Below are 72,089 nucleotides of genomic sequence, written 5' to 3'. Positions count from 1 at the left end.
ATATTTCGATGTATACTTGCTAGATTATACATTGTTATGCCTTATAGGTATTATACCTATAAGCCATATCCATACGATTCACTTATATAAATATATGTATATTTTTCAATACATTATTTTTTTTCACTTTTGTATGGATTTTTATGCATATCCATACATTTATATGGATATGCTTGGCGGTCTTAATAGTATTGACAAACTTATATGCATAACATAGGTTTTGACCAATACGAGGAGGGGCCCGCCAACGACCACCTCCCTATAGTAGTTTTTGGACCCATTATCTTCCAAAAGCATGTTTACAGTACTAGCGTCACCCTCACTAGGTTTATATATCGTGTTTAAGTGATATACGGGTAAATTTTACCATTTATTCTTAAGTATATGGCATTTATATGCCATATCTATATAATTCAATCATGTTTTAATGTACATTTATTATATTATACATTATTATGCCTTATAGGTATTATACCTATAAGCCATATCCATACGATTCATTTACTAGTGCCGCCCCTCACTAGGTTTATATATCTTATTGCATTGATATACAATTTATTCTTATTTATATGGCATTTATATGCCATATCTATACAATTCCTTCATATTTCGATGTATACTTGCTAGATTATACATTGTTATGCCTTATAGGTATTATACCTATAAGCCATATCCATACGATTCACTTATATAAATATATGTATATTTTTCAATACATTATTTTTTTTCACTTTTGTATGGATTTTTATGCATATCCATACATTTATATGGATATGCTTGGCGGTCTTAATAGTATTGACAAACTTATATGCATAACATAGGTTTTGACCAATACGAGGAGGGGCCCGCCAACGACCACCTCCCTATAGTAGTTTTTGGACCCATTATCTTCCAAAAGCATGTTTACAGTACTAGCGTCACCCTCACTAGGTTTATATATCGTGTTTAAGTGATATACGGGTAAATTTTACCATTTATTCTTAAGTATATGGCATTTATATGCCATATCTATATAATTCAATCATGTTTTAATGTATATTTATTATATTATACATTATTATGCCTTATAGGTATTATACCTATAAGCCATATCCATACGATTCATTTACTAGTGCCGCCCCTCACTAGGTTTATATATCTTATTGCATTGATATACAATTTATTCTTATGTATATGGCATTTATATGCCATATCTATACAATTCCTGCATATTTCGATGTATATTTGCTAGATTATACATTGTTATGCCTTATAGGTATTATACCTATAAGCCATATCCATACGATTCACTTATATAAATATATGTATATTTTTCAATACATTATTTTTTTTTCACTTTTGTATGGATTTGTATGCATATCCATACATTTATATGGATATGCTTGGCGTTCTTTATAGTATTGACAACCTCATATGTATAACATAGGTTTTGACCAATACGAGGAGGGGCCCGCCAACGACCACCTCCCTATAGTAGTTTTTTACCCCGAGCTCTGCCAAAATCATGTTTACAGTACTAGTGCCACCCTTCACTAGGTTTTTATATCTTATTTCAGTGATATAAGTGTTAATCATTCTATTTATTCTTATGCATATGGCATTTAAAAGCCATATCTATACAATTCATTCATATTTCAATGTATATTTATAATATTAAACCATATTATGACATATAGGTATTATACCTGTAAGCCATATCTATACGATTCATTCACTAGTGCCGCCCCTCACTAGGTTTATATATCTCATTTCAGTGATATATGGGTAAACTCTATTATTTTTCATATGACACTTATATGCTGCCATATATATAAAAATGCATTTATATTTCAACGTATATATATTTACTATATTATACATTAATATGCCTTAAAGGTATTATATCTACTATAAGCCATATCCATACGATTCATTTATATAAATACATATATGTATAATTTTCTATACATAAATTTTTTTTTATTAATATATGGGTTTCCTAAGCATATCCATATAATCCATTTAGTCTTATATGGATTAGATTGGTCTTCTTTATTGTATTGCCAAACTCATATTGATAACATAAGTTTTGAACAATAAGAGCAGCCGCCAACCAACCAACCGCCGCTACCATTACTTACTTTTATATATGTCCTCTTTATTTTAATGGTCTCTTTATTTGAATTTCAATACCATAGGAATATTTATACATCGAATATGTTTGCCACTAATTTTTCGCGTCACTTATAATATGACGATACAGACTTGCTACCATAACATAAGTTTTGAACAATAAGAGGAGCAGCCGCCAACCAACCAACCAACCAACCAACCAACCACTGCTACCATTGGAGGAACATATACTTACTTATTATATGGCCTCTCTCTGTACTTTAATGGTCTCTTTACTTGAATTTGAATACCATAGGAATATTTATATACATCGAATATGTTTGCCATTAATTTTTCGCGTCACTTATAATATGACGATACAGACTTGCTACCATAACATAAGTTTTGAACAATAAGAGGAGCAGACACCAACCAACCAACCGCTGCTACCATTGGAGGAACATATACTTACTTTTATATATGTCCTCTTTATTTAAATGGTCTCTTCATTTGAATATTAATACCATAGGAATATTTATACATCGAATATTGTTTGCCACTAATTTTTCGCGTCACTAATAATATGACGATACAGACTTGCTACCATAACATAAGTTTTGAACAATAAGAGGAGCAGACACCAACCAACCAACCGCTGCTACCATTGGAGGAACATACACTTACTTTTATATATGTCCTCTTTACTTGCATTATCAAAATACCATAGGAATATTTATACATGGAATATGTTTGCCACTTTATCATCGCGTCACTAATAAAGATGACGATACATTTTGTTTGTTCAATATTTATTTATAATAATATATTGTTTCTTTTATAGGTCTCTTATATTAGTAGACCTTTTGCGCGTGTTCTGCGCTGTTGCAAGCAAGCATAAATTATTATGCCGCTTGCAACATTTTTATTATCGAATCATCAAGCAAAGGATAAGCTTCAGTGGATCGCAGTATGGCAGCTGCTCAACCACTTACAACACCTTGCCTGTTACAAAAGTCGTTTACAATTGATTCTAGGCTTTGTCATTGTATTAAATAATGCTTTTATATGTAACTAGCGCGGCATCAGGTGATCAAAGATCCTCCCAATTTACTATGTTACAAATTACATTGGCATCACATCCATTGTCGTTTATAAAGTAAATTATAAACTTTAAATGGTTTAGAAGCCATACAATGCAAATTGCCCCTTATTTATCATTGCAGTCCAGCACGGATACGACCTTAGAGGCGTTCAGGCATAATCCAACGGACGTAGCGTCATACCACTGTTCGCTCGAACAAGTATTGTGCCATTGGTCCGTACCTGCGGTTCCTCTCGTACTACGCAGGAATGCTGTCGCAACAACGTTTTGTCATTAGTAGGGTAAAACTAACCTGTCTCACGACGGTCTAAACCCAGCTCACGTTCCCTTGCATGGGTGAACAATCCAACGCTTGGTGAATTTTGCTTCACAATGATAGGAAGAGCCGACATCGAAGGATCAAAAAGCGACGTCGCTATGAACGCTTGGCCGCCACAAGCCAGTTATCCCTATGGTAACTTTTCTGACACCTCTTGTTAAAAACTCTTTAAACCAAAAGGATCGATAGGCCGAGCTTTTGCTGTCCCTGTGTGTACTGAACACCGAGATCAAGTCAGCATTTGCCCTTTTGCTCTATGTGTGGTTTCTGTCCGCACTGAGCTGGCCTTGGGACACCTCCGTTATTATTTGAGAGATGTACCGCCCCAGTCAAACTCCCTACCTGGCAATGTCCTTGAATTGGATCATACCTGAGTAATTGGAGTTATACCAAATTTTCAAATCAAAAATACATAAATGCACCGTTTTATTAAAGAATTTGTTTGCGATTATATAACAAACTCGTGATACTTTGATCAAGAAGCTTGCATCAAAACCCAATACCATAAGATATAATAAATATATCCGTATAATGGCTAGGAAATGATACACGTTCCATTTAATCAAGTAAGTAAGGAAACAATAAGAGTAGTGGTATTTCATTGGCGATACCAAACCGAAGTCTAATATCTCCCACTTATTCTACACCTCTTATGTCTCCTTACACTGCCAGATTAGAGTCAAGCTCAAAAGGGTCTTCTTTCCCCGCTAATTATTCCAAGCCCGTTCCCTTGGCTGTGGTTTCGCTAGATAGTAGATAGGGACAGTAGGAATCTCGTTAATCCATTCATGCGCGTCACTAATTAGATTTTTTTTTTTTTTTTTTTTTTTTTGATTTGATTATATATATTTACGTCTGCCCTAGTTGGCAATAAATTAAATTTTGTGGCAATAAATTCAGTGTTAGTTTACATAAAGCTTATGTAGTGAGGAGTATTAGTGGAAATATGTGGGGGTGTATTACATGTGTTGGCGTGTATGTAATTGCATCATTTAGGGGACCCTGAACGGCAGGTCCGTGGGGTGTCGTCTTTTTAATCGGCGAGGTTCAACGTCGAGCACTCTGGAAGCGAGTGGGTTTGGGTGGTCTTCTATTTTGTCTAGGTGCCGTCTGCTGCGTTTAGCCGCCTCTTCTACCACTGTGGGGAGCTTAAGATCCCTCCTAATTGTGGTGTTTCTCACGTAAAAAGGGGCATTTAAAATTTGGCGTAGTATTCTGTTTTCGACTCTTTCTAATTTCTTAAGGTTTGAGATAGCTGCAGTGCCCCAAAGCTCTATGCCATAAGTCCATGTTGGTTTTAAGATGCTGTTATATAGCAGTAATTTGTTTTTAGTTGATAATTTACTCCTTCTTTGCAGTAGCCACCACATTTGTCTGTTTTTTAGCATCAAGAGTTTTGCTTTGCCCACGATATGTTCCTTCCACGTTAGTTTAGAATCCAGGGTCAGACCCAGATATTTTGCAGTGAGCTGTTGCGGGATGGCTGCTCCGTTCAGCATAACCGGTGCGGATATACCTGGTCGTAAGGAGAAAGATATATTCGTTGACTTCTCTGCATTTATGATGACGTTCCATCTTTTAAGCCACGGTTCTATGTTTAACAGAGCTTGCTGCAGGCCTTGCACAGCCAGTGGCAGGGAGTCTGCGGAGACTAAAAACGCCGTGTCGTCAGCATATGTACAGGTCATGTTGAGACTACCCGTGGGAATGGGCATATCCGCGGTGTATATTGAGTACAATATTGGGCTGAGTACACTGCCTTGGGGGACTCCAGCGGCCACTTCGTGGATGGGCGACTCCTGCTGGTTACATCTTACATAAAACCTTCTGTTTTCAAGATAGTCCTTCAAAAGTAGGTAATGAGGAGTAGGCAGGGTGTGCTTTAATTTATACAATAGGCCCTGGTGCCAGACTCTGTCGAAAGCTTGCCTGACGTCTAAGAATGCTGCAGAGCAGAACCTTTTAGACTCGAAGGAGTCTAAAATGCAGCTCACTACCCTGTGGCACTGTTGAATGGTCCCGTGAGCTCGTCTGAAGCCAAATTGGTGATCTGGGATGATATGTTTTTCCTCTAGCACAGGCATCAATCTCCTCAGGAATAATTTTTCCAAGATTTTGGAGAGGATTGGCAGCAGACTGATGGGCCTGTACGATCCCAGTTCGGCCTCAGGCTTACCTGGTTTGGGGATGACAATAATCTCTGCACATTTCCATTGTGTTGGGAAATGGCCGAGTCTTAGACTTTGGTTCATGATGAACTTCAAGTTTTCAATGCAGTTCGGCGGCATAAGCTTCAGAGCAGTGGCGTCTAGACGATCATATCCAGGAGACTTTGTTGGTTTGAGTGATGTTAACTCCTCCTTTATTTCCTCACAGTCGATTTCTGGAATGGGCAAGTCCATGGGACAGGCCACATCCAGGAAATGAAGAGTCTCTTGATGGTCCACTGGGTCGCACAGGTCGAATGGCTGGAAACTACTCCTTAAGTGGTCGGCAAAGGCGTTTGCTTTTTCCTGGTTTGAGCGACACCAGGCTCCAGTCGATGATTTTATAGGAGCTATCCTCCGTGTGGGTCGCTTCAAATACTTAGTTGCGTTCCAAAGCTTGTGGTCTGCACTACAGGGTTCAAGGTCCGCGAGGTAGGCTTCTAGGGACTTGCTTTTTAGGTCTAGGAGCATCCTGCTAAGGTCTTTACAAGCCCTGTTGTAGATGGTTTTGTCCGACCGTCTTCTACTTAACTGCCAGACCCTCCTCAAACGCCGTTTTTCGCTTACCTTTGTTGCCAGCTCGGTTGACCAAAGATAGTTGTCTCTTTGGCCTCTGGTGTGCACCGTTCGTGTAGTTTCAACTTCTGGGGTGGCGATGCTTGCTGCCAGGTGGACCTGTCTGGTGAGGTACTCCACCGCTTCGTCGATGTCTATCGGACTTTCTAGTACTGGCTGGGGGTCTACATGATTTTCTAGCCAAGATTTAAAAATCGGGATGTTTGTATTCCGTCTGATGAGCTTGACTGCCGTTGGATTTCTCAGATAGGAGTTGCTATATAAAATCTTGACCATGCTGTGATCCGATGCAAGATCATGGCATGCAGCCGTAGATACTTTTGTGGGGTCAATTCCTCTGCTAAATGCAAAGTCCAAGAGGTCCGGAATCTTGGCTGGGTCGGTGGGCCAGTAGGTAGGCTCTCCAGTTGAGTAGACGGTGCAACCCAGTGCCCTGATGCATCTGAGAAGTGTGCTTCCTTTCGGGTTGACGGTCCGTGATCCCCACCAAGTATGTTTTGCGTTGAAGTCGCCTCCGATTAAGAATCTAGGACCCAGATTCAATAGTACGTCAGACAGATCAGTTTGGCTCAATGTGTATCTTGGAGGGAGGTATGCGGAGGCGATGGTAATTTTGCCTAGCGACGTTATGAGGTGGATTTTCGCACACTGCATCCATTCCAGTTGTACAGGCTCGAGCTCTTCGTATTGAATGCCGCGTCTGATGATAATAGAGGCTCCTCCACGTATCCGGTCGCCAGGGTGCAATGCGTTGATTATTTCGTAGCCGGGAATGGTAAAGTGGGATCTGGTGGTGAAGTGTGTCTCGGACACGAGTAAGATGTCTACTTGGTTAGTCTTTATATAATGTTCGACCTCAGGCTTGCTACTAGCCAAGCCGTTCGCATTCCATATTATAAGTTGGGTGTTTATGGACATTTAAGATTGTTCTGATTGGAGAGCATTGTCATCACTAAGTTTTGGAACTGATTGAACATGGAGTTCATCATTGATTCCATTCTGCGCATCATTCTCTCCTCCAAGGCATCAAGGGGGGACTGGCCATTATTGTCGAGGTTTTCAGCCGCTCCAGCCCTAGCAACGTTGGCGTAACTGAATTTCTGATTCCCTGTCTGATTCGCGGCACTGCTCGCTGGGAAATTTGCGCGTGGAGCAGGATTGGATGAAGAAGCAGTTACTGCCTTAGGCTTAGGGCTGAAACGCTTCTTGGCTTCTATGTAGATCCTACAACCGCGGTAGGAGGCGGTGTGATTGTCACCACAATTTCCGCACACAGGTGGGTCTTCCTTTGCCTTCATGCAATTCAGGGAGTCGTGTGATAATCCGCATTTAACACAGACATATTCAAGTTTGCAGTACCTCTTAGTATGCCCGAAAGCTTGGCAGCGGAAGCATTGTACCACCTCATCAAACTTTTTTGGTTCCTCGATGGAGACGACGGCATGGCACAGTCTGTTGATCTCGAAGACTTTCTTGTTTGTTGGAGCTGGTTCAAGGTTAATGAAAAACATCGACAATGGCATTTTAGTTACCCTTGATACTGCATTTTTAGCATCACGCACATTGTGGCCGAGATTCACAAAGGCTTCCTTGACCTCCTCAATTGGTGTAGTGTGGTGTAGTCCCTTAACAACAATGCGGAAAGCTCGCTCTTCCTTAAGTTGGAAGGTACGGAACTCGTATTGACAGTTGTCCAGGTGGGCAACAATTTTTCGGTAAGTGGTGCTGTCCTTCGGCATCAGCCTGATGTTGCCTCTTCCCGTTGCCTTGTAAGAGAAAGTATCGGAATTTACCAATGTGCGCATTTCGTTTAAAAATTTGCCAATGTTTACTACATCCGGGATAAAAATTGGAGGGGGCTTGGGTGCTGTTTTAAGTTCGGCATTATCGACGGTCTTTTCATTGCTGCTCTCTACAGGCAGAGAAGCGAAACGATTTGAGGTGCTAGGACCTATATCCTTCTTTTTGTCTTGATTCACGGCAGCCTTATTCTTTATGGTCTTTTTAGGGAAAATGTAAGGGCGAATTATCTCACCTTCCTCAGGTGACGTGTTGCTTGAGGAGCACGATGAGCTCGGGGTAGGGCTGGGAGATTTTTCCCGTTTCTCCATGATGATTTTCTTTACGCCTCTAATTGACTCTGGCGACCCGGGAGGTAGACTCCTTTTGAGATCTTTTTTTTGCCAAGGGCCTTTTTTGGGTGCGGCTACAGTCGCGTTGTCCACATCCATGCTGCCGGTGTTGCTATTGTCACCCATGGCGACAGCACCACCAACAAGCACAGCCGGCTAACTGTGTGAGTGAACTATTTATTTCCTTTACCTCTGCTGACAAAAAAAAATCGACGACGAGGTGTCGCCGAAATGTAGGCAAAAGTATTAGGAGTCGCCGCCCTCTGGCGGAGTGATACAGCGATGAGGTGTCGCCGAATGTATGCTATGAATCCTGAAGTAGTCGCCCTCTGGCGGAATGAATCAGCTGATTTCCAAAAAACCAACCAATTTGCGGAGACACGAACCGATAAAATTAGTGCAGACGCGAACCGCGCTGCTGTCAAAACGTTATCTAGATAAGGCAGGCGCCACTCGAGAGAGAGCGGCTCTCTTACAACAGTGAAATATGAGTTTTATTGCCGAAATTGGCCTGACACACGGAGCGCCCGAGAGAGCGCCTCTCTCTCAGCACGTCGAATGTTCTCGAATTGTCTGGGGTGGAAAATCGCGATTTTGGCCTTCCTACCACTTTTTTGTGCAGAAAACACACGGAATGATTATGCGAACACAATGCGCGAATATTTATGCTATTTTTAGCAAGGAAAAATGCGTTTTACAGCCGAAATTGGCCCGACACACGGAGCGCCCGAGAGAGCGCCTCTCTCTCAGCACGTCGAATGTTCTCGAACTGTCTGGGGTGGAAAATCGCGGTTTTGGCCTTCCTACCACCTTTTTCGTGCAGAAAACACGCGTAATGATTATGCGAACACAATGCGCGAATATTTATGCTATTTTTAGCAAGGAAAAACGCGTTTTACTGCCGAAATTGACCTGTCACACGGAGCGCTCGAAAAACACGTCTGCTCTCCAGAGCATTTGACTGACAACTGACTAATTAGATGACGAGGCATTTGACCCGGGGAACCGGGATTTAGGTATGCAGAAGGGGAATATTATTCTGTAATTCATAAGTCATATCCTCGGATGTGCAGAAGGGGAATATTATTCTGTAATTCATAAGTCATATCTAGATTCAAATCGACTCAAAACCTCCTCGTGGTGTTCCCCGGTAATGTTATACAGCGTGCTTTACTGTTTAACAGCCAATTTGAGCGGCCCCCGGGGGCCGTTGACCCGCGCTTACTTGAATTTCTTCACTTTGACATTCAGAGCACTGGGCAGAAATCACATTGTGTCAACACCCGCTAGGGCCATCACAATGCTTTGTTTTAATTAGACAGTCGGATTCCCCAAGTCCGTGCCAGTTCTGAATTGATTGTTAATTGATAATCGTTATAATTAATAAGAACTAATTGGTTTAACCCAATTAGTATTCTTAAAAATTTTAGCAAGAAAGTTCCACAATTGGCTACGTAACTAAACTATCCGGGGAACAAGTGACCAACATAAATGCCAGACACTCTATTTACCCAGAACGAGCACATAAACCATGTTATTGTTTCCCAATCAAGCCCGACTATCTCAATCTTCAGAGCCAATCCTTATCCCGAAGTTACGGATCTAATTTGCCGACTTCCCTTACCTACATTATTCTATCGACTAGAGACTCTTCACCTTGGAGACCAGCTGCGGATATTGGTACGGCCTGTTGAGAAGTTTGCGTGTCCCCACCATAAATTTTCAAGGTCCGAGGAGAAAATATCGACACAACAGTATATGTCATGCTCTTCTAGCCCATCTACCATATCTCTCTGCGAAAGACTTCCATGGTAGTACGGCTATAAAACAGAAAAGAAAACTCTTCCGATATCTCTCGACGGCTTCTTTATGGTCGTTCCTGTTGCCAGGATGAGCACGAGGCCCATATTTAATAACAAACGGATACTCAACAGGTTACGGAATTGGAACCGTATTCCCTTTCGTTCAAAATTATTCAAGTATATTAATTAGCTTGATTTATATAATATAATATATTTGTATGGCATTTGTGTTTTACTTGAAAATTTTCGGCTTTCGCCTTGAACTTAGGACCGACTAACTCGTGATCAACCACTGTTCACACGAAACCCTTCTCCACTTCAGTCCTCCAAGGTCTCATTCGATTATTTGCTACTACCACCAAGATCTGTACCAATGGCAGCTCCATGCAGGCTTGCGCCAAACACTTCTACGCATACCATTGTACCTTCCTACTCACTAAAGTTTCAAAATTTATATCACAAGTAATATAAATCATCTACTTTAGCGGTAATGTATAGGTATACAACTTAAGCGCCATCCATTTTAAGGGCTAGTTGCTTCGGCAGGTGAGTTGTTACACACTCCTTAGCGGATTTCGACTTCCATGATCACCGTCCTGCTGTTTTAAGCAACCAACGCCTTTCATGGTATCTGCATGAGTTGTTAATTTGGGCACCGTAACATTACGTTTGGTTCATCCCACAGCGCCAGTTCTGCTTACCAAAAGTGGCCCACTGGGCACATTATATCATAACCTTGAACTTCATATCAAGAAAGTTAAGGTTCTTACCCATTTAAAGTTTGAGAATAGGTTAAGATCGTTTCGACCCTAAGGCCTCTAATCATTCGCTTTACCAGATAAGATTATTTTATATAACATTAAAATGCACCAGCTATCCTGAGGGAAACTTCGGAAGGAACCAGCTACTAGATGGTTCGATTGGTCTTTCGCCCCTATACTCAATTCTGACAATCGATTTGCACGTCAGAACTGTTTCGGTCTTCCATCAGGGTTTCCCCTGACTTCAACCTGATCAAGTATAGTTCACCATCTTTCGGGTCACAGCATATATGCTCAAGGTACGTTCCAGTTAGAGGCATAAATAATATAAATATCATTATACATAACTATATAGAACGCCCCGGGATTGTGTTAATTAGCTATAAATAGTTAAAAAACTAATCCCATTATTAGTCAAGTTAATTACGCTATTATGTTTATATCCCAATAACTTGCACATATGTTAGACTCCTTGGTCCGTGTTTCAAGACGGGTCCCGAAGGTATCCTGAATCTTTCGCATTGTTAATCATACAAGTGCATATAATAAACACAAAAATCAATGATAATTATGCCATTATATAATTCCGAAAAATTAACGCACTGTATTCATATAAATCTATCAGCACTTTATCAAATTAATAACATTTATTCTGTGTTAAAATGCAAGCAAATTAATTTGAATAAACTATAAGTTATATTTTATGATAAATTTTGTATGCTAATAGATTACAATGTCCTTATATGGAAAAAATGCACACTATTATCATAATATTGTTTAAATATTACAATTTTAATGATGAATTTTCCATAACGGATATTCAGGTTCATCGGGCTTAACCTCTAAGCAGTTTCACGTACTGTTTAACTCTCTATTCAGAGTTCTTTTCAACTTTCCCTCACGGTACTTGTTTACTATCGGTCTCATGGTTATATTTAGTTTTAGATGGAGTTTACCACCCACTTAGTGCTGCACTATCAAGCAACACGACTCTTTGGAAACATCATCTAGTAATCATTAACGTTATACGGGCCTGGCACCCTCTTTGGGTAAATGGCCTCATTTAAGAAGGACTTAAAACGTTAATTTCTCATACTAGAATATTGACGCTCCATACACTGCATCTCACATTTGCCATATAGACAAAGTGACTTAGTGCTGAACTGATTTCTTTTCGCTCGCCGCTACTAAGAAAATCCTGGTTAGTTTCTTTTCCTCCCCTAATTAATATGCTTAAATTCAGGGGGTAGTCCCATATGAGTTGAGGTTGTGTATAACTTTTATTTGCAATTAATTCTTTATATATAATGATAAAACATTTTATTAAATTCGTTATATTTATATATATATATATATTTGTATGGCATTTGTTTGGTCTAACGAATCAACGAAGAATAATAATATAGTCAACGGCTTTCTATTTTCTAATCGTTAATAAGAGACAATTCTAGATAAATTTTTTATGCTAGACATTTCTCAGTATTATTTGATTGAAAAAGAAAATATTTCTCTTCGTTTTTCACATTCAAATTAATTTACTAATGTGAGATAATGTTTTTCATATATTTGTTAATATTATGAATAAAATAATTAAATTATTATTATCCAATAATATACCATATGCTTATAAAATTTCATTATAAAATTTGTATAAACAACTTAATTAGCATAGTCTTACAACCCTCAACCATATGTAGTCCAAGCAGCACTATAAAATTAATTAAAGTACATAACAGCATGGACTGCGATATGCGTTCAAAATGTCGATGTTCATGTGTCCTGCAGTTCACACGATGACGCACAGTTTGCTGCGTTCTTCATCGACCCATGAGCCGAGTGATCCACCGCTTAGAGTTTTATATATTGGTTTGTTAATTTTGTCATATATGTTTTTATTGAAAGAAATTAAAAATACACCATTTTACTGGCATATATCAATTCCTTCAATAAATTTATTTTTATACCTAAAACGAATGCTGCGAAATGTCTTAGTTTCATATAACCAATAATATATCAAGTATTTTTTTAATGGCATTTACGGTATTAAATACTTTTTAGCGATATATATTGAAATTTATATAAAACATTAACCTGTATTAATCAGGTACAACATTGTACATTTTAGGTTGTTGCATTATCCAATGTATGCGCATAACTGAGATGAACAATACATATCGCAACGCGTGTATATTATGGTCCATATACACACAGTGTTTTATTAATTGCATTTAATATACAATATAATAATAATATCAAATAATTTCGATTTGCTTGTTCGAATTTGTTATTTGTTTGCTTTTGCTTTCTTGCTTATTTATTTCTCTTATTTATTGCAATAATATATTTATATATTATATATTTCTTATTACAATTATTATATTTCGACTTGCTTTTTCGAAATTGTATTTGATCTATATATATAGATCATATTTTTGGCAATTTAATATTTTATTTGTATTACTATAATAATGTTATTATAATAAAAACAAATTTTTTTATTAACGGTAAGGATATTAAACAATAATGATCCTTCCGCAGGTTCACCTACGGAAACCTTGTTACGACTTTTACTTCCTCTAAATAATCAAGTTCGGTCAACTTTTGCGAAACAACCGTAACACACAAGGCGTCACAGTGATCACGTCCGGAGACCTCACTAAATAATTCAATCGGTAGTAGCGACGGGCGGTGTGTACAAAGGGCAGGGACGTAATCAATGCGAGTTAATGACTCACACTTACTGGGAATTCCAAGTTCATGTGAACAGTTTCAGTTCACAATCCCAAGCATGAAAGTGGTTCAGCGGTTTACCCGGACCTCTCGGTCTAGGAAATACACGTTGATACTTTCATTGTAGCGCGCGTGCAGCCCAGGACATCTAAGGGCATCACAGACCTGTTATTGCTCAATCTCATTATTGCTAGACGCAATTTGTCCATTTAAGAAGCTAGTGTCCTTATAATGGGACAAACCAACAGGTACGGCTCCACTTATATAAACACATTCAAACACAATAAACATTTTACTGCCACCATGAATGAAGGCTATATAAGCTTCAACACCATAATCCTGAAGATATCTATTTAATATATTTGAGTCTCGTTCGTTATCGGAATTAACCAGACAAATCACTCCACGAACTAAGAACGGCCATGCACCACCACCCATAGATTCGAGAAAGAGCTATCAATCTGTCTTACACACTTATGTTCGGACCTGGTAAGTTTTCCCGTGTTGAGTCAAATTAAGCCGCAGGCTCCACTCCTGGTGGTGCCCTTCCGTCAATTCCTTTAAGTTTCAGCTTTGCAACCATACTTCCCCCGGAGCCCAAAAGCTTTGGTTTCCCGGGAAGCGACTGAGAGAGCCATAAAAGTAGCTACACCCAATTGCTAGCTGGCATCGTTTATGGTTAGAACTAGGGCGGTATCTGATCGCCTTCGAACCTCTAACTTTCGTTCTTGATTAATGAAAACATCTTTGGCAAATGCTTTCGCTTAAGTTAGTCTTACGACGGTCCAAGAATTTCACCTCTCGCGTCGTAATACTAATGCCCCCAAACTGTTTCTATTAATCATTACCTCTTGATCTGAAAACCAATGAAAGCAGAACAGAGGTCTTATTTCATTATCCCATGCACAGAATATTCAGGCATTTGAAGCCTGCTTTAAGCACTCTAATTTGTTCAAAGTAATTGTACCGGCCCACAATAACACTCGTTTAAGAGCACTAATGCAGGTTTTTAAATAGGAGGAACATATGAAAAAATACAAGTATCTAAGCACATGTAAGAACTCCACCGGTAATACGCTTACATACATAAAGGTATAGTACTAACCACAATTGTAAGTTGTACTACCCGTATGAAGCACAAGTTCAACTACGAACGTTTTAACCGCAACAACTTTAATATACGCTATTGGAGCTGGAATTACCGCGGCTGCTGGCACTTGCCCTCCAATTGGTCCTTGTTAAAGGATTTAAAGTGTACTCATTCCAATTACAGGGCCTCGGATATGAGTCCTGTATTGTTATTTTTCGTCACTACCTCCCCGAGCTGGGAGTGGGTAATTTACGCGCCTGCTGCCTTCCTTAGATGTGGTAGCCGTTTCTCAGGCTCCCTCTCCGGAATCGAACCCTGATTCCCCGTTACCCGTTGCAACCATGGTAGTCCTAGATACTACCATCAAAAGTTGATAGGGCAGACATTTGAAAGATCTGTCGTCGGTACAAGACCATACGATCTGCATGTTATCTAGAGTTCAACCAATATAACGATCTTGCGATCGCTTGGTTTTAGCCTAATAAAAGCACATGTCCCATAAGGTTCATGTTTTAATTGCATGTATTAGCTCTAGAATTACCACAGTTATCCAAGTAACTGTTAACGATCTAAGGAACCATAACTGATATAATGAGCCTTTTGCGGTTTCACTTTTAATTCGTGTGTACTTAGACATGCATGGCTTAATCTTTGAGACAAGCATATAACTACTGGCAGGATCAACCAGAATAATGTTTTTATTCATATTTCATTCATATTTTTGAATAGAAATTAGCAATATAAATTTTATAGATTGTTTTCTATCGAATACGGCCATTTTTATATAGCATTCGTATACGTTTGTTTTCAATATATACTTGTTTCGCCACTAATAATAACAAGTTTTTTAATTATTGATGTTTAAAAAAAAGAATTATCTTATCTTCTTTAAAACACAATATTTTGTAATATGTAATAATATTTTCTTTATATATGCATATTTCATTCTAAAATATCATTTTTGTTCGACATACGTCATTATTGTATCCACACATGTACAATTTTTGTTTAACCAATATATAATATTGAGTTAAATCATTTGTATTTTGATGATAAATATAAAATTTATCTGTATATATTCATATAGACTCTTTGGTAATATATAATATAAAACCGAGCGCATATATGATATGTACTTTAATAATAAAATATATTTATAATTCGCTTTTACGCCTTTTTTTGTGTAAACTAATATTAAATAGTTAAGATAGAGGCAGAAAGGTCAAATATACATTTACAGTGTATATCTAGCAATCCTGCCTCTTTTTGTTTTAAATAGGTTTAATTAACGATAAAATTGGGAAACAATTTGTTATTCTATGTATAATAGAAACACTTGGCCTTTGTTTCGACTTTATTATCTTGGGCTTAAAATATTAACCGCGGAGCCAAGTCCCATATTCATAAATGAACACAGAAACAAATTTGACGGATAATATCTTATGGCCGGCCCATTGACCATCCTATAGTAGTTTTTGGACCCATTATCTTTAATTCGGGTATTTTCAATTGTCTTTGCCACCAAACCATTTGAAACTCTCTCTTATAATAAGAGAATACACATATAATTCCATTATATGGATATATCATCTTCATTTTAATAGTTTTTGAACCCGTAATCTTCAATTCGGGTATTTTCAATTTCCTTTACCAACCAACCATATGGTATTCTTTCTTATAATAAGAGAATACATGTGTATATCCATTATATGGATATATGGTCTTAACTTTATTTGCTACACCACCCTATAGTAGTTTTTGAACCCAATATCTTCAATTCGGGTATTTTCAATTCTCTTTGCCAACCATCCATATGGTATTCTCTCTTATAATAAGAGAATACAAGTATATTTTCATTATATGGATATAATGCCATTTATTTTTCAATATCCATATAATTCATTTAGTTTTGTATGTACAAAACAAGTTTTCTTTATAGTATTGACAAAATCATATGCATACGCATAACATAAGTTTTGACCAATACGAGGAGGGGCCCGCCAACGACCACCTCCCTATAGTAGTTTTTGGACCCATGATCTTCTAAAAGCATGTTTACAGTACTAGTGTCACCCTCACTAGGTTTATATATCGTGTTTAAGTGATATACGGGTAAATTTTACCATTTATTCTTAAGTATATGGCATTTATATGCCATATCTATATAATTCAATCATGTTTTAATGTACATTTATTATATTATACATTATTATGCCTTATAGGTATTATACCTATAAGCCATATCCATACGATTCATTTACTAGTGCCGCCCCTCACTAGGTTTATATATCTTATTGCATTGATATACAATTTATTCTTATTTATATGGCATTTATATGCCATATCTATACAATTCCTTCATATTTCGATGTATACTTGCTAGATTATACATTGTTATGCCTTATAGGTATTATACCTATAAGCCATATCCATACGATTCACTTATATAAATATATGTATATTTTTCAATACATTATTTTTTTTCACTTTTGTATGGATTTTTATGCATATCCATACATTTATATGGATATGCTTGGCGGTCTTAATAGTATTGACAAACTTATATGCATAACATAGGTTTTGACCAATACGAGGAGGGGCCCGCCAACGACCACCTCCCTATAGTAGTTTTTGGACCCATGATCTTCTAAAAGCATGTTTACAGTACTAGTGTCACCCTCACTAGGTTTATATATCGTGTTTCAGTGATATACGGGTAAATTTTACCATTTATTCTTAAGTATATGGCATTTATATGCCATATCTATATAATTCAATCATGTTTTAATGTATATTTATTATATTATACATTATTATGCCTTATAGGTATTATACCTATAAGCCATATCCATACGATTCATTTACTAGTGCCGCCCCTCACTAGGTTTATATATCTTATTGCATTGATATACAATTTATTCTTATGTATATGGCATTTATATGCCATATCTATACAATTCCTGCATATTTCGATGTATATTTGCTAGATTATACATTGTTATGCCTTATAGGTATTATACCTATAAGCCATATCCATACGATTCATTTACTAGTGCCGCCCCTCACTAGGTTTATATATCTTATTGCATTGATATACAATTTATTCTTATGTATATGGCATTTATATGCCATATCTATACAATTCCTGCATATTTCGATGTATATTTGCTAGATTATACATTGTTATGCCTTATAGGTATTATACCTATAAGCCATATCCATACGATTCACTTATATAAATATATGTATATTTTTCAATACATTATTTTTTTTCACTTTTGTATGGATTTGTATGCATATCCATACATTTATATGGATATGCTTGGCGTTCTTTATAGTATTGACAACCTCATATGTATAACATAGGTTTTGACCAATACGAGGAGGGGCCCGCCAACGACCACCTCCCTATAGTAGTTTTTTACCCCGAGCTCTGCCAAAATCATGTTTACAGTACTAGTGCCACCCTTCACTAGGTTTTTATATCTTATTTCAGTGATATAAGTGTTAATCATTCTATTTATTCTTATGCATATGGCATTTAAAAGCCATATCTATACAATTCATTCATATTTCAATGTATATTTATAATATTAAACCATATTATGATATATAGGTATTATACCTGTAAGCCATATCTATACGATTCATTCACTAGTGCCGCCCCTCACTAGGTTTATATATCTCATTTCAGTGATATATGGGTAAACTCTATTATTTTTCATATGACACTTATATGCTGCCATATATATAAAAATGCATTTATATTTCAACGTATATATATTTACTATATTATACATTAATATGCCTTAAAGGTATTATATCTACTATAAGCCATATCCATACGATTCATTTATATAAATACATATATGTATAATTTTCTATACATAAATTTTTTTTTATTAATATATGGGTTTCCTAAGCATATCCATATAATCCATTTAGTCTTATATGGATTAGATTGGTCTTCTTTATTGTATTGCCAAACTCATATTGATAACATAAGTTTTGAACAATAAGAGCAGCCGCCAACCAACCAACCGCCGCTACCATTACTTACTTTTATATATGTCCTCTTTATTTTAATGGTCTCTTTATTTGAATTTCAATACCATAGGAATATTTATACATCGAATATGTTTGCCACTAATTTTTCGCGTCACTTATAATATGACGATACAGACTTGCTACCATAACATAAGTTTTGAACAATAAGAGGAGCAGCCGCCAACCAACCAACCAACCAACCAACCAACCACTGCTACCATTGGAGGAACATATACTTACTTATTATATGGCCTCTCTCTGTACTTTAATGGTCTCTTTACTTGAATTTGAATACCATAGGAATATTTATATACATCGAATATGTTTGCCATTAATTTTTCGCGTCACTTATAATATGACGATACAGACTTGCTACCATAACATAAGTTTTGAACAATAAGAGGAGCAGACACCAACCAACCAACCGCTGCTACCATTGGAGGAACATATACTTACTTTTATATATGTCCTCTTTATTTAAATAGTCTCTTCATTTGAATATTAATACCATAGGAATATTTATACATCGAATATTGTTTGCCACTATTTTTTCGCGTCACTAATAATATGACGATACAGACTTGCTACCATAACATAAGTTTTGAACAATAAGAGGAGCAGACACCAACCAACCAACCGCTGCTACCATTGGAGGAACATACACTTACTTTTATATATGTCCTCTTTACTTGCATTATCAAAATACCATAGGAATATTTATACATGGAATATGTTTGCCACTTTATCATCGCGTCACTAATAAAGATTTTTTTTTTTTTTTTGGTTTGAATAAATATATTTACGTCTGCCCTAGTGGGCAATAAATTAAATTTTGTGGCAATAAATTCAGTGTTAGTTTACATAAAGCTTATGTAGTGAGGAGTAATAGTGGAAATATGTGGGGGTGTATTACATGTGTTTGTGTGTATGTAATTGCATCATTTAGGGGACCCTGAATGGCAGGTCCGTGTGGCGTCGTCTTTAATCGGCGAGGTTCAACTTCGAGCACTCTGTAAGCGAGTGGGTTTGGGTGGTCTTCTGGTCTTCTTCTTCATCCATTCCAGTTGTACGGGCTCGAGCTCGTCGTTTTGAATGCCACGTCTGATGATAATAGAGGCTCCTTCACGAATCCGGTCGCCAGGGTGCAATGCGTTGATTATTTCGTAGCCGGGACTGGTAAAGTGGGATCTGGTGGTGAAGTGTGTCTTGGACACGAGTAAGATGTCTACTTGGTTAGTCTTTATATAATGTTCGACCTCAGGCTTGCTCCTAGCTAAGCCGTTCGCATTCCTTATTATCAGTTGGGTGTTTATGGACATTTAAGAATGTTCTGATTGGAGAGCATTGTCATCACTAAGTTTTGAAACTGATTGAACATGGAGTTCATCATTGATTCTATTCTGCGCATTATTCTCTCCTCTAAGGCATCAAGGGGGGACTGGCCATTATTGTCGAAGTTTTCAGCCGCTCCAGCCCTAGCAACGTTAGCGTAACTGTATTTCTGATTCCCTGTCTGATTCGCGGCACTGCTCGCTGGGAGATTTGCTTGTGGAGCAGGATTGGATGAAGAAGCAGTTACTGCCTTAGGCTTCGGGCTGAAGCGCTTCTTGGCTTCTATGTAGATCTTACAACCGCGGTAGGAGGCGGTCTGTTCGTCACCACAATTTCCGCACACAGGTGGGTCTTCCTTTGCTTTCTTGCAATTCAGGGAGTCGTGTGATAATCCGCATTTAACACAGACGTATTCAAGTTTGCAGTACCTCTTAGTATGCCCGAAAGCTTGGCAGCGGAAGCATTGTACCACCTCGTCGAACTTTTTTGGTTCCTCGATGGAGACGACGGCATGGCACAGTCTGTTGATCTCGAAGACTTTCTTGTTTGTTGGAGCTGGTTCAAGGTTAATGAAAAACATCGACAATGGCATTTTAGTTACCCTTGATACTGCATTTTTAGCATCACGCACATTGTGGCCGAGACTCACAAAGGCTTCCTTGACCTCCTCAATTGGTGTAGTGTGGTGTAGTCCCTTAACAACAATGCGGAAAGCTCGCTCTTCCTTAAGTTGGAAGGTACGGAACTCGTATTCACAGTTGTCCAGGTGGGCAACAATTTTTCGGTAAGTGGTGCTGTCCTTCGGCATCAGCCTGATGTTGCCTCTTCCCGTTGCCTTGTAAGAGAAAGTATCGGAATTCACCAATGTGCGCATTTCGTTTAAAAATTCGCCAATGTTTACTACATCCGGGATAAAAATTGGAGGGGGCTTGGGTGCTGTTTTAAGTTCGGCATTATCGACGGTCTTTTCATTGCTGCTCTCTACAGGCAGAGAAGCGAAACGATTTGAGGTGCTAGGACCTATATCCTTCTTTTTGTCTTGATTCACGGCAGCCTTATTCTTTATGGTCTTTTTAGGGAAAATGTTAGGGTGAATTATCTCACCTTCCTCAGGTGACGTGTTGCTTGAGGAGCACGATGAACTCGGGGTAGGGCTGGGAGATTTTTCCCGTTTATCCATGATGATTTTCTTTACGCCTTTAATTGACTCTGGCGACCCGGGAGGTAGACTCCTTTTGACTCCGGTGATGCTATTGTCACCCATGGCGACAGCACCACCAACAAGCACAGCCGGCTAACAGTGTGAGTGAACTATTTATTTCCTTTACCTCTGCTGACAAAAAATCGACGACGAGGTGTCGCCGAAATGTAGGCAAAAGTATTAGGAGTCGCCGCTCTCTGGCGGAGTGATACAGCGATGAGGGGTCGCCGAATGTATGCTATGAATCCTGAAGTAGTCGCCCTCTGGCGGAATGAAATCAGCTGATTTCCAAAAAACCAACCAATTTGCGGAGACACGAACCGATATAAATTAGTGCAGACGCGAACCGCGCTGCTGTCAAATCGTTATCTTGATAAGGCAGGCGCCACTCGAGAGAGAGCGGCTCTCTTACAACAGTGAAATATGAGTTTTATTGCCGAAATTGGCCTGACACACGGAGCGCCCGAGAGAGCGCCTCTCTCTCAGCACGTCGAATATTCTCGAATTGTCTGGGGTGAAAAATCGCGATTTTGGCCTTCCCACCACCTTTTTCGTGCAGAAAAAACGCGGAATGACTATGCGACCACAATGCGCGAATATTTGTGCTATTTTTAGCAATGAATTATAGTTTTGTTGCCGAAAATTGGCCCGACACACGGAGCGCCTGAGAGAGCGCCTCTCTCAGCACGTCGAACTTTCTCGAACTGTCTGGGGTGGAAAATCGCGGTTTTGGCCTTTCTACCACTTTTTTTTTGTGCAGAAAACACACGGAATGACTATGCGACCACAATGCGCGAATATTTGTGCTATTTTTAGCAAGGAAAAATGCGTTTTACAGCCGAAATTGGCCCGACACACGGAGCGCCCGAGAGAGCGCCTCTCTCTCAGCACGTCGAATGTTCTCGAACTGTCTGGGGTGGAAAATCGCGGTTTTGGCCTTCCTACCACCTTTTTCGTGCAGAAAACACGCGTAATGATTATGCGAACACAATGCGCGAATATTTATGCTATTTTTAGCAAGGAAAAACGCGTTTTACTGCCGAAATTGACCTGTCACACGGAGCGCTCGAAAAACACGTCTGCTCTCCAGAGCATTTGACTGACAACTGACTAATTAGATGACGAGGCATTTGGCTATTTTTTTTTTTTTTTTTTTTTTTTTTTTTTTTTGATCGCTAAGGCATGGAAATCTTCGAAAGATACTAGGTCTGCCATCACCTTGTGTGGTCACAGTTTGTCTAGCATGTACGATTCATTGCTCTATCTGAACCTTCTTCACTTTGAGGGTTCCACAACGCATACGTACTAAAACCATCCTTATATGTTGTTGTTGTGCGATGTTTATGCCTTATTTGATGTTTTGCCAAGGCAGCCGGCATTTATATTTGAACCAAGGCATAAGCTACGTCCAGCCTCTTGAGTATCCACCATAATACATGAACTGTCTAAAACAGCCAAGACTTCCTCTTATTACCTGTATACTTATGATATGGCTATCATATTTATTAAGAAGGCCCTTCGCAATCAACCGTTTTACGGATTGACCACTCCAGATCTCCCGCCAGTTAATAGTGGCAGAATGAAACTCAATATCACCTGTCGCTACGAATTTGCGCCGCAATTCGCGTCTTATGTCCGGGGTATCGTATCTTTGGATTTTGCGCTGGTGCGCATCGTCCAAAGAGTGTCCGTCATTTGTCACCTGAATGTCGATCACATCAATGTGATTTGGTCGGAGTACCACCAGGTCGGGTTTATTGAGGCCGGATTCGCCCTGCAGACTTGGCTCAACAATGACCACGCAGCCTCTCTCCTCAAGTCCCCGCTTGATTCGATTTACTACGCAGTTGTGTCTAGCTACCCGCCTCCCATGCGAGCGATAGCATTTTTGCATGATGTGGTTTGATGTTTCGGGAGCATCACATCCTGCACGACACTGTCGATCCAATTCGTGCCTTCCCCTCGTAGTACGAGACTTCGTGGGTAGGGCATTTATCCGCAGTTTAATTCCGTCTCTATATTCCTTCCCTGTTAGCAAACGCGTGGGTTGACTAACCCATCCGTGTTGTGGACCATAATGGCCCGCTTCACGGAGACCGTGGCCATCAACAGACACGAACAATCTATTTGCCCAATACTCTTCTATTGCCGGACGTGTTAGCATTTCATTTTGTTCCGCTAGCAACCTAACTCGGGCCCTTTGCATTTCGTCCTCGATGAAAGAGCTGGCCACTTCGGATTGCTCGAAGTGAGGCCATTTTATATTGCTCAATCGTCTTAGACGAAGCATCGGAGCCATCCATCTTAGCGATGGAATCCCGAGTCCCCCACACTTTGGGGGGGCGTGAACGAATGCTATTGGCACATCCGGTGGTAAATCTAGCCATTTACGCACATAGAATCGTATCAATTTGTCGGATTTTCGTAACACACCTATCGTCACACTCCCAAGGGTTAGCTTGTGATAGAGTTGTGGGATAAGGACGGTTCGAAGGGCAAATATCTTCTGTTGAGGCTTAAGAGGGGCTTGTGACAACCTTTGTAGCTTTGGACCAATGTCCTCGGCTGGGTTGCACTTGACCCTCCCGTTTGCATTAAAAATGATGCCTAAATACTTCCACTCGTTAGTTCGCTTCAATGCCGGACACCCGTTCAAGCCGACTCGGAAGGTATGTGGATCTAACACAGTACACTTCTGTTTCGGCTGACCCTTAATACCGATAGTGAAACACTTGTCAGCATTAAGGGTGAGTCCAACAGTAGCCAGATAGCTAACTGTCTTGTCAAGCAGTTGTTGAAGCCCCATTCGAGTTTCCGCAAAAAGGACCAAATCGTCTGCAAACGCGGCCGCGTTTGTCATGGCAGTTCCAACCTTGGTACCAATTTCTTTGGGGTAGGCTCTAAGTAACCGGTCAATGACCAGATTAAATAGAATAGGAGACAAAGGGTCACCCTGCTTCACTCCTCTCGCAGGGACGAATTCCTCTGAACTCCAACCTTCTCCGCAGAGACTAGTACCACCAACCTCGTACGAACTTTGTACGTAGTCGACGAAGTCCTTTGGTGCGCCATAAGCTTTTAGGGTGTTATATATAGATGCATGTGACAAAGAGTCAAATGCCTTGCTTACATCCAGATTGGCTATGTAGCAAGATCTATAGCTTTTATGGCTACTCCTCAAGACTAAGTCGACTATCGTCGCATTATCGGCGCATCCGTCTGTAGGTAAGAAGCCCCGCTGACGCGGGTCCCAATCAACTGATGAGGTCAACCGGGTTGCCAATATTGCATTTAGCTGTCTTACCAATACTGATGGCACCGATATTGGACGAAAGTCTTGCGGTCGCATTGCCGTCCCCGTCTTCGGAATGAAGATGGTTCTGGCCAGTCGGATAAAGCGAGGTAATTTACCGCACCATAGAATTAGGTTCATTATGCGAAGCATAATGCCTGACGGCACCTCCTTAGCAGATTTTGGAGTTATTCCGTCAGGCCCCGGAGAGCTAGATAATGCGACTGCTGATGCCCTAAGTTCGCGCTTTGTAATAGCCGACCAAACCCTCTCAAGCGAGTGAACTGGAGTTGTCACTATATCGTCGCAAGAGCTTGGGCTGGGCTGAGTCATTATCTCCCTCCAATAGGGTTCCATAAATTCTCGGTTTGGCATTACCGACTCATCAGTTTCCTCAAGTATTGACTTAATGCACCTTCCTTTATGCTTATCCCAGTTTCGCTGGATGACAGCGTACTGCTGCCTTCTGCTTTCTCTTCTATTCCGAGGCCGCCGTGTCGGCCTCGTCAGCGTGCGTCTTGCACCCTGTGTCGGAAAAATTCCCTGAAGATAAGCGGATAAACACTGGAGAGTGGTTTCCTTCCCCTCGATCTGCGCCCTATCAATGATAGTTTGCAGTTCTTGGGCTCTCCATCTGGAAGGACAAACTACGGGGCTATACCCGCGTAGCGCCAACAAGATTCCACTGTTCGACTGTTCTAATGGTGTGATTGGAGATGTTTCAGACGTTGGTACTTGGGGGTTTTGCTCACTATTACTAGGGCGGCGCCGTATGGTTAGATTAGCAACTTCTGGGACGAGAGCAGATTGCCCCCTTATCTGCTCGATTTTCTCCTTATAATCGTCCCTCTGTCTCAGCTTTTTAATTGCTTCGACGCTACGGTTCGTGAAAAATACCGCTAGTTGCTTATTAATGTGTTTGATACCATTTGCCGTGAGCTCAACCTCCTTTCTCGCCATCATCATCTTCTCTTCCTCACACCATCTTGCCTTGATATCAACACGTCGACGAATATCATCAAGTTCGTCTGGGTGTTGAGATCTCATGTGAACACCGAGTCCTCTTTTGCTTGTAAAGGACCGGACACATATTGTGCATGGTACCCCTCCAACCGGAGTAGCCAATGCGCTTGGTTCATATTGGGCATCCCCTGGGAAGAGATCCACAGGGGGTCGGGTCGTCAACGAATTTTCCACTAGTATCCGAGGCCTGTTTTCATTTATATTTGTAGTTCCAATATGTTAATTTCCCATAGGGTAACCAGCCCTATGGGAAATATATTCGCCGCTCAAATTGGCTGTTAAACAGTAAAGCACGCTGTATAACATTACCGGGGAACACCACGAGGAGGTTTTGAGTCGACTTGAATCTAGATATGACTTATGAATTACAGAATAATATTCCCCTTCTGCACATCCGAGGATATGACTTATGAATTACAGAATAATATTCCCCTTCTGCATACCTAAATTCCAGTTCCTTAAGAGAGTCATAGTTACTCCCGCCGTTGACCCGCGCTTACTTGAATTTCTTCACTTTGACATTCAGAGCACTGGGCAGAAATCACATTGTGTCAACACCCGCTAGGGCCATCACAATGCTTTGTTTTAATTAGACAGTCGGATTCCCCAAGTCCGTGCCAGTTCTGAATTGATTGTTAATTGATAATCGTTATAATTAATAAGAACTAATTGGTTTAACCCAATTAGTATTCTTAAAAATTTTAGCAAGAAAGTTCCACAATTGGCTACGTAACTAAACTATCCGGGGAACAAGTGACCAACATAAATGCCAGACACTCTATTTACCCAGAACGAGCACATAAACCATGTTATTGTTTCCCAATCAAGCCCGACTATCTCAATCTTCAGAGCCAATCCTTATCCCGAAGTTACGGATCTAATTTGCCGACTTCCCTTACCTACATTATTCTATCGACTAGAGACTCTTCACCTTGGAGACCAGCTGCGGATATTGGTACGGCCTGTTGAGAAGTTTGCGTGTCCCCACCATAAATTTTCAAGGTCCGAGGAGAAAATATCGACACAACAGTATATGTCATGCTCTTCTAGCCCATCTACCATATCTCTCTGCGAAAGACTTCCATGGTAGTACGGCTATAAAACAGAAAAGAAAACTCTTCCGATATCTCTCGACGGCTTCTTTATGGTCGTTCCTGTTGCCAGGATGAGCACGAGGCCCATATTTAATAACAAACGGATACTCAACAGGTTACGGAATTGGAACCGTATTCCCTTTCGTTCAAAATTATTCAAGTATATTAATTAGCTTGATTTATATAATATAATATATTTGTATGGCATTTGTGTTTTACTTGAAAATTTTCGGCTTTCGCCTTGAACTTAGGACCGACTAACTCGTGATCAACCACTGTTCACACGAAACCCTTCTCCACTTCAGTCCTCCAAGGTCTCATTCGATTATTTGCTACTACCACCAAGATCTGTACCAATGGCAGCTCCATGCAGGCTTGCGCCAAACACTTCTACGCATACCATTGTACCTTCCTACTCACTAAAGTTTCAAAATTTATATCACAAGTAATATAAATCATCTACTTTAGCGGTAATGTATAGGTATACAACTTAAGCGCCATCCATTTTAAGGGCTAGTTGCTTCGGCAGGTGAGTTGTTACACACTCCTTAGCGGATTTCGACTTCCATGATCACCGTCCTGCTGTTTTAAGCAACCAACGCCTTTCATGGTATCTGCATGAGTTGTTAATTTGGGCACCGTAACATTACGTTTGGTTCATCCCACAGCGCCAGTTCTGCTTACCAAAAGTGGCCCACTGGGCACATTATATCATAACCTTGAACTTCATATCAAGAAAGTTAAGGTTCTTACCCATTTAAAGTTTGAGAATAGGTTAAGATCGTTTCGACCCTAAGGCCTCTAATCATTCGCTTTACCAGATAAGATTATTTTATATAACATTAAAATGCACCAGCTATCCTGAGGGAAACTTCGGAAGGAACCAGCTACTAGATGGTTCGATTGGTCTTTCGCCCCTATACTCAATTCTGACAATCGATTTGCACGTCAGAACTGTTTCGGTCTTCCATCAGGGTTTCCCCTGACTTCAACCTGATCAAGTATAGTTCACCATCTTTCGGGTCACAGCATATATGCTCAAGGTACGTTCCAGTTAGAGGCATAAATAATATAAATATCATTATACATAACTATATAGAACGCCCCGGGATTGTGTTAATTAGCTATAAATAGTTAAAAAACTAATCCCATTATTAGTCAAGTTAATTACGCTATTATGTTTATATCCCAATAACTTGCACATATGTTAGACTCCTTGGTCCGTGTTTCAAGACGGGTCCCGAAGGTATCCTGAATCTTTCGCATTGTTAATCATACAAGTGCATATAATAAACACAAAAATCAATGATAATTATGCCATTATATAATTCCGAAAAATTAACGCACTGTATTCATATAAATCTATCAGCACTTTATCAAATTAATAACATTTATTCTGTGTTAAAATGCAAGCAAATTAATTTGAATAAACTATAAGTTATATTTTATGATAAATTTTGTATGCTAATAGATTACAATGTCCTTATATGGAAAAAATTCACACTATTATCATAATATTGTTTAAATATTACAATTTTAATGATGAATTTTCCATAACGGATATTCAGGTTCATCGGGCTTAACCTCTAAGCAGTTTCACGTACTGTTTAACTCTCTATTCAGAGTTCTTTTCAACTTTCCCTCACGGTACTTGTTTACTATCGGTCTCATGGTTATATTTAGTTTTAGATGGAGTTTACCACCCACTTAGTGCTGCACTATCAAGCAACACGACTCTTTGGAAACATCATCTAGTAATCATTAACGTTATACGGGCCTGGCACCCTCTATGGGTAAATGGCCTCATTTAAGAAGGACTTAAATCGTTAATTTCTCATACTTGAATATTGACGCTCCATACACTGCATCTCACATTTGCCATATAGACAAAGTGACTTAGTGCTGAACTGATTTCTTTTCGCTCGCCGCTACTAAGAAAATCCTGGTTAGTTTCTTTTCCTCCCCTAATTAATATGCTTAAATTCAGGGGGTAGTCCCATATGAGTTGAGGTTGTGTATAACTTTTATTTGCAATTAATTCTTTATATATAATGATAAAACATTTTATTAAATTCGTTATATTTATATATATATATTTGTATGGCATTTGTTTGGTCTAACGAATCAACGAAGAATAATAATATAGTCAACGGCTTTCTATTTTCTAATCGTTAATAAGAGACAATTCTAGATAAATTTTTTATGCTAGACATTTCTCAGTATTATTTGATTGAAAAAGAAAATATTTCTCTTCGTTTTTCACATTCAAATTAATTTACTAATGTGAGATAATGTTTTTCATATATTTGTTAATATTATGAATAAAATAATTAAATTATTATTATCCAATAATATACCATATGCTTATAAAATTTCATTATAAAATTTGTATAAACAACTTAATTAGCATAGTCTTACAACCCTCAACCATATGTAGTCCAAGCAGCACTATAAAATTAATTAAAGTACATAACAGCATGGACTGCGATATGCGTTCAAAATGTCGATGTTCATGTGTCCTGCAGTTCACACGATGACGCACAGTTTGCTGCGTTCTTCATCGACCCATGAGCCGAGTGATCCACCGCTTAGAGTTTTATATATTGGTTTGTTAATTTTGTCATATATGTTTTTATTGAAAGAAATTAAAAATACACCATTTTACTGGCATATATCAATTCCTTCAATAAATTTATTTTTATACCTAAAACGAATGCTGCGAAATGTCTTAGTTTCATATAACCAATAATATATCAAGTATTTTTTTAATGGCATTTACGGTATTAAATACTTTTTAGCGATATATATTGAAATTTATATAAAACATTAACCTGTATTAATCAGGTACAACATTGTACATTTTAGGTTGTTGCATTATCCAATGTATGCGCATAACTGAGATGAACAATACATATCGCAACGCGTGTATATTATGGTCCATATACACACAGTGTTTTATTAATTGCATTTAATATACAATATAATAATAATATCAAATAATTTCGATTTGCTTGTTCGAATTTGTTATTTGTTTGCTTTTGCTTTCTTGCTTATTTATTTCTCTTATTTATTGCAATAATATATTTATATATTATATATTTCTTATTACAATTATTATATTTCGACTTGCTTTTTCGAAATTGTATTTGATCTATATATATAGATCATATTTTTGGCAATTTATATTTTATTTGTATTACTATAATAATGTTATTATAATAAAAACAAATTTTTTTATTAACGGTAAGGATATTAAACAATAATGATCCTTCCGCAGGTTCACCTACGGAAACCTTGTTACGACTTTTACTTCCTCTAAATAATCAAGTTCGGTCAACTTTTGCGAAACAACCGTAACACACAAGGCGTCACAGTGATCACGTCCGGAGACCTCACTAAATAATTCAATCGGTAGTAGCGACGGGCGGTGTGTACAAAGGGCAGGGACGTAATCAATGCGAGTTAATGACTCACACTTACTGGGAATTCCAAGTTCATGTGAACAGTTTCAGTTCACAATCCCAAGCATGAAAGTGGTTCAGCGGTTTACCCGGACCTCTCGGTCTAGGAAATACACGTTGATACTTTCATTGTAGCGCGCGTGCAGCCCAGGACATCTAAGGGCATCACAGACCTGTTATTGCTCAATCTCATTATTGCTAGACGCAATTTGTCCATTTAAGAAGCTAGTGTCCTTATAATGGGACAAACCAACAGGTACGGCTCCACTTATATAAACACATTCAAACACAATAAACATTTTACTGCCACCATGAATGAAGGCTATATAAGCTTCAACACCATAATCCTGAAGATATCTATTTAATATATTTGAGTCTCGTTCGTTATCGGAATTAACCAGACAAATCACTCCACGAACTAAGAACGGCCATGCACCACCACCCATAGATTCGAGAAAGAGCTATCAATCTGTCTTACACACTTATGTTCGGACCTGGTAAGTTTTCTGTGTTGAGTCAAATTAAGCCGCAGGCTCCACTCCTGGTGGTGCCCTTCCGTCAATTCCTTTAAGTTTCAGCTTTGCAACCATACTTCCCCCGGAGCCCAAAAGCTTTGGTTTCCCGGGAAGCGACTGAGAGAGCCATAAAAGTAGCTACACCTAATTGCTAGCTGGCATCGTTTATGGTTAGAACTAGGGCGGTATCTGATCGCCTTCGAACCTCTAACTTTCGTTCTTGATTAATGAAAACATCTTTGGCAAATGCTTTCGCTTAAGTTAGTCTTACGACGGTCCAAGAATTTCACCTCTCGCGTCGTAATACTAATGCCCCCAAACTGCTTCTATTAATCATTACCTCTTGATCTGAAAACCAATGAAAGCAGAACAGAGGTCTTATTTCATTATCCCATGCACAGAATATTCAGGCATTTGAAGCCTGCTTTAAGCACTCTAATTTGTTCAAAGTAATTGTACCGGCCCACAATAACACTCGTTTAAGAGCACTAATGCAGGTTTTTAAATAGGAGGAACATATGAAAAAATACAAGTATCTAAGCACATGTAAGAACTCCACCGGTAATACGCTTACATACATAAAGGTATAGTACTAACCACAATTGTAAGTTGTACTACCCGTATGAAGCACAAGTTCAACTACGAACGTTTTAACCGCAACAACTTTAATATACGCTATTGGAGCTGGAATTACCGCGGCTGCTGGCACCAGACTTGCCCTCCAATTGGTCCTTGTTAAAGGATTTAAAGTGTACTCATTCCAATTACAGGGCCTCGGATATGAGTCCTGTATTGTTATTTTTCGTCACTACCTCCCCGAGCTGGGAGTGGGTAATTTACGCGCCTGCTGCCTTCCTTAGATGTGGTAGCCGTTTCTCAGGCTCCCTCTCCGGAATCGAACCCTGATTCCCCGTTACCCGTTGCAACCATGGTAGTCCTAGATACTACCATCAAAAGTTGATAGGGCAGACATTTGAAAGATCTGTCGTCGGTACAAGACCATACGATCTGCATGTTATCTAGAGTTCAACCAATATAACGATCTTGCGATCGCTTGGTTTTAGCCTAATAAAAGCACATGTCCCATAAGGTTCATGTTTTAATTGCATGTATTAGCTCTAGAATTACCACAGTTATCCAAGTAACTGTTAACGATCTAAGGAACCATAACTGATATAATGAGCCTTTTGCGGTTTCACTTTTAATTCGTGTGTACTTAGACATGCATGGCTTAATCTTTGAGACAAGCATATAACTACTGGCAGGATCAACCAGAATAATGTTTTTATTCATATTTCATTCATATTTTTGAATAGAAATTAGCAATATAAATTTTATAGATTGTTTTCTATCGAATACGGCCATTTTTATATAGCATTCGTATACGTTTGTTTTCAATATATACTTGTTTCGCCACTAATAATAACAAGTTTTTTAATTATTGATGTTTAAAAAAAAGAAATATCTTATCTTCTTTAAAACACAATATTTTGTAATATGTAATAATATTTTCTTTATATATGCATATTTCATTCTAAAATATCATTTTTGTTCGACATACGTCATTATTGTATCCACACATGTACAATTTTTGTTTAACCAATATATAATATTGAGTTAAATCATTTGTATTTTGATGATAAATTTAAAATTTATCTGTATATATTCATATAGACTCTTTGGTAATATATAATATAAAACCGAGCGCATATATGATATGTACTTTAATAATAAAATATATTTATAATTCGCTTTTACGCCTTTTTTTGTGTAAACTAATATTAAATAGTTAAGATAGAGGCAGAAAGGTCAAATATACATTTACAATGTATATCTAGCAATCCTGCCTCTTTTGGTTTTAAATAGGTTTAATTAACGATAAAATTGGGAAACAATTTGTTATTCTATGTATAATAGAAACACTTGGCCTTTGTTTCGACTTTATTATCTTGGGCTTAAAATATTAACCGCGGAGCCAAGTCCCATATTCATAAATGAACACAGAAACAAATTTGACGGATAATATCTTATCTACCGACTATTGTCAATAGGAGATGGCCGGCCCATTGACCATCCTATAGTAGTTTTTGGACCCATTATCTTTAATTCGGGTATTTTCAATTGTCTTTGCCACCAAACCATTTGAAACTCTCTCTTATAATAAGAGAATACACATATAATTCCATTATATGGATATATCATCTTCATTTTATTTGCTACATCACCATATAATAGTTTTTGAACCCGTAATCTTCAATTCGGGTATTTTCAATTTCCTTTACCAACCAACCATATGGTATTCTTTCTTATAATAAGAGAATACATGTGTATATCCATTATATGGATATATGGTCTTAACTTTATTTGCTACACCACCCTATAGTAGTTTTTGAACCCAATGTCTTCAATTCGGGTATTTTCAATTCTCTTTGCCAACCACCCATATGGTATTCTCTCTTATAATAAGAGAATACAAGTATATTTTCATTATATGGATATAATGCCATTTATTTTTCAATATCCATATAATTCATTTAGTTTTGTATGTACAAAACAAGTTTTCTTTATAGTATTGACAAAATCATATGCATACGCATAACATAAGTTTTGACCAATACGAGGAGGGGCCCGCCAACGACCACCTCCCTATAGTAGTTTTTGGACCCATGATCTTCTAAAAGCATGTTTACAGTACTAGTGTCACCCTCACTAGGTTTATATATCGTGTTTCAGTGATATACAGGTAAATTTTACCATGTATTCTTAAGTATATGGCATTTATATGCCATATCTATATAATTCAATCATATTTTAATGTATATTTATTATATTATACATTATTATGCCTTATAGGTATTATACCTATAAGCCATATCCATACGATTCATTTACTAGTGCCGCCCCTCACTAGGTTTATATATCTTATTGCATTGATATACAATTTATTCTTATTTATATGGCATTTATATGCCATATCTATACAATTCCTTCATATTTCGATGTATACTTGCTAGATTATACATTGTTATGCCTTATAGGTATTATACCTATAAGCCATATCCATACGATTCACTTATATAAATATATGTATATTTTTCAATACATTATTTTTTTTCACTTTTGTATGGATTTTTATGCATATCCATACATTTATATGGATATGCTTGGCGGTCTTAATAGTATTGACAAACTTATATGCATAACATAGGTTTTGACCAATACGAGGAGGGGCCCGCCAACGACCACCTCCCTATAGTAGTTTTTGGACCCATGATCTTCTAAAAGCATGTTTACAGTACTAGTGTCACCCTCACTAGGTTTATATATCGTGTTTCAGTGATATACGGGTAAATTTTACCATTTATTCTTAAGTATATGGCATTTATATGCCATATCTATATAATTCAATCATGTTTTAATGTATATTTATTATATTATACATTATTATGCCTTATAGGTATTATACCTATAAGCCATATCCATACGATTCATTTACTAGTGCCGCCCCTCACTAGGTTTATATATCTTATTGCATTGATATACAATTTATTCTTATTTATATGGCATTTATATGCCATATCTATACAATTCCTTCATATTTCGATGTATACTTGCTAGATTTTACATTGTTATGCCTTATAGGTATTATACCTATAAGCCATATCCATACGATTCACTTATATAAATATATGTATATTTTTCAATACATTATTTTTTTTCACTTTTGTATGGATTTTTATGCATATCCATACATTTATATGGATATGCTTGGCGGTCTTAATAGTATTGACAAACTTATATGCATAACATAGGTTTTGACCAATACGAGGAGGGGCCCGCCAACGACCACCTCCCTATAGTAGTTTTTGGACCCATGATCTTCTAAAAGCATGTTTACAGTACTAGTGTCACCCTCACTAGGTTTATATATCGTGTTTCAGTGATATACGGGTAAATTTTACCATTTATTCTTAAGTATATGGCATTTATATGCCATATCTATATAATTCAATCATGTTTTAATGTATATTTATTATATTATACATTATTATGCCTTATAGGTATTATACCTATAAGCCATATCCATACGATTCATTTACTAGTGCCGCCCCTCACTAGGTTTATATATCTTATTGCATTGATATACAATTTATTCTTATTTATATGGCATTTATATGCCATATCTATACAATTCCTTCATATTTCGATGTATACTTGCTAGATTATACATTGTTATGCCTTATAGGTATTATACCTATAAGCCATATCCATACGATTCACTTATATAAATATATGTATATTTTTCAATACATTATTTTTTTTCACTTTTGTATGGATTTTTATGCATATCCATACATTTATATGGATATGCTTGGCGGTCTTAATAGTATTGACAAACTTATATGCATAACATAGGTTTTGACCAATACGAGGAGGGGCCCGCCAACGACCACCTCCCTATAGTAGTTTTTGGACCCATTATCTTCCAAAAGCATGTTTACAGTACTAGCGTCACCCTCACTAGGTTTATATATCGTGTTTAAGTGATATACGGGTAAATTTTACCATTTATTCTTAAGTATATGGCATTTATATGCCATATCTATATAATTCAATCATGTTTTAATGTATATTTATTATATTATACATTATTATGCCTTATAGGTATTATACCTATAAGCCATATCCATACGATTCATTTACTAGTGCCGCCCCTCACTAGGTTTATATATCTTAATTGCATTGATATACAATTTATTCTTATGTATATGGCATTTATATGCCATATCTATACAATTCCTGCATATTTCGATGTATATTTGCTAGATTATACATTGTTATGCCTTATTGGTATTATACCTATAAGCCATATCCATACGATTCACTTATATAAATATATGTATATTTTTCAATACATTATTTTTTTTTCACTTTTGTATGGATTTGTATGCATATCCATACATTTATATGGATATGCTTGGCGTTCTTTATAGTATTGACAACCTCATATGTATAACATAGGTTTTGACCAATACGAGGAGGGGCCCGCCAACGACCACCTCCCTATAGTAGTTTTTTACCCCGAGCTCTGCCAAAATCATGTTTACAGTACTAGTGCCACCCTTCACTAGGTTTTTATATCTTATTTCAGTGATATAAGTGTTAATCATTCTATTTATTCTTATGCATATGGCATTTAAAAGCCATATCTATACAATTCATTCATATTTCAATGTATATTTATAATATTAAACCATATTATGACATATAGGTAATATACCTGTAAGCCATATCTATACGATTCATTCACTAGTGCCGCCCCTCACTAGGTTTATATATCTCATTTCAGTGATATATGGGTAAACTCTATTATTTTTCATATGACACTTATATGCTGCCATATATATAAAAATGCATTTATATTTCAACGTATATATATTTACTATATTATACATTAATATGCCTTAAAGGTATTATATCTACTATAAGCCATATCCATACGATTCATTTATATAAATACATATATGTATAATTTTCTATACATAAATTTTTTTTTATTAATATATGGGTTTCCTAAGCATATCCATATAATCCATTTAGTCTTATATGGATTAGATTGGTCTTCTTTATTGTATTGCCAAACTCATATTGATAACATAAGTTTTGAACAATAAGAGCAGCCGCCAACCAACCAACCGCCGCTACCATTACTTACTTTTATATATGTCCTCTTTATTTTAATGGTCTCTTTATTTGAATTTCAATACCATAGGAATATTTATACATCGAATATGTTTGCCACTAATTTTTCGCGTCACTTATAATATGACGATACAGACTTGCTACCATAACATAAGTTTTGAACAATAAGAGGAGCAGCCGCCAACCAACCAACCAACCAACCAACCAACCACTGCTACCATTGGAGGAACATATACTTACTTATTATATGGCCTCTCTCTGTACTTTAATGGTCTCTTTACTTGAATTTGAATACCATAGGAATATTTATATACATCGAATATGTTTGCCATTAATTTTTCGCGTCACTTATAATATGACGATACAGACTTGCTACCATAACATAAGTTTTGAACAATAAGAGGAGCAGACACCAACCAACCAACCGCTGCTACCATTGGAGGAACATATACTTACTTTTATATATGTCCTCTTTATTTGAATGGTCTCTTCATTTGAATATTAATACCATAGGAATATTTATACATCGAATATTGTTTGCCACTAATTTTTCGCGTCACTAATAATATGACGATACAGACTTGCTACCATAACATAAGTTTTGAACAATAAGAGGAGCAGACACCAACCAACCAACCGCTGCTACCATTGGAGGAACATACACTTACTTTTATATATGTCCTCTTTACTTGCATTATCAAAATACCATAGGAATATTTATACATGGAATATGTTTGCCACTTTATCATCGCGTCACTAATAAAGATGACGATACATTTTGTTTGTTCAATATTTATTTATAATAATATATTGTTTCTTTTATAGGTCTCTTATATTAGTAGACCTTTTGCGCGTGTTCTGCGCTGTTGCAAGCAAGCATAAATTATTATGCCGCTTGCAACATTTTTATTATCGAATCATCAAGCAAAGGATAAGCTTCAGTGGATCGCAGTATGGCAGCTGCTCAACCACTTACAACACCTTGCCTGTTACAAAAGTCGTTTACAATTGATTCTAGGCTTTGTCATTGTATTAAATAATGCTTTTATATGTAACTAGCGCGGCATCAGGTGATCAAAGATCCTCCCAATTTACTATGTTACAAATTACATTGGCATCACATCCATTGTCGTTTATAAAGTAAATTATAAACTTTAAATGGTTTAGAAGCCATACAATGCAAATTGCCCCTTATTTATCATTGCAGTCCAGCACGGATACGACCTTAGAGGCGTTCAGGCATAATCCAACGGACGTAGCGTCATACCACTGTTCGCTCGAACAAGTATTGTGCCATTGGTCCGTACCTGCGGTTCCTCTCGTACTACGCAGGAATGCTGTCGCAACAACGTTTTGTCATTAGTAGGGTAAAACTAACCTGTCTCACGACGGTCTAAACCCAGCTCACGTTCCCTTGCATGGGTGAACAATCCAACGCTTGGTGAATTTTGCTTCACAATGATAGGAAGAGCCGACATCGAAGGATCAAAAAGCGACGTCGCTATGAACGCTTGGCCGCCACAAGCCAGTTATCCCTATGGTAACTTTTCTGACACCTCTTGTTAAAAACTCTTTAAACCAAAAGGATCGATAGGCCGAGCTTTTGCTGTCCCTGTGTGTACTGAACACCGAGATCAAGTCAGCATTTGCCCTTTTGCTCTATGTGTGGTTTCTGTCCGCACTGAGCTGGCCTTGGGACACCTCCGTTATTATTTGAGAGATGTACCGCCCCAGTCAAACTCCCTACCTGGCAATGTCCTTGAATTGGATCATACCTGAGTAATTGGAGTTATACCAAATTTTCAAATCAAAAATACATAAATGCACCGTTTTATTAAAGAATTTGTTTGCGATTATATAACAAACTCGTGATACTTTGATCAAGAAGCTTGCATCAAAACCCAATACCATAAGATATAATAAATATATCCGTATAATGGCTAGGAAATGATACACGTTCCATTTAATCAAGTAAGTAAGGAAACAATAAGAGTAGTGGTATTTCATTGGCGATACCAAACCGAAGTCTAATATCTCCCACTTATTCTACACCTCTTATGTCTCCTTACACTGCCAGATTAGAGTCAAGCTCAAAAGGGTCTTCTTTCCCCGCTAATTATTCCAAGCCCGTTCCCTTGGCTGTGGTTTCGCTAGATAGTAGATAGGGACAGTAGGAATCTCGTTAATCCATTCATGCGCGTCACTAATTAGATGACGAGGCATTTGGCTATTTTTTTTTTTTTTTTTTTTTTTTTTTTTTTTTGATCGCTAAGGCATGGAAATCTTCGAAAGATACTAGGTCTGCCATCACCTTGTGTGGTCACAGTTTGTCTAGCATGCACGATTCATTGCTCTATCTGAACCTTCTTCACTTTGAGGGTTCCACAACGCATACGTACTAAAACCATCCTTATATGTTGTTGTTGTGCGATGTTTATGCCTTATTTGATGTTTTGCCAAGGCAGCCGGCATTTATATTTGAACCAAGGCATAAGCTACGTCCAGCCTCTTGAGTATCCACCATAATACATGAACTGTCTAAAACAGCCAAGACTTCCTCTTATTACCTGTATACTTATGATATGGCTATCATATTTATTAAGAAGGCCCTTCGCAATCAACCGTTTTACGGATTGACCACTCCAGATCCCCCGCCAGTTAATAGTGGCAGAATGAAACTCAATATCACCTGTCGCTACGAATTTGCGCCGCAATTCGCGTCTTATGTCCGGGGTATCGTATCTTTGGATTTTGCGCTGGTGCGCATCGTCCAAAGAGTGTCCGTCATTTGTCACCTGAATGTCGATCACATCAATGTGATTTGGTCGGAGTACCACCAGGTCGGGTTTATTGAGGCCGGATTCGCCCTGCAGACTTGGCTCAACAATGACCACGCAGCCTCTCTCCTCAAGTCCCCGCTTGATTCGATTTACTACGCAGTTGTGTCTAGCTACCCGCCTCCCATGCGAGCGATAGCATTTTTGCATGATGTGGTTTGATGTTTCGGGAGCATCACATCCTGCACGACACTGTCGATCCAATTCGTGCCTTCCCCTCGTAGTACGAGACTTCGTGGGTAGGGCATTTATCCGCAGTTTAATTCCGTCTCTATATTCCTTCCCTGTTAGCAAACGCGTGGGTTGACTAACCCATCCGTGTTGTGGACCATAATGGCCCGCTTCACGGAGACCGTGGCCATCAACAGACACGAAAAATCTATTTGCCCAATACTCTTCTATTGCCGGACGTGTTAGCATTTCATTTTGTTCCGCTAGCAACCTAACTCGGGCCCTTTGCATTTCGTCTTCGATGAAAGAGCTGGCCACTTCGGATTGCTCGAAGTGAGGCCATTTTATATTGCTCAATCGTCTTAGACGAAGCATCGGAGCCATCCATCTTAGTGATGGAATCCCGAGTCCCCCACACTTTGGGGGGGCGTGAACGAATGCTATTGGCACATCCGGTGGTAAATCTAGCCATTTACGCACATAGAATCGTATCAATTTGTCGGATTTTCGTAACACACCTATCGTCACACTCCCAAGGGTTAGCTTGTGATAGAGTTGTGGGATAAGGACGGTTCGAAGGGCAAATATCTTCTGTTGAGGCTTAAGAGGGGCTTGTGACAACCTTTGTAGCTTTGGACCAATGTCCTCAGCTGGGTTGCACTTGACCCTCCCGTTTGCATTAAAAATGATGCCTAAATACTTCCACTCGTTAGTTCGCTTCAATGCCGGACACCCGTTCAAGCCGACTCGGAAGGTATGTGGATCTAACACAGTACACTTCTGTTTCGGCTGACCCTTAATACCGATAGTGAAACACTTGTCAGCATTAAGGGTGAGTCCAACAGTAGCCAGATAGCTAACTGTCTTGTCAAGCAGTTGTTGAAGCCCCATTCGAGTTTCCGCAAAAAGGACCAAATCGTCTGCAAACGCGGCCGCGTTTGTCATGGCAGTTCCAACCTTGGTACCAATTTCTTTGGGGTAGGCTCTAAGTAACCGGTCAATGACCAGATTAAATAGAATAGGAGACAAAGGGTCACCCTGCTTCACTCCTCTCGCAGGGACGAATTCCTCTGAACTCCAACCTTCTCCGCAGAGACTAGTACCACCAACCTCGTACGAACTTTGTACGTAGTCGACGAAGTCCTTTGGTGCGCCATAAGCTTTTAGGGTGTTATATATAGATGCATGTGACAAAGAGTCAAATGCCTTGCTTACATCCAGATTGGCTATGTAGCAAGATCTATAGCTTTTATGGCTACTCCTCAAGACTAAGTCGACTATCGTCGCATTATCGGCGCATCCGTCTGTAGGTAAGAAGCCCCGCTGACGCGGGTCCCAATCAACTGATGAGGTCAACCGGGTTGCCAATATTGCATTTAGCTGTCTTACCAATACTGATGGCACCGATATTGGACGAAAGTCTTGCGGTCGCATTGCCGTCCCCGTCTTCGGAATGAAGATGGTTCTGGCCAGTCGGATAAAGCGAGGTAATTTACCGCACCATAGAATTAGGTTCATTATGCGAAGCATAATGCCTGACGGCACCTCCTTAGCAGATTTTGGAGTTATTCCGTCAGGCCCCGGAGAGCTAGATAATGCGACTGCTGATGCCCTAAGTTCGCGCTTTGTAATAGCGGACCAAACCCTCTCAAGCGAGTGAACTGGAGTTGTCACTATATCGTCGCAAGAGCTTGGGCTGGGCTGAGTCATTATCTCCCTCCAATAGGGTTCCATAAATTCTCGGTTTGGCATTACCGACTCATCAGTTTCCTCAAGTATTGACTTAATGCACCTTCCTTTATGCTTATCCCAGTTTCGCTGGATGACAGCGTACTGCTGCCTTCTGCTTTCTCTTCTATTCCGAGGCCGCCGTGCCGGCCTCGTCAGCGTGCGTCTTGCACCCTGTGTCGGAAAAATTCCCAGAAGATAAGCGGATAAACACTGGAGAGTGGTTTCCTTCCCCTCGATCTGCGCCCTATCAATGATAGTTTGCAGTTCTTGGGCTCTCCATCTGGAAGGACAAACTACGGGGCTATACCCGCGTAGCGCCAACAAGATTCCACTGTTCGACTGTTCTAATGGTGTGATTGGAGATGTTTCAGACGTTGGTACTTGGGGGTTTTGCTCACTATTACTAGGGCGGCGCCGTATGGTTAGATTAGCAACTTCTGGGACGAGAGCAGATTGCCCCCTTATCTGCTCGATTTTCTCCTTATAATCGTCCCTCTGTCTCAGCTTTTTAATTGCTTCGACGCTACGGTTCGTGAAAAATACCGCTAGTTGCTTATTAATGTGTTTGATACCATTTGCCGTGAGCTCAACCTCCTTTCTCGCCATCATCATCTTCTCTTCCTCACACCATCTTGCCTTGATATCAACACGTCGACGAATATCATCAAGTTCGTCTGGGTGTTGAGATCTCATGTGAACACCGAGTCCTCTTTTGCTTGTAAAGGACCGGCCACATATTGTGCATGGTACCCCTCCAACCGGAGTAGCCGATGCGCTTGGTTCATATTGGGCATCCCCTGGGAAGAGATCCACAGGGGGTCGGGTCGTCAACGAATTTTCCACTAGTATCCGAGGCCTGTTTTCATTTATATTTGTAGTTCCAATATGTTAATTTCCCATAGGGTAACCAGCCCTATGGGAAATATATTCGCCGCTCAAATTGGCTGTTAAACAGTAAAGCACGCTGTATAACATTACCGGGGAACACCACGAGGAGGTTTTGAGTCGACTTGAATCTAGATATGACTTATGAATTACAGAATAATATTCCCCTTCTGCACATCCGAGGATATGACTTATGAATTACAGAATAATATTCCCCTTCTGCATATCTAAATTCCAGTTCCCCCCCTTAAGAGAGTCATAGTTACTCCCGCCGTTGACCCGCGCTTACTTGAATTTCTTCACTTTGACATTCAGAGCACTGGGCAGAAATCACATTGTGTCAACACCCGCTAGGGCCATCACAATGCTTTGTTTTAATTAGACAGTCGGATTCCCCAAGTCCGTGCCAGTTCTGAATTGATTGTTAATTGATAATCGTTATAATTAATAAGAACTAATTGGTTTAACCCAATTAGTATTCTTAAAAATTTTAGCAAGAAAGTTCCACAATTGGCTACGTAACTAAACTATCCGGGGAACAAGTGACCAACATAAATGCCAGACACTCTATTTACCCAGAACGAGCACATAAACCATGTTATTGTTTCCCAATCAAGCCCGACTATCTCAATCTTCAGAGCCAATGCTTATCCCGAAGTTACGGATCTAATTTGCCGACTTCCCTTACCTACAATATTCTATCGACTAGAGACTCTTCACCTTGGAGACCAGCTGCGGATATTGGTACGGCCTGTTGAGAAGTTTGCGTGTCCCCACCATAAATTTTCAAGGTCCGAGGAGAAAATATCGACACAACAGTATATGTCATGCTCTTCTAGCCCATCTACCATATCTCTCTGCGAAAGACTTCCATGGTAGTACGGCTATAAAACAGAAAAGAAAACTCTTCCGATATCTCTCGACGGCTTCTTTATGGTCGTTCCTGTTGCCAGGATGAGCACGAGGCCCATATTTAATAACAAACGGATACTCAACAGGTTACGGAATTGGAACCGTATTCCCTTTCGTTCAAAATTATTCAAGTATATTAATTAGCTTGATTTATATAATATAATATATTTGTATGGCATTTGTGTTTTACTTGAAAATTTTCGGCTTTCGCCTTGAACTTAGGACCGACTAACTCGTGATCAACCACTGTTCACACGAAACCCTTCTCCACTTCAGTCCTCCAAGGTCTCATTCGATTATTTGCTACTACCACCAAGATCTGTACCAATGGCAGCTCCATGCAGGCTTGCGCCAAACACTTCTACGCATACCATTGTACCTTCCTACTCACTAAAGTTTCAAAATTTATATCACAAGTAATATAAATCATCTACTTTAGCGGTAATGTATAGGTATACAACTTAAGCGCCATCCATTTTAAGGGCTAGTTGCTTCGGCAGGTGAGTTGTTACACACTCCTTAGCGGATTTCGACTTCCATGATCACCGTCCTGCTGTTTTAAGCAACCAACGCCTTTCATGGTATCTGCATGAGTTGTTAATTTGGGCACCGTAACATTACGTTTGGTTCATCCCACAGCGCCAGTTCTGCTTACCAAAAGTGGCCCACTGGGCACATTATATCATAACCTTGAACTTCATATCAAGAAAGTTAAGGTTCTTACCCATTTAAAGTTTGAGAATAGGTTAAGATCGTTTCGACCCTAAGGCCTCTAATCATTCGCTTTACCAGATAAGATTATTTTATATAACATTAAAATGCACCAGCTATCCTGAGGGAAACTTCGGAAGGAACCAGCTACTAGATGGTTCGATTGGTCTTTCGCCCCTATACTCAATTCTGACAATCGATTTGCACGTCAGAACTGTTTCGGTCTTCCATCAGGGTTTCCGCTGACTTCAACCTGATCAAGTATAGTTCACCATCTTTCGGGTCACAGCATATATGCTCAAGGTACGTTCCAGTTAGAGGCATAAATAATATAAATATCATTATACATAACTATATAGAACGCCCCGGGATTGTGTTAATTAGCTATAAATAGTTAAAAAACTAATCCCATTATTAGTCAAGTTAATTACGCTATTAGGTTTATATCCCAATAACTTGCACATATGTTAGACTCCTTGGTCCGTGTTTCAAGACGGGTCCCGAAGGTATCCTGAATCTTTCGCATTGTTAATCATACAAGTGCATATAATAAACACAAAAATCAATGATAATTATGCCATTATATAATTCCGAAAAATTAACGCACTGTATTCATATAAATCTATCAGCACTTTATCAAATTAATAACATTTATTCTGTGTTAAAATGCAAGCAAATTAATTTGAATAAACTATAAGTTATATTTTATGATAAATTTTGTATGCTAATAGATTACAATGTCCTTATATGGAAAAAATGCACACTATTATCATAATATTGTTTAAATATTACAATTTTAATGATGAATTTTCCATAACGGATATTCAGGTTCATCGGGCTTAACCTCTAAGCAGTTTCACGTACTGTTTAACTCTCTATTCAGAGTTCTTTTCAACTTTCCCTCACGGTACTTGTTTACTATCGGTCTCATGGTTATATTTAGTTTTAGATGGAGTTTACCACCCACTTAGTGCTGCACTATCAAGCAACACGACTCTTTGGAAACATCATCTAGTAATCATTAACGTTATACGGGCCTGGCACCCTCTATGGGTAAATGGCCTCATTTAAGAAGGACTTAAATCGTTAATTTCTCATACTAGAATATTGACGCTCCATACACTGCATCTCACATTTGCCATATAGACAAAGTGACTTAGTGCTGAACTGATTTCTTTTCGCTCGCCGCTACTAAGAAAATCCTGGTTAGTTTCTTTTCCTCCCCTAATTAATATGCTTAAATTCAGGGGGTAGTCCCATATGAGTTGAGGTTGTGTATAACTTTTATTTGCAATTAATTCTTTATATATAATGATAAAACATTTTATTAAATTCGTTATATTTATATATATATATTTGTATGGCATTTGTTTGGTCTAACGAATCAACGAAGAATAATAATATAGTCAACGGCTTTCTATTTTCTAATCGTTAATAAGAGACAATTCTAGATAAATTTTTTATGCTAGACATTTCTCAGTATTATTTGATTGAAAAAGAAAATATTTCTCTTCGTTTTTCACATTCAAATTAATTTACTAATGTGAGATAATGTTTTTCATATATTTGTTAATATTATGAATAAAATAATTAAATTATTATTATCCAATAATATACCATATGCTTATAAAATTTCATTATAAAATTTGTATAAACAACTTAATTAGCATAGTCTTACAACCCTCAACCATATGTAGTCCAAGCAGCACTATAAAATTAATTAAAGTACATAACAGCATGGACTGCGATATGCGTTCAAAATGTCGATGTTCATGTGTCCTGCAGTTCACACGATGACGCACAGTTTGCTGCGTTCTTCATCGACCCATGAGCCGAGTGATCCACCGCTTAGAGTTTTATATATTGGTTTGTTAATTTTGTCATATATGTTTTTATTGAAAGAAATTAAAAATACACCATTTTACTGGCATATATCAATTCCTTCAATAAATTTATTTTTATACCTAAAACGAATGCTGCGAAATGTCTTAGTTTCATATAACCAATAATATATCAAGTATTTTTTTAATGGCATTTACGGTATTAAATACTTTTTAGCGATATATATTGAAATTTATATAAAACATTAACCTGTATTAATCAGGTACAACATTGTACATTTTAGGTTGTTGCATTATCCAATGTATGCGCATAACTGAGATGAACAATACATATCGCAACGCGTGTATATTATGGTCCATATACACACAGTGTTTTATTAATTGCATTTAATATACAATATAATAATAATATCAAATAATTTCGATTTGCTTGTTCGAATTTGTTATTTGTTTGCTTTTGCTTTCTTGCTTATTTATTTCTCTTATTTATTGCAATAATATATTTATATATTATATATTTCTTATTACAATTATTATATTTCGACTTGCTTTTTCGAAATTGTATTTGATCTATATATATAGATCATATTTTTGGCAATTTATATTTTATTTGTATTACTATAATAATGTTATTATAATAAAAACAAATTTTTTTATTAACGGTAAGGATATTAAACAATAATGATCCTTCCGCAGGTTCACCTACGGAAACCTTGTTACGACTTTTACTTCCTCTAAATAATCAAGTTCGGTCAACTTTTGCGAAACAACCGTAACACACAAGGCGTCACAGTGATCACGTCCGGAGACCTCACTAAATAATTCAATCGGTAGTAGCGACGGGCGGTGTGTACAAAGGGCAGGGACGTAATCAATGCGAGTTAATGACTCACACTTACTGGGAATTCCAAGTTCATGTGAACAGTTTCAGTTCACAATCCCAAGCATGAAAGTGGTTCAGCGGTTTACCCGGACCTCTCGGTCTAGGAAATACACGTTGATACTTTCATTGTAGCGCGCGTGCAGCCCAGGACATCTAAGGGCATCACAAACCTGTTATTGCTCAATCTCATTATTGCTAGACGCAATTTGTCCATTTAAGAAGCTAGTGTCCTTATAATGGGACAAACCAACAGGTACGGCTCCACTTATATAAACACATTCAAACACAATAAACATTTTACTGCCACCATGAATGAAGGCTATATAAGCTTCAACACCATAATCCTGAAGATATCTATTTAATATATTTGAGTCTCGTTCGTTATCGGAATTAACCAGACAAATCACTCCACGAACTAAGAACGGCCATGCACCACCACCCATAGATTCGAGAAAGAGCTATCAATCTGTCTTACACACTTATGTTCGGACCTGGTAAGTTTTCCCGTGTTGAGTCAAATTAAGCCGCAGGCTCCACTCCTGGTGGTGCCCTTCCGTCAATTCCTTTAAGTTTCAGCTTTGCAACCATACTTCCCCCGGAGCCCAAAAGCTTTGGTTTCCCGGGAAGCGACTGAGAGAGCCATAAAAGTAGCTACACCCAATTGCTAGCTGGCATCGTTTATGGTTAGAACTAGGGCGGTATCTGATCGCCTTCGAACCTCTAACTTTCGTTCTTGATTAATGAAAACATCTTTGGCAAATGCTTTCGCTTAAGTTAGTCTTACGACGGTTCAAGAATTTCACCTCTCGCGTCGTAATACTAATGCCCCCAAACTGCTTCTATTAATCATTACCTCTTGATCTGAAAACCAATGAAAGCAGAACAGAGGTCTTATTTCATTATCCCATGCACAGAATATTCAGGCATTTGAAGCCTGCTTTAAGCACTCTAATTTGTTCAAAGTAATTGTACCGGCCGGCCCACAATAACACTCGTTTAAGAGCACTAATGCAGGTTTTTAAATAGGAGGAACATATGAAAAAATACAAGTATCTAAGCACATGTAAGAACTCCACCGGTAATACGCTTACATACATAAAGGTATAGTACTAACCACAATTGTAAGTTGTACTACCCGTATGAAGCACAAGTTCAACTACGAACGTTTTAACCGCAACAACTTTAATATACGCTATTGGAGCTGGAATTACCGCGGCTGCTGGCACCAGACTTGCCCTCCAATTGGTCCTTGTTAAAGGATTTAAAGTGTACTCATTCCAATTACAGGGCCTCGGATATGAGTCCTGTATTGTTATTTTTCGTCACTACCTCCCCGAGCTGGGAGTGGGTAATTTACGCGCCTGCTGCCTTCCTTAGATGTGGTAGCCGTTTCTCAGGCTCCCTCTCCGGAATCGAACCCTGATTCCCCGTTACCCGTTGCAACCATGGTAGTCCTAGATACTACCATCAAAAGTTGATAGGGCAGACATTTGAAAGATCTGTCGTCGGTACAAGACCATACGATCTGCATGTTATCTAGAGTTCAACCAATATAACGATCTTGCGATCGCTTGGTTTTAGCCTAATAAAAGCACATGTCCCATAAGGTTCATGTTTTAATTGCATGTATTAGCTCTAGAATTACCACAGTTATCCAAGTAACTGTTAACGATCTAAGGAACCATAACTGATATAATGAGCCTTTTGCGGTTTCACTTTTAATTCGTGTGTACTTAGACATGCATGGCTTAATCTTTGAGACAAGCATATAACTACTGGCAGGATCAACCAGAATAATGTTTTTATTCATATTTCATTCATATTTTTGAATAGAAATTAGCAATATAAATTTTATAGATTGTTTTCTATCGAATACGGCCATTTTTATATAGCATTCGTATACGTTTGTTTTCAATATATACTTGTTTCGCCACTAATAATAACAAGTTTTTTAATTATTGATGTTTAAAAAAAAGAAATATCTTATCTTCTTTAAAACACAATATTTTGTAATATGTAATAATATTTTCTTTATATATGCATATTTCATTCTAAAATATCATTTTTGTTCGACATACGTCATTATTGTATCCACACATGTACAATTTTTGTTTAACCAATATATAATATTGAGTTAAATCATTTGTATTTTGATGATAAATTTAAAATTTATCTGTATATATTCATATAGACTCTTTGGTAATATATAATATAAAACCGAGCGCATATATGATATGTACTTTAATAATAAAATATATTTATAATTCGCTTTTACGCCTTTTTTTGTGTAAACTAATATTAAATAGTTAAGATAGAGGCAGAAAGGTCAAATATACATTTACAATGTATATCTAGCAATCCTGCCTCTTTTGGTTTTAAATAGGTTTAATTAACGATAAAATTGGGAAACAATTTGTTATTCTATGTATAATAGAAACACTTGGCCTTTGTTTCGACTTTATTATCTTGGGCTTAAAATATTAACCGCGGAGCCAAGTCCCATATTCATAAATGAACACAGAAACAAATTTGACGGATAATATCTTATCTACCGACTATTGTCAATAGGAGATGGCCGGCCCATTGACCATCCTATAGTAGTTTTTGGACCCATTATCTTTAATTCGGGTATTTTCAATTGTCTTTGCCACCAAACCATTTGAAACTCTCTCTTATAATAAGAGAATACACATATAATTCCATTATATGGATATATCATCTTCATTTTATTTGCTACATCACCATATAATAGTTTTTGAACCCGTAATCTTCAATTCGGGTATTTTCAATTTCCTTTACCAACCAACCATATGGTATTCTTTCTTATAATAAGAGAATACATGTGTATATCCATTATATGGATATATGGTCTTAACTTTATTTGCTACACCACCCTATAGTAGTTTTTGAACCCAATATCTTCAATTCGGGTATTTTCAATTCTCTTTGCCAACCACCCATATGGTATTCTCTCTTATAATAAGAGAATACAAGTATATTTTCATTATATGGATATAATGCCATTTATTTTTCAATATCCATATAATTCATTTAGTTTTGTATGTACAAAACAAGTTTTCTTTATAGTATTGACAAAATCATATGCATACGCATAACATAAGTTTTGACCAATACGAGGAGGGGCCCGCCAACGACCACCTCCCTATAGTAGTTTTTGGACCCATGATCTTCTAAAAGCATGTTTACAGTACTAGTGTCACCCTCACTAGGTTTATATATCGTGTTTCAGTGATATACAGGTAAATTTTACCATGTATTCTTAAGTATATGGCATTTATATGCCATATCTATATAATTCAATCATATTTTAATGTATATTTATTATATTATACATTATTATGCCTTATAGGTATTATACCTATAAGCCATATCCATACGATTCATTTACTAGTGCCGCCCCTCACTAGGTTTATATATCTTATTGCATTGATATACAATTTATTCTTATTTATATGGCATTTATATGCCATATCTATACAATTCCTTCATATTTCGATGTATACTTGCTAGATTATACATTGTTATGCCTTATAGGTATTATACCTATAAGCCATATCCATACGATTCACTTATATAAATATATGTATATTTTTCAATACATTATTTTTTTTCACTTTTGTATGGATTTTTATGCATATCCATACATTTATATGGATATGCTTGGCGGTCTTAATAGTATTGACAAACTTATATGCATAACATAGGTTTTGACCAATACGAGGAGGGGCCCGCCAACGACCACCTCCCTATAGTAGTTTTTGGACCCATTATCTTCCAAAAGCATGTTTACAGTACTAGCGTCACCCTCACTAGGTTTATATATCGTGTTTAAGTGATATACGGGTAAATTTTACCATTTATTCTTAAGTATATGGCATTTATATGCCATATCTATATAATTCAATCATGTTTTAATGTATATTTATTATATTATACATTATTATGCCTTATAGGTATTATACCTATAAGCCATATCCATACGATTCATTTACTAGTGCCGCCCCTCACTAGGTTTATATATCTTAATTGCATTGATATACAATTTATTCTTATGTATATGGCATTTATATGCCATATCTATACAATTCCTGCATATTTCGATGTATATTTGCTAGATTATACATTGTTATGCCTTATTGGTATTATACCTATAAGCCATATCCATACGATTCACTTATATAAATATATGTATATTTTTCAATACATTATTTTTTTTTCACTTTTGTATGGATTTGTATGCATATCCATACATTTATATGGATATGCTTGGCGTTCTTTATAGTATTGACAACCTCATATGTATAACATAGGTTTTGACCAATACGAGGAGGGGCCCGCCAACGACCACCTCCCTATAGTAGTTTTTTACCCCGAGCTCTGCCAAAATCATGTTTACAGTACTAGTGCCACCCTTCACTAGGTTTTTATATCTTATTTCAGTGATATAAGTGTTAATCATTCTATTTATTCTTATGCATATGGCATTTAAAAGCCATATCTATACAATTCATTCATATTTCAATGTATATTTATAATATTAAACCATATTATGACATATAGGTAATATACCTGTAAGCCATATCTATACGATTCATTCACTAGTGCCGCCCCTCACTAGGTTTATATATCTCATTTCAGTGATATATGGGTAAACTCTATTATTTTTCATATGACACTTATATGCTGCCATATATATAAAAATGCATTTATATTTCAACGTATATATATTTACTATATTATACATTAATATGCCTTAAAGGTATTATATCTACTATAAGCCATATCCATACGATTCATTTATATAAATACATATATGTATAATTTTCTATACATAAATTTTTTTTTATTAATATATGGGTTTCCTAAGCATATCCATATAATCCATTTAGTCTTATATGGATTAGATTGGTCTTCTTTATTGTATTGCCAAACTCATATTGATAACATAAGTTTTGAACAATAAGAGCAGCCGCCAACCAACCAACCGCCGCTACCATTACTTACTTTTATATATGTCCTCTTTATTTTAATGGTCTCTTTATTTGAATTTCAATACCATAGGAATATTTATACATCGAATATGTTTGCCACTAATTTTTCGCGTCACTTATAATATGACGATACAGACTTGCTACCATAACATAAGTTTTGAACAATAAGAGGAGCAGCCGCCAACCAACCAACCAACCAACCACTGCTACCATTGGAGGAACATATACTTACTTATTATATGGCCTCTCTCTGTACTTTAATGGTCTCTTTACTTGAATTTGAATACCATAGGAATATTTATATACATCGAATATGTTTGCCATTAATTTTTCGCGTCACTTATAATATGACGATACAGACTTGCTACCATAACATAAGTTTTGAACAATAAGAGGAGCAGACACCAACCAACCAACCGCTGCTACCATTGGAGGAACATATACTTACTTTTATATATGTCCTCTTTATTTGAATGGTCTCTTCATTTGAATATTAATACCATAGGAATATTTATACATCGAATATTGTTTGCCACTAATTTTTCGCGTCACTAATAATATGACGATACAGACTTGCTACCATAACATAAGTTTTGAACAATAAGAGGAGCAGACACCAACCAACCAACCGCTGCTACCATTGGAGGAACATACACTTACTTTTATATATGTCCTCTTTACTTGCATTATCAAAATACCATAGGAATATTTATACATGGAATATGTTTGCCACTTTATCATCGCGTCACTAATAAAGATTTTTTTTTTTTTTTTTTTTTTTGATTTGGTTATATATATTTACGTCTGCCCTAGTTGGCAATAAATTAAATTTTGTGGCAATAAATTCAGTGTTAGTTTACATAAAGCTTATGTAGTGAGGAGTAATAGTGGAAATATGTGGGGGTGTATTACATGTGTTTGTGTGTATGTAATTGCATCATTTAGGGGACCCTGAACGGCAGGTCCGTGTGTGTGGTGTCGTCTTTTTAATCGGCGAAGTTCAACTTCGAGCACTCTGTAAGCGAGTGGGTTTGGGTGGTCTTCTGGTCTTCTTCTTCATCCATTCCAGTTGTACGGGCTCGAGCTCCTCGTATTGAATGCCGCGTCTGATGATAATAGAGGCTCCTTCACGTATCCGGTCGCCAGGGTGCAATGCGTTGATTATTTTGTAGCCGGGACTGGTAAAGTGGGATCTGGAGGTGAAGTGTGTCTCGGACACGAGTAAGATGTCTACTTGGTTAGTCTTTATATAATGTTCGACCTCAGGCTTGCTCCTAGCTAAGCCGTTCGCATTCCTTATTATCAGTTTGGTGTTTATGGACATTTAAGATTGTTCTGATTGGAGAGCATTGTCATCACAAAGTTTTGAAACTGATTGAACATGGAGTTCATCATTGATTCTATTCTGCGCATTATTCTCTCCTCTAAGGCATCAAGAGGGGACTGGCCATTATTGTCGAAGTTTTCAGCCGCTCCAGCCCTAGCAACGTTAGCGTAACTGTATTTCTGATTCCCTGTCTGATTCGCGGCACTGCTCGCTGGGAGATTTGCGTGTGGAGCAGGGTTGGATGAAGAAGCAGTTACTGCCTTAGGCTTAGGGCTGAAGCGCTTCTTGGCTTCTATGTAGATCCTACAACCGCGGTAGGAGGCGGTGTGTTCGTCACCACAATTTCCGCACACAGGTGGGTCTTCCTTTGCCTTCATGCAATTCAGGGAGTCGTGTGATAATCCGCATTTAACACAGACATATTTAAGTTTGCAGTACCTCTTAGTATGCCCGAAAGTTTGGCAGCGGAAGCATTGTACCACCTCATCGAACTTTTTTGGTTCCTCGATGGAGACGACGGCATGGCACAGTCTGTTGATCTCGAAGACTTTCTTGTTTGTTGAAGCTGGTTCAAGATTAATGAAAAACATCGACAATGGCATTTTAGTTACCCTTGATACTGCATTTTTAGCATCACGCACATTGTGGCCGAGATTCACAAAGGCTTCCTTGACCTCCTCAATTGGAGTAGTGTGGTGTAGTCCCTTAACAACAATGCGGAAAGCTCGCTCTTCCTTAAGTTGGAAGGTATGGAAATCGAATTGACAGTTGTCCAGGTGGGCAACAATTTTTCGGTAAGTGGTGCTGTCCTTCGGCATCACCCTGATGTTGCCTCTTCCCGTTGCCTTGTAAGAGAAAGTATCGGAATTCACCAATGTGCGCATTTCGTTTAAAAATTTGCCAATGTTTAGTACATTCGGGATAAAAATTGGAGGGGGCTTGGGTGCTGTTTTAAGTTCGGCATTATCGACGGTCTTTTCATTGCTGCTCTCTACAGGCAGAGAAGCGAAACGATTTGAGGTGCTAGGACCTATATCCTTCTTTTTGTCTTGATTCACGGCAGCCTTATTGGTCTTTATGGTCTTTTTAGGGAAAATGTAAGGGTGAATTATCTCACCTTCCTCAGGTGACGTGTTGCTTGAGGAGCACGATGAGCTCGGGGTAGGGCTGGGAGATTTTTCCCGTTTCTCCATGATGACTTTCTTTACGCCTTTAATTGACTCTGGCGACCCGGGAGGTAGACTCCTTTTGACTCCGGTGATGCTATTGTCACCCATGGCGACAGCACCACCAACAAGCACAGCCGGCTAACAGTGTGAGTGAACTATTTATTTCCTTTACCTCTGCTGACAAAAAGTCGACGACGAGGTGTCGCCGAAATGTAGGCAAAAGTATTAGGAGTCGCCGCCCTCTGGCGGAGTGATACAGCGATGAGGTGTCGTCGAATGTATGCTATGAATCCTGAAGTAGTCGCCCTCTGGCGGAATGAAATCAGCTGATTTCCAAAAACCAACCAATTTGCGGAGACACGAACCAATATAAATTAGTGCAGACGCGAACCGCGCTGCTGTCAAAACGTTATCTAGATAAGGCAGGCGCCACTCGAGAGAGCGGCTCTCTTACAACAGTGAAATATGAGTTTTATTGCCGAAATTGGCCTGACACACGGAGCGCCCGAGAGAGCGCCTCTCTCTCAGCACGTCGAATGTTCTCGAATAGTCTGGGGTGGAAAATCGCGATTATGGCCTTCCTACCACTTTTTTGTGCAGAAAACACACGGAATGATTTTGCTGACACAATGCGCTAATATTTATGCTATTTTTAGCAAGGAAAAATGCGTTTTACAGCCGAAATTGGCCCGACACACGGAGCGCCCGAGAGAGCGCCTCTCTCTCAGCACGTCGAATGTTCTCGAACTGACTGGGGTGGAAAATCGCGGTTTTGGCCTTCCTACCACCTTTTTCGTGCAGAAAACACGCGTAATGATTATGCGAACACAATGCGCGAATATTTATGCTATTTTTAGCAAGGAAAAACGCGTTTTACTGCCGAAATTGACCTGTCACACGGAGCGCTCGAAAAACACGTCTGCTCTCCAGAGCATTTGACTGACAACTGACTAATAAAGATGACGATACATTTTGTATGTTCAATATTTATTTATAATAATATATTGTTTCTTTTATAGGTCTCTTATATTAGTAGACCTTTTGCGCGTGTTCTGCGCTGTTGCAAGCAAGCATAAATTATTATGCCGCTTGCAACATTTTTATTATCGAATCATCAAGCAAAGGATAAGCTTCAGTGGATCGCAGTATGGCAGCTGCTCAACCACTTACAACACCTTGCCTGTTACAAAAGTCGTTTACAATTGATTCTAGGCTTTGTCATTGTATTAAATAATGCTTTTATATGTAACTAGCGCGGCATCAGGTGATCAAAGATCCTCCCAATTTACTATGTTACAAATTACATTGGCATCACATCCATTGTCGTTTATAAAGTAAATTATAAACTTTAAATGGTTTAGAAGCCATACAATGCAAATTGCCCCTTATTTATCATTGCAGTCCAGCACGGATACGACCTTAGAGGCGTTCAGGCATAATCCAACGGACGTAGCGTCATACCACTGTTCGCTCGAACAAGTATTGTGCCATTGGTCCGTACCTGCGGTTCCTCTCGTACTACGCAGGAATGCTGTCGCAACAACGTTTTGTCATTAGTAGGGTAAAACTAACCTGTCTCACGACGGTCTAAACCCAGCTCACGTTCCCTTGCATGGGTGAACAATCCAACGCTTGGTGAATTTTGCTTCACAATGATAGGAAGAGCCGACATCGAAGGATCAAAAAGCGACGTCGCTATGAACGCTTGGCCGCCACAAGCCAGTTATCCCTATGGTAACTTTTCTGACACCTCTTGTTAAAAACTCTTTAAACCAAAAGGATCGATAGGCCGAGCTTTTGCTGTCCCTGTGTGTACTGAACACCGAGATCAAGTCAGCATTTGCCCTTTTGCTCTATGTGTGGTTTCTGTCCGCACTGAGCTGGCCTTGGGACACCTCCGTTATTATTTGAGAGATGTACCGCCCCAGTCAAACTCCCTACCTGGCAATGTCCTTGAATTGGATCATACCTGAGTAATTGGAGTTATACCAAATTTTCAAATCAAAAATACATAAATGCACCGTTTTATTAAAGAATTTGTTTGCGATTATATAACAAACTCGTGATACTTTGATCAAGAAGCTTGCATCAAAACCCAATACCATAAGATATAATAAATATATCCGTATAATGGCTAGGAAATGATACACGTTCCATTTAATCAAGTAAGTAAGGAAACAATAAGAGTAGTGGTATTTCATTGGCGATACCAAACCGAAGTCTAATATCTCCCACTTATTCTACACCTCTTATGTCTCCTTACACTGCCAGATTAGAGTCAAGCTCAAAAGGGTCTTCTTTCCCCGCTAATTATTCCAAGCCCGTTCCCTTGGCTGTGGTTTCGCTAGATAGTAGATAGGGACAGTAGGAATCTCGTTAATCCATTCATGCGCGTCACTAATTAGATGACGAGGCATTTGGCTACCTTAAGAGAGTCATAGTTACTCCCGCCGTTGACCCGCGCTTACTTGAATTTCTTCACTTTGACATTCAGAGCACTGGGCAGAAATCACATTGTGTCAACACCCGCTAGGGCCATCACAATGCTTTGTTTTAATTAGACAGTCGGATTCCCCAAGTCCGTGCCAGTTCTGAATTGATTGTTAATTGATAATCGTTATAATTAATAAGAACTAATTGGTTTAACCCAATTAGTATTCTTAAAAATTTTAGCAAGAAAGTTCCACAATTGGCTACGTAACTAAACTATCCGGGGAACAAGTGACCAACATAAATGCCAGACACTCTATTTACCCAGAACGAGCACATAAACCATGTTATTGTTTCCCAATCAAGCCCGACTATCTCAATCTTCAGAGCCAATCCTTATCCCGAAGTTACGGATCTAATTTGCCGACTTCCCTTACCTACATTATTCTATCGACTAGAGACTCTTCACCTTGGAGACCAGCTGCGGATATTGGTACGGCCTGTTGAGAAGTTTGCGTGTCCCCACCATAAATTTTCAAGGTCCGAGGAGAAAATATCGACACAACAGTATATGTCATGCTCTTCTAGCCCATCTACCATATCTCTCTGCGAAAGACTTCCATGGTAGTACGGCTATAAAACAGAAAAGAAAACTCTTCCGATATCTCTCGACGGCTTCTTTATGGTCGTTCCTGTTGCCAGGATGAGCACGAGGCCCATATTTAATAACAAACGGATACTCAACAGGTTACGGAATTGGAACCGTATTCCCTTTCGTTCAAAATTATTCAAGTATATTAATTAGCTTGATTTATATAATATAATATATTTGTATGGCATTTGTGTTTTACTTGAAAATTTTCGGCTTTCGCCTTGAACTTAGGACCGACTAACTCGTGATCAACCACTGTTCACACGAAACCCTTCTCCACTTCAGTCCTCCAAGGTCTCATTCGATTATTTGCTACTACCACCAAGATCTGTACCAATGGCAGCTCCATGCAGGCTTGCGCCAAACACTTCTACGCATACCATTGTACCTTCCTACTCACTAAAGTTTCAAAATTTATATCACAAGTAATATAAATCATCTACTTTAGCGGTAATGTATAGGTATACAACTTAAGCGCCATCCATTTTAAGGGCTAGTTGCTTCGGCAGGTGAGTTGTTACACACTCCTTAGCGGATTTCGACTTCCATGATCACCGTCCTGCTGTTTTAAGCAACCAACGCCTTTCATGGTATCTGCATGAGTTGTTAATTTGGGCACCGTAACATTACGTTTGGTTCATCCCACAGCGCCAGTTCTGCTTACCAAAAGTGGCCCACTGGGCACATTATATCATAACCTTGAACTTCATATCAAGAAAGTTAAGGTTCTTACCCATTTAAAGTTTGAGAATAGGTTAAGATCGTTTCGACCCTAAGGCCTCTAATCATTCGCTTTACCAGATAAGATTATTTTATATAACATTAAAATGCACCAGCTATCCTGAGGGAAACTTCGGAAGGAACCAGCTACTAGATGGTTCGATTGGTCTTTCGCCCCTATACTCAATTCTGACAATCGATTTGCACGTCAGAACTGTTTCGGTCTTCCATCAGGGTTTCCCCTGACTTCAACCTGATCAAGTATAGTTCACCATCTTTCGGGTCACAGCATATATGCTCAAGGTACGTTCCAGTTAGAGGCATAAATAATATAAATATCATTATACATAACTATATAGAACGCCCCGGGATTGTGTTAATTAGCTATAAATAGTTAAAAAACTAATCCCATTATTAGTCAAGTTAATTACGCTATTAGGTTTATATCCCAATAACTTGCACATATGTTAGACTCCTTGGTCCGTGTTTCAAGACGGGTCCCGAAGGTATCCTGAATCTTTCGCATTGTTAATCATACAAGTGCATATAATAAACACAAAAATCAATGATAATTATGCCATTATATAATTCCGAAAAATTAACGCACTGTATTCATATAAATCTATCAGCACTTTATCAAATTAATAACATTTATTCTGTGTTAAAATGCAAGCAAATTAATTTGAATAAACTATAAGTTATATTTTATGATAAATTTTGTATGCTAATAGATTACAATGTCCTTATATGGAAAAAATGCACACTATTATCATAATATTGTTTAAATATTACAATTTTAATGATGAATTTTCCATAACGGATATTCAGGTTCATCGGGCTTAACCTCTAAGCAGTTTCACGTACTGTTTAACTCTCTATTCAGAGTTCTTTTCAACTTTCCCTCACGGTACTTGTTTACTATCGGTCTCATGGTTATATTTAGTTTTAGATGGAGTTTACCACCCACTTAGTGCTGCACTATCAAGCAACACGACTCTTTGGAAACATCATCTAGTAATCATTAACGTTATACGGGCCTGGCACCCTCTATGGGTAAATGGCCTCATTTAAGAAGGACTTAAATCGTTAATTTCTCATACTAGAATATTGACGCTCCATACACTGCATCTCACATTTGCCATATAGACAAAGTGACTTAGTGCTGAACTGATTTCTTTTCGCTCGCCGCTACTAAGAAAATCCTGGTTAGTTTCTTTTCCTCCCCTAATTAATATGCTTAAATTCAGGGGGTAGTCCCATATGAGTTGAGGTTGTGTATAACTTTTATTTGCAATTAATTCTTTATATATAATGATAAAACATTTTATTAAATTCGTTATATTTATATATATATATTTGTATGGCATTTGTTTGGTCTAACGAATCAACGAAGAATAATAATATAGTCAACGGCTTTCTATTTTCTAATCGTTAATAAGAGACAATTCTAGATAAATTTTTTATGCTAGACATTTCTCAGTATTATTTGATTGAAAAAGAAAATATTTCTCTTCGTTTTTCACATTCAAATTAATTTACTAATGTGAGATAATGTTTTTCATATATTTGTTAATATTATGAATAAAATAATTAAATTATTATTATCCAATAATATACCATATGCTTATAAAATTTCATTATAAAATTTGTATAAACAACTTAATTAGCATAGTCTTACAACCCTCAACCATATGTAGTCCAAGCAGCACTATAAAATTAATTAAAGTACATAACAGCATGGACTGCGATATGCGTTCAAAATGTCGATGTTCATGTGTCCTGCAGTTCACACGATGACGCACAGTTTGCTGCGTTCTTCATCGACCCATGAGCCGAGTGATCCACCGCTTAGAGTTTTATATATTGGTTTGTTAATATTGTCATATATGTTTTTATTGAAAGAAATTAAAAATACACCATTTTACTGGCATATATCAATTCCTTCAATAAATTTATTTTTATACCTAAAACGAATGCTGCGAAATGTCTTAGTTTCATATAACCAATAATATATCAAGTATTTTTTTAATGGCATTTACGGTATTAAATACTTTTTAGCGATATATATTGAAATTTATATAAAACATTAACCTGTATTAATCAGGTACAACATTGTACATTTTAGGTTGTTGCATTATCCAATGTATGCGCATAACTGAGATGAACAATACATATCGCAACGCGTGTATATTATGGTCCATATACACACAGTGTTTTATTAATTGCATTTAATATACAATATAATAATAATATCAAATAATTTCGATTTGCTTGTTCGAATTTGTTATTTGTTTTGCTTTTGCTTTCTTGCTTATTTATTTCTCTTATTTATTGCAATAATATATTTATATATTATATATTTCTTATTACAATTATTATATTTCGACTTGCTTTTTCGAAATTGTATTTGATCTATATATATATAGATCATATTTTTGGCAATTTAATATTTTATTTGTATTACTATAATAATGTTATTATAATAAAAACAAATTTTTTTATTAACGGTAAGGATATTAAACAATAATGATCCTTCCGCAGGTTCACCTACGGAAACCTTGTTACGACTTTTACTTCCTCTAAATAATCAAGTTCGGTCAACTTTTGCGAAACAACCGTAACACACAAGGCGTCACAGTGATCACGTCCGGAGACCTCACTAAATAATTCAATCGGTAGTAGCGACGGGCGGTGTGTACAAAGGGCAGGGACGTAATCAATGCGAGTTAATGACTCACACTTACTGGGAATTCCAAGTTCATGTGAACAGTTTCAGTTCACAATCCCAAGCATGAAAGTGGTTCAGCGGTTTACCCGGACCTCTCGGTCTAGGAAATACACGTTGATACTTTCATTGTAGCGCGCGTGCAGCCCAGGACATCTAAGGGCATCACAGACCTGTTATTGCTCAATCTCATTATTGCTAGACGCAATTTGTCCATTTAAGAAGCTAGTGTCCTTATAATGGGACAAACCAACAGGTACGGCTCCACTTATATAAACACATTCAAACACAATAAACATTTTACTGCCACCATGAATGAAGGCTATATAAGCTTCAACACCATAATCCTGAAGATATCTATTTAATATATTTGAGTCTCGTTCGTTATCGGAATTAACCAGACAAATCACTCCACGAACTAAGAACGGCCATGCACCACCACCCATAGATTCGAGAAAGAGCTATCAATCTGTCTTACACACTTATGTTCGGACCTGGTAAGTTTTCCCGTGTTGAGTCAAATTAAGCCGCAGGCTCCACTCCTGGTGGTGCCCTTCCGTCAATTCCTTTAAGTTTCAGCTTTGCAACCATACTTCCCCCGGAGCCCAAAAGCTTTGGTTTCCCGGGAAGCGACTGAGAGAGCCATAAAAGTAGCTACACCCAATTGCTAGCTGGCATCGTTTATGGTTAGAACTAGGGCGGTATCTGATCGCCTTCGAACCTCTAACTTTCGTTCTTGATTAATGAAAACATCTTTGGCAAATGCTTTCGCTTAAGTTAGTCTTACGACGGTCCAAGAATTTCACCTCTCGCGTCGTAATACTAATGCCCCCAAACTGCTTCTATTAATCATTACCTCTTGATCTGAAAACCAATGAAAGCAGAACAGAGGTCTTATTTCATTATCCCATGCACAGAATATTCAGGCATTTGAAGCCTGCTTTAAGCACTCTAATTTGTTCAAAGTAATTGTACCGGCCCACAATAACACTCGTTTAAGAGCACTAATGCAGGTTTTTAAATAGGAGGAACATATGAAAAAATACAAGTATCTAAGCACATGTAAGAACTCCACCGGTAATACGCTTACATACATAAAGGTATAGTACTAACCACAATTGTAAGTTGTACTACCCGTATGAAGCACAAGTTCAACTACGAACGTTTTAACCGCAACAACTTTAATATACGCTATTGGAGCTGGAATTACCGCGGCTGCTGGCACCAGACTTGCCCTCCAATTGGTCCTTGTTAAAGGATTTAAAGTGTACTCATTCCAATTACAGGGCCTCGGATATGAGTCCTGTATTGTTATTTTTCGTCACTACCTCCCCGAGCTGGGAGTGGGTAATTTACGCGCCTGCTGCCTTCCTTAGATGTGGTAGCCGTTTCTCAGGCTCCCTCTCCGGAATCGAACCCTGATTCCCCGTTACCCGTTGCAACCATGGTAGTCCTAGATACTACCATCAAAAGTTGATAGGGCAGACATTTGAAAGATCTGTCGTCGGTACAAGACCATACGATCTGCATGTTATCTAGAGTTCAACCAATATAACGATCTTGCGATCGCTTGGTTTTAGCCTAATAAAAGCACATGTCCCATAAGGTTCATGTTTTAATTGCATGTATTAGCTCTAGAATTACCACAGTTATCCAAGTAACTGTTAACGATCTAAGGAACCATAACTGATATAATGAGCCTTTTGCGGTTTCACTTTTAATTCGTGTGTACTTAGACATGCATGGCTTAATCTTTGAGACAAGCATATAACTACTGGCAGGATCAACCAGAATAATGTTTTTATTCATATTTCATTCATATTTTTGAATAGAAATTAGCAATATAAATTTTATAGATTGTTTTCTATCGAATACGGCCATTTTTATATAGCATTCGTATACGTTTGTTTTCAATATATACTTGTTTCGCCACTAATAATAACAAGTTTTTTAATTATTGATGTTTAAAAAAAAGAAATATCTTATCTTCTTTAAAACACAATATTTTGTAATATGTAATAATATTTTCTTTATATATGCATATTTCATTCTAAAATATCATTTTTGTTCGACATACGTCATTATTGTATCCACACATGTACAATTTTTGTTTAACCAATATATAATATTGAGTTAAATCATTTGTATTTTGATGATAAATTTAAAATTTATCTGTATATATTCATATAGACTCTTTGGTAATATATAATATAAAACCGAGCGCATATATGATATGTACTTTAATAATAAAATATATTTATAATTCGCTTTTACGCCTTTTTTTGTGTAAACTAATATTAAATAGTTAAGATAGAGGCAGAAAGGTCAAATACACATTTACAATGTATATCTAGCAATCCTGCCTCTTTTGGTTTTAAATAGGTTTATTAACGATAAAATTGGGAAACAATTTGTTATTCTATGTATAATAGAAACACTTGGCCTTTGTTTCGACTTTATTATCTTGGGCTTAAAATATTAACCGCGGAGCCAAGTCCCATATTCATAAATGAACACAGAAACAAATTTGACGGATAATATCTTATCTACCGACTATTGTCAATAGGAGATGGCCGGCCCATTGACCATCCTATAGTAGTTTTTGGACCCATTATCTTTAATTCGGGTATTTTCAATTGTCTTTGCCACCAAACCATTTGAAACTCTCTCTTATAATAAGAGAATACACATATAATTCCATTATATGGATATATCATCTTCATTTTATTTGCTACATCACCATATAATAGTTTTTGAACCCGTAATCTTCAATTCGGGTATTTTCAATTATCTTTACCAACCAACCTTATGGTATTCTTTCTTATAATAAGAGAATACATGTGTATATCCATTATATGGATATATGGTCTTAACTTTATTTGCTACACCACCCTATAGTAGTTTTTGAACCCAATATCTTCAATTCGGGTATTTTCAATTCTCTTTGCCAACCACCCATATGGTATTCTCTCTTATAATAAGAGAATACAAGTATATTTTCATTATATGGATATAATGCCATTTATTTTTCAATATCCATATAATTCATTTAGTTTTGTATGTACAAAACAAGTTTTCTTTATAGTATTGACAAAATCATATGCATACGCATAACATAAGTTTTGACCAATACGAGGAGGGGCCCGCCAACGACCACCTCCCTATAGTAGTTTTTGGACCCATGATCTTCTAAAAGCATGTTTACAGTACTAGTGTCACCCTCACTAGGTTTATATATCGTGTTTCAGTGATATACAGGTAAATTTTACCATGTATTCTTAAGTATATGGCATTTATATGCCATATCTATATAATTCAATCATATTTTAATGTATATTTATTATATTATACATTATTATGCCTTATAGGTATTATACCTATAAGCCATATCCATACGATTCATTTACTAGTGCCGCCCCTCACTAGGTTTATATATCTTATTGCATTGATATACAATTTATTCTTATTTATATGGCATTTATATGCCATATCTATACAATTCCTTCATATTTCGATGTATACTTGCTAGATTATACATTGTTATGCCTTATAGGTATTATACCTATAAGCCATATCCATACGATTCACTTATATAAATATATGTATATTTTTCAATACATTATTTTTTTTCACTTTTGTATGGATTTTTATGCATATCCATACATTTATATGGATATGCTTGGCGGTCTTAATAGTATTGACAAACTTATATGCATAACATAGGTTTTGACCAATACGAGGAGGGGCCCGCCAACGACCACCTCCCTATAGTAGTTTTTGGACCCATGATCTTCTAAAAGCATGTTTACAGTACTAGTGTCACCCTCACTAGGTTTATATATCGTGTTTCAGTGATATACGGGTAAATTTTACCATTTATTCTTAAGTATATGGCATTTATATGCCATATCTATATAATTCAATCATATTTTAATGTATATTTATTATATTATACATTATTATGCCTTATAGGTATTATACCTATAAGCCATATCCATACGATTCATTTACTAGTGCCGCCCCTCACTAGGTTTATATATCTTATTGCATTGATATACAATTTATTCTTATTTATATGGCATTTATATGCCATATCTATACAATTCCTTCATATTTCGATGTATACTTGCTAGATTATACATTGTTATGCCTTATAGGTATTATACCTATAAGCCATATCCATACGATTCACTTATATAAATATATGTATATTTTTCAATACATTATTTTTTTTCACTTTTGTATGGATTTTTATGCATATCCATACATTTATATGGATATGCTTGGCGGTCTTAATAGTATTGACAAACTTATATGCATAACATAGGTTTTGACCAATACGAGGAGGGGCCCGCCAACGACCACCTCCCTATAGTAGTTTTTGGACCCATGATCTTCTAAAAGCATGTTTACAGTACTAGTGTCACCCTCACTAGGTTTATATATCGTGTTTCAGTGATATACGGGTAAATTTTACCATTTATTCTTAAGTATATGGCATTTATATGTCATATCTATATAATTCAATCATGTTTTAATGTATATTTATTATATTATACATTATTATGCCTTATAGGTATTATACCTATAAGCCATATCCATACGATTCATTTACTAGTGCCGCACCTCACTAGGTTTATATATCTTATTGCATTGATATACAATTTATTCTTATTTATATGGCATTTATATGCCATATCTATACAATTCCTTCATATTTCGATGTATACTTGCTAGATTATACATTGTTATGCCTTATAGGTATTATACCTATAAGCCATATCCATACGATTCACTTATATAAATATATGTATATTTTTCAATACATTATTTTTTTTCACTTTTGTATGGATTTTTATGCATATCCATACATTTATATGGATATGCTTGGCGGTCTTAATAGTATTGACAAACTTATATGCATAACATAGGTTTTGACCAATACGAGGAGGGGCCCGCCAACGACCACCTCCCTATAGTAGTTTTTGGACCCATGATCTTCTAAAAGCATGTTTACAGTAGTAGTGTCACCCTCACTAGGTTTATATATCGTGTTTCAGTGATATACGGGTAAATTTTACCATTTATTCTTAAGTATATGGCATTTATATGCCATATCTATATAATTCAATCATATTTTAATGTATATTTATTATATTATACATTATTATGCCTTATAGGTATTATACCTATAAGCCATATCCATACGATTCATTTACTAGTGCCGCCCCTCACTAGGTTTATATATCTTATTGCATTGATATACAATTTATTCTTATTTATATGGCATTTATATGCCATATCTATACAATTCCTTCATATTTCGATGTATACTTGCTAGATTATACATTGTTATGCCTTATAGGTATTATACCTATAAGCCATATCCATACGATTCACTTATATAAATATATGTATATTTTTCAATACATTATTTTTTTTCACTTTTGTATGGATTTTTATGCATATCCATACATTTATATGGATATGCTTGGCGGTCTTAATAGTATTGACAAACTTATATGCATAACATAGGTTTTGACCAATACGAGGAGGGGCCCGCCAACGACCACCTCCCTATAGTAGTTTTTGGACCCATGATCTTCTAAAAGCATGTTTACAGTACTAGTGTCACCCTCACTAGGTTTATATATCGTGTTTCAGTGATATACGGGTAAATTTTACCATTTATTCTTAAGTATATGGCATTTATATGTCATATCTATATAATTCAATCATGTTTTAATGTATATTTATTATATTATACATTATTATGCCTTATAGGTATTATACCTATAAGCCATATCCATACGATTCATTTACTAGTGCCGCACCTCACTAGGTTTATATATCTTATTGCATTGATATACAATTTATTCTTATTTATATGGCATTTATATGCCATATCTATACAATTCCTTCATATTTCGATGTATACTTGCTAGATTATACATTGTTATGCCTTATAGGTATTATACCTATAAGCCATATCCATACGATTCACTTATATAAATATATGTATATTTTTCAATACATTATTTTTTTTCACTTTTGTATGGATTTTTATGCATATCCATACATTTATATGGATATGCTTGGCGGTCTTAATAGTATTGACAAACTTATATGCATAACATAGGTTTTGACCAATACGAGGAGGGGCCCGCCAACGACCACCTCCCTATAGTAGTTTTTGGACCCATTATCTTCCAAAAGCATGTTTACAGTACTAGCGTCACCCTCACTAGGTTTATATATCGTGTTTAAGTGATATACGGGTAAATTTTACCATTTATTCTTAAGTATATGGCATTTATATGCCATATCTATATAATTCAATCATGTTTTAATGTATATTTATTATATTATACATTATTATGCCTTATAGGTATTATACCTATAAGCCATATCCATACGATTCATTTACTAGTGCCGCCCCTCACTAGGTTTATATATCTTAATTGCATTGATATACAATTTATTCTTATGTATATGGCATTTATATGCCATATCTATACAATTCCTGCATATTTCGATGTATATTTGCTAGATTATACATTGTTATGCCTTATTGGTATTATACCTATAAGCCATATCCATACGATTCACTTATATAAATATATGTATATTTTTCAATACATTATTTTTTTTTCACTTTTGTATGGATTTGTATGCATATCCATACATTTATATGGATATGCTTGGCGTTCTTTATAGTATTGACAACCTCATATGTATAACATAGGTTTTGACCAATACGAGGAGGGGCCCGCCAACGACCACCTCCCTATAGTAGTTTTTTACCCCGAGCTCTGCCAAAATCATGTTTACAGTACTAGTGCCACCCTTCACTAGGTTTTTATATCTTATTTCAGTGATATAAGTGTTAATCATTCTATTTATTCTTATGCATATGGCATTTAAAAGCCATATCTATACAATTCATTCATATTTCAATGTATATTTATAATATTAAACCATATTATGACATATAGGTAATATACCTGTAAGCCATATCTATACGATTCATTCACTAGTGCCGCCCCTCACTAGGTTTATATATCTCATTTCAGTGATATATGGGTAAACTCTATTATTTTTCATATGACACTTATATGCTGCCATATATATAAAAATGCATTTATATTTCAACGTATATATATTTACTATATTATACATTAATATGCCTTAAAGGTATTATATCTACTATAAGCCATATCCATACGATTCATTTATATAAATACATATATGTATAATTTTCTATACATAAATTTTTTTTTATTAATATATGGGTTTCCTAAGCATATCCATATAATCCATTTAGTCTTATATGGATTAGATTGGTCTTCTTTATTGTATTGCCAAACTCATATTGATAACATAAGTTTTGAACAATAAGAGCAGCCGCCAACCAACCAACCGCCGCTACCATTACTTACTTTTATATATGTCCTCTTTATTTTAATGGTCTCTTTATTTGAATTTCAATACCATAGGAATATTTATACATCGAATATGTTTGCCACTAATTTTTCGCGTCACTTATAATATGACGATACAGACTTGCTACCATAACATAAGTTTTGAACAATAAGAGGAGCAGCCGCCAACCAACCAACCAACCAACCAACCAACCACTGCTACCATTGGAGGAACATATACTTACTTATTATATGGCCTCTCTCTGTACTTTAATGGTCTCTTTACTTGAATTTGAATACCATAGGAATATTTATATACATCGAATATGTTTGCCATTAATTTTTCGCGTCACTTATAATATGACGATACAGACTTGCTACCATAACATAAGTTTTGAACAATAAGAGGAGCAGACACCAACCAACCAACCGCTGCTACCATTGGAGGAACATATACTTACTTTTATATATGTCCTCTTTATTTGAATGGTCTCTTCATTTGAATATTAATACCATAGGAATATTTATACATCGAATATTGTTTGCCACTAATTTTTCGCGTCACTAATAATATGACGATACAGACTTGCTACCATAACATAAGTTTTGAACAATAAGAGGAGCAGACACCAACCAACCAACCGCTGCTACCATTGGAGGAACATACACTTACTTTTATATATGTCCTCTTTACTTGCATTATCAAAATACCATAGGAATATTTATACATGGAATATGTTTGCCACTTTATCATCGCGTCACTAATAAAGATGACGATACATTTTGTTTGTTCAATATTTATTTATAATAATATATTGTTTCTTTTATAGGTCTCTTATATTAGTAGACCTTTTGCGCGTGTTCTGCGCTGTTGCAAGCAAGCATAAATTATTATGCCGCTTGCAACATTTTTATTATCGAATCATCAAGCAAAGGATAAGCTTCAGTGGATCGCAGTATGGCAGCTGCTCAACCACTTACAACACCTTGCCTGTTACAAAAGTCGTTTACAATTGATTCTAGGCTTTGTCATTGTATTAAATAATGCTTTTATATGTAACTAGCGCGGCATCAGGTGATCAAAGATCCTCCCAATTTACTATGTTACAAATTACATTGGCATCACATCCATTGTCGTTTATAAAGTAAATTATAAACTTTAAATGGTTTAGAAGCCATACAATGCAAATTGCCCCTTATTTATCATTGCAGTCCAGCACGGATACGACCTTAGAGGCGTTCAGGCATAATCCAACGGACGTAGCGTCATACCACTGTTCGCTCGAACAAGTATTGTGCCATTGGTCCGTACCTGCGGTTCCTCTCGTACTACGCAGGAATGCTGTCGCAACAACGTTTTGTCATTAGTAGGGTAAAACTAACCTGTCTCACGACGGTCTAAACCCAGCTCACGTTCCCTTGCATGGGTGAACAATCCAACGCTTGGTGAATTTTGCTTCACAATGATAGGAAGAGCCGACATCGAAGGATCAAAAAGCGACGTCGCTATGAACGCTTGGCCGCCACAAGCCAGTTATCCCTATGGTAACTTTTCTGACACCTCTTGTTAAAAACTCTTTAAACCAAAAGGATCGATAGGCCGAGCTTTTGCTGTCCCTGTGTGTACTGAACACCGAGATCAAGTCAGCATTTGCCCTTTTGCTCTATGTGTGGTTTCTGTCCGCACTGAGCTGGCCTTGGGACACCTCCGTTATTATTTGAGAGATGTACCGCCCCAGTCAAACTCCCTACCTGGCAATGTCCTTGAATTGGATCATACCTGAGTAATTGGAGTTATACCAAATTTTCAAATCAAAAATACATAAATGCACCGTTTTATTAAAGAATTTGTTTGCGATTATATAACAAACTCGTGATACTTTGATCAAGAAGCTTGCATCAAAACCCAATACCATAAGATATAATAAATATATCCGTATAATGGCTAGGAAATGATACACGTTCCATTTAATCAAGTAAGTAAGGAAACAATAAGAGTAGTGGTATTTCATTGGCGATACCAAACCGAAGTCTAATATCTCCCACTTATTCTACACCTCTTATGTCTCCTTACACTGCCAGATTAGAGTCAAGCTCAAAAGGGTCTTCTTTCCCCGCTAATTATTCCAAGCCCGTTCCCTTGGCTGTGGTTTCGCTAGATAGTAGATAGGGACAGGGTGTGTGTCTCGGATCCCTCCGAACTTATTTTACGTGGCGTGTTCCACAATGAAGGGATTACAACCACGGCATTCTAATATACCCACAAGTGAGTATATAATGCACGGGTCTAGGTTCAGCGCCAGACCAACGCCCTGGACTAGCAGCTATAGCTATGTACATAGCAACCACCCCAGTAGCAATTCGAGTACTTACTTGTCGGGCAAGCACTCCCCCTTGCGTAGGGGCGAGATCTATCTAAAATCTCTACCGTTCTGTGGGTCACAGCACCCGAGTTGTATTACGCAACATCCACGTCGAGCCCGAGGACTCTACCCGCGATATAGGTGTCAACCACAGCCACCACGATACTCCCACAAGGGGGCCAACCTCAATGAGCAGCCTTGGAGCTGCTCAACCCGTGGTACCGAAATTACAGGCTCGGTGAGCCTCACCCCTTCAGCTCCGACAAGCTCGGATGGGGCAACCATTTGCCATATTAGTCGCCTCCTACGACAAGCTATGGCAGGCTGTGGCAGTATTCTTCGCCGCTACCACACGGCAAGTGGTGGGGACTACAAGTCCCTTCTCCGGTTGAACGCCTCCTCGGCGAACGTCGTAAGCCGTCGGGTCCTCTCCTGATCCACCAGAATTCCATCGAATCCGATCCAGTTTCCGCCATCTTGCTGCACACCAAGTCCATCGAGGTCACGCAAATCCGCGTAGTTCGGGCAGTCACATAGGACATGCTGCCAGTCCTCACAAGGGGCGCCGCATAAGCATGCGGCAGTAGGCATCGTACCGATCCTACACAGAAATGCGTTCATAGATCCATGTCCTGTGAGCAGAAATCCGGTGCGCATCGTGAATCCAAAATTTGGATCGCGATAGACAAGTTCGACGTCCGGGATGAATTTGTAGGTCACCCGGCCGGTTGACTCTACGTCATCCCATCTGTCTTGCCACGTCTGCAGTAAGCACTGCTCCATACGCACCATCATCTGCCCCCGGCTAAGATTTGTGAAGTCCTCGCCATGACACAGATCGTACTCCTCCAACGGGTATCCACGCTTAAGCTTGTATTTAGCTGCCATTTGCATGGCAACCAAATCAAGCGGGGGAGCGCCAGCAAGAACCTGCAGTGCCGCAGTGGGCACTGTTCGGCATACCGGAAGGCTTCCCATAAGGATAAGCCTCTGGCAAGCAAGGAGTCGCCTATTGGCCACAACTTGCTGCGTCGTACTGACATACCATATCGGGGCACCAAATAGCGCACAAGGCACCATGAGTCCGGCATAGATGGTCCGCCTGGCTCGAGGACTGAATCCCCAGTCTGCTCGAAGCACACGCGCCAATGCTCCAACGACTCCGGTCATGCGCCGCTTTAGCACTGTGAAGTGCTCGAAAAACTTCAAGCCTTCTTCGACCGTGATGCCCAGATACCGGCAGCTGCTGACATACGGCAAATTTGCTCCCGCAAATTTTACCGCAGGGGCGCGACTAAGCGCACGCGAAGAGGTACGAGCCAAACGATGGCGAGGGTCCTCTTTGAGCAGCATAATAACCGTCTTGCTGGTGGAAACGGCAACGCCGACTTCCATCCCCCACGCTTCTACGATGGACATCAGCTGCGCTCCTTTTGTCTCCAGCACGTTCCGGGATTCTCCCTCGACGAGAAGAAGCAGGTCATCCGCGTACGCACTCAGGGTGCAGTACGACTCAAGGCGCCGGAGCAGTACATCCATCAGCAAGTCCCATATAAATGGGCCGCTGATTGACCCCTGCGGACAGCCTCTAGTTACGGGGAGATTGACTTCCTCGTAACTGCTTCGGATCACTGCTCTTCTATCTGAGAAAAAGCTCTGCCACAAGCCCATCTCTCGGCATCCCAGTTCGGCTAATCGGCGCAGTGCAGCACTCCACTCCACATTGTCGAAGGCTCCTTTGAAATCCACGAAGATTCCGAGCACGTATCTCGCCGAGCTGGCTTCAACGCTGCTCTTCACGTGTCTCCAAGCATCCTCCAC

At 37.8% G+C, this 72,089-nt stretch overlaps 1 long non-coding RNA gene, 9 other non-coding genes and 2 pseudogenes across 10 annotated transcripts; all 12 read right to left on the bottom strand.

Annotated features, from left to right (window-relative positions):
• Positions 1 to 3,019: 3,019 nt before the first annotated feature.
• LOC139353509 (large subunit ribosomal RNA) lies at positions 3,020 to 12,260 on the bottom strand (annotated as a pseudogene).
• A 407-nt stretch (positions 12,261 to 12,667) lies between these two features.
• Positions 12,668 to 12,846, bottom strand: LOC118879401 (5.8S ribosomal RNA). Its single transcript, XR_005015697.1, has one exon. It is a non-coding gene; the product is annotated as a 5.8S ribosomal RNA (ribosomal RNA).
• Positions 12,847 to 13,511: 665 nt separating this feature from the next.
• LOC139353517 (small subunit ribosomal RNA) lies at positions 13,512 to 15,501 on the bottom strand. The gene has a single exon (XR_011604839.1). It is a non-coding gene; the product is annotated as a small subunit ribosomal RNA (ribosomal RNA).
• Positions 15,502 to 29,216: 13,715 nt separating this feature from the next.
• LOC139353510 (5.8S ribosomal RNA) lies at positions 29,217 to 29,395 on the bottom strand. The gene has a single exon (XR_011604828.1). It is a non-coding gene; the product is annotated as a 5.8S ribosomal RNA (ribosomal RNA).
• A 664-nt stretch (positions 29,396 to 30,059) lies between these two features.
• On the bottom strand, positions 30,060 to 32,053 carry LOC139353515 (small subunit ribosomal RNA). The gene has a single exon (XR_011604837.1). It is a non-coding gene; the product is annotated as a small subunit ribosomal RNA (ribosomal RNA).
• A 1,188-nt stretch (positions 32,054 to 33,241) lies between these two features.
• LOC139353493 (uncharacterized) lies at positions 33,242 to 36,042 on the bottom strand. Its single transcript, XR_011604797.1, has 2 exons — positions 35,636 to 36,042; positions 33,242 to 35,030 (listed from the first exon to the last, which is right to left on the bottom strand). It is a non-coding gene; the product is annotated as an uncharacterized lncRNA (long non-coding RNA).
• A 1,348-nt stretch (positions 36,043 to 37,390) lies between these two features.
• On the bottom strand, positions 37,391 to 44,999 carry LOC118878684 (large subunit ribosomal RNA; annotated as a pseudogene).
• A 403-nt stretch (positions 45,000 to 45,402) lies between these two features.
• Positions 45,403 to 45,581, bottom strand: LOC118878738 (5.8S ribosomal RNA). The gene has a single exon (XR_005015268.1). It is a non-coding gene; the product is annotated as a 5.8S ribosomal RNA (ribosomal RNA).
• Positions 45,582 to 46,245: 664 nt separating this feature from the next.
• LOC139353514 (small subunit ribosomal RNA) lies at positions 46,246 to 48,244 on the bottom strand. Its single transcript, XR_011604836.1, has one exon. It is a non-coding gene; the product is annotated as a small subunit ribosomal RNA (ribosomal RNA).
• Positions 48,245 to 55,063: 6,819 nt separating this feature from the next.
• Positions 55,064 to 59,033, bottom strand: LOC139353508 (large subunit ribosomal RNA). The gene has a single exon (XR_011604825.1). It is a non-coding gene; the product is annotated as a large subunit ribosomal RNA (ribosomal RNA).
• A 403-nt stretch (positions 59,034 to 59,436) lies between these two features.
• Positions 59,437 to 59,615, bottom strand: LOC118879044 (5.8S ribosomal RNA). Its single transcript, XR_011604827.1, has one exon. It is a non-coding gene; the product is annotated as a 5.8S ribosomal RNA (ribosomal RNA).
• A 668-nt stretch (positions 59,616 to 60,283) lies between these two features.
• On the bottom strand, positions 60,284 to 62,278 carry LOC118879051 (small subunit ribosomal RNA). The gene has a single exon (XR_011604835.1). It is a non-coding gene; the product is annotated as a small subunit ribosomal RNA (ribosomal RNA).
• Between the last annotated feature and the right edge of the window lie 9,811 nt (positions 62,279 to 72,089).

The sequence above is a fragment of the Drosophila suzukii genome, chromosome X (genome assembly GCF_043229965.1).
Source record: "Drosophila suzukii chromosome X, CBGP_Dsuzu_IsoJpt1.0, whole genome shotgun sequence".
NCBI lineage: Eukaryota > Metazoa > Arthropoda > Insecta > Diptera > Drosophilidae > Drosophila > Drosophila suzukii.
The sequence above is the reverse complement of the archived record's forward strand: the minus strand, read 5'-3'. Positions and strand labels throughout refer to the sequence as shown.